Source organism: Phoenix dactylifera, chromosome 11, assembly GCF_051530095.1.
Source record: "Phoenix dactylifera cultivar Ajwa chromosome 11, Ajwa_hap1_PhDact_Kaust_v1.1, whole genome shotgun sequence".
NCBI lineage: Eukaryota > Viridiplantae > Streptophyta > Magnoliopsida > Arecales > Arecaceae > Phoenix > Phoenix dactylifera.
Window position 1 is genome coordinate 20,251,426 of NC_143200.1, and position 71,603 is coordinate 20,323,028.

General features: G+C 41.2%; 3 protein-coding genes across 6 annotated transcripts; 1 reads left to right on the top strand and 2 right to left on the bottom strand.

The window, feature by feature from the left end:
• The first annotated feature begins 242 nt into the window (after positions 1 to 242).
• On the top strand, positions 243 to 39,437 carry LOC103712013 (peroxisome biogenesis protein 5-like). Of its 2 annotated transcripts, none has more exons than XM_039116862.3 (15): positions 243 to 501; positions 2,876 to 3,007; positions 3,082 to 3,262; positions 8,344 to 8,537; positions 8,950 to 9,201; positions 24,419 to 24,541; positions 25,424 to 25,594; positions 26,110 to 26,300; positions 26,617 to 26,866; positions 33,700 to 33,784; positions 34,067 to 34,176; positions 34,528 to 34,752; positions 35,288 to 35,353; positions 38,453 to 38,547; positions 38,688 to 39,437. In XM_039116862.3, the coding sequence occupies exons 1-15, from the start codon at positions 382 to 384 to the stop codon at positions 38,764 to 38,766; spliced, it is 2,274 nt and encodes a 757-aa protein (XP_038972790.3). In that variant the 5' UTR covers positions 243 to 381; the 3' UTR covers positions 38,767 to 39,437. The 2 variants fall into 2 exon arrangements, with proteins under 2 accessions (XP_038972790.3, XP_089782187.1); XM_089926061.1 differs by having other exon boundaries at positions 274 to 501; positions 3,082 to 3,187.
• A 10,778-nt stretch (positions 39,438 to 50,215) lies between these two features.
• LAS (GRAS family transcription factor) lies at positions 50,216 to 55,882 on the bottom strand. Of its 3 annotated transcripts, none has more exons than XM_088707155.2 (3): positions 55,703 to 55,836; positions 52,786 to 55,576; positions 50,216 to 50,532 (listed from the first exon to the last, which is right to left on the bottom strand). In XM_088707155.2, the coding sequence occupies exon 2, from the start codon at positions 54,062 to 54,064 to the stop codon at positions 52,832 to 52,834; it is 1,233 nt and encodes a 410-aa protein (XP_088563281.1). In that variant the 5' UTR covers positions 54,065 to 55,576; positions 55,703 to 55,836; the 3' UTR covers positions 50,216 to 50,532; positions 52,786 to 52,831. The 3 variants fall into 3 exon arrangements, with proteins under 3 accessions (XP_088563281.1, XP_088563282.1, XP_088563280.1); XM_088707156.2 differs by lacking the exon at positions 50,216 to 50,532 and having other exon boundaries at positions 52,351 to 54,234; positions 54,416 to 55,576; positions 55,703 to 55,844; XM_088707154.2 differs by lacking the exon at positions 50,216 to 50,532 and having other exon boundaries at positions 52,351 to 55,576; positions 55,703 to 55,882.
• A 4,115-nt stretch (positions 55,883 to 59,997) lies between these two features.
• On the bottom strand, positions 59,998 to 67,906 carry LOC103722375 (uncharacterized). Its single transcript, XM_089926181.1, has 4 exons — positions 67,581 to 67,906; positions 67,374 to 67,470; positions 63,560 to 63,718; positions 59,998 to 61,632 (listed from the first exon to the last, which is right to left on the bottom strand). The coding sequence occupies exons 1-4, from the start codon at positions 67,766 to 67,768 to the stop codon at positions 60,718 to 60,720; spliced, it is 1,359 nt and encodes a 452-aa protein (XP_089782307.1). The 5' UTR covers positions 67,769 to 67,906; the 3' UTR covers positions 59,998 to 60,717.
• Positions 67,907 to 71,603: the final 3,697 nt, after the last annotated feature.

The following is a 71,603-nucleotide window of genomic DNA, read 5'->3' on the forward strand; positions in this document are numbered from 1 at the left end:
GCATGGCTAGGCAAAACATCTCCTATCCCAACCCAATATGATTTAACTCTGGTACACCATCCTTATCTCAACCAACGAAATCATCAGCCATCTATCTGCTGTCTGTCAATCAATAGCCGTTCCCAGATGATCTCAACCCCACTGACAAGGTGGTCAACTCATGGACGGCGATCGAATCCCGTCCCGCTACGACCGCGGCTGAGAAACGGCTTTAAGCCTATATCGTCCTGCGACCCCGAAACGGCGTTCTCTCGTCCTCCGCGGTGCGACTCTCGTCGTCACTCACCGCGAAAACCATAAATATATTGGAAAGAATTCTAGAGGAGCCATCCGAAGTCGAGCGAGCCCCAGCGTTCGATCGAGTCCACAAGGAGGGCGGCGATGGCGATGAGGGATCTCGTCACTGGCGGGGCGGCCTGCGCCGTCCCCGGCACCTCCTCACCCTCGAATCCCTTCGGCGCCCTTGCAAACGCCATCCTCGGGTCGTCCTCCAAGGCCCAGGTACCTTCTTGTGACTCGAATCTCGAATTCTAGTTCAAAAACTCTTTGGTCGGTTCTTGTTGGTTGAAATCGACGATTCCTACTTGGTACTTGATGTGCAATTTATTTGCAATATTGGATTTCCTGGGAAAATTTTCGGTTCCTGGCTTGTTTACGCCCGACTCAACAAAGTCTAAATATCGAGTTGTTTTGCTGATTTACTAGGTTTTCTTGGACTTTTTCCTGGAAACTAGCTGCCGAACTGCTAAATTATTCATCTTTCATCAATCTCTCTGACAAGCTGGTAGAATTCTACTGAAAATCTCACCATTTTCACTCTATCAGTTGAAACCATGTAGTTATTGGATCACACGAGCCTTTCCTTCCATGCTTCTTTGATTGGCCAGCAGACCAATTTTTATGCATTATTTTAGCGGAAATTGTGTGCACCTTTCCTAGAAATCTATTCGTACCTTTTGTTTTGGGCATCCTGAAAAATTGTCATTACTTGTTTGAGCATTTATATTTTCCCTTTTTTATATGAATTTTGAGTTTCTAAGTTTAGAAAAATGGATCACTGGCGCCATTTGCTATGTAGTACAAGGTACATTTATTTTTGGTTTTATTCAGCTGAATCATGGTGTGCAAAATCTCAATTTTAATTTTTATAGTTTCCCTTACAACTTCTCTGAAGGAGTAATGCCTCATACAAGAAAATCCTTTGGATTTTATTTCTTAGCCTAGGGTTTTGGAATTAATTATCTACTTAAATCCCTGCTGGGATAACACAACCATATAAGAATCCTTAGCTTATTGTGAAATGTGTGCTATTTCATATTGCATAAGTCATGCTTAGAAGGGCAGTTGTCTTTGCCTTTGTCTTAGTAGCAGGAATTTTCTGCTTAGGGTTTTGCATCCACTTTATAATCATATCGGAAACTTGCTCCGACGCCTGCTTTCTAAGTTCTTGCTTATTATATATGCCTTTTTGAGAGAACTGTTTCTTAGGTGTCTAGGATCTTAATAGCCTCTTAGTTAAGGCTTGCACGATGGCTAAATGTGTATCCTTTTATACATACATACAAATATATACATACACACGTGTGTGTATACACATTACAATAGGGAGAATGGTAATGATTATAGGCCATGTGATGAAGCGAAGACACCCATAATTTTCAATTGACACCTTTATGTTGCTTAAAAACATCTTGATAATATTAGATCCATGAGTTTGCTTCAGTATTAATATTGACATCCCCAAGTTTGTTTTCTTTGGGATGGTGTTGGTAGAAAGGGAAGTTTTTTAAATGTCTTTATGGTGTATGATTGTGGTGCTATCAACTCGTCGAGTAATAGCCTGCCTAATGCTTACTTGATTTGCTGTTGGTCATTCAGAAACTTAAAATAACCTATCAATCCGAAGATTGCAAGGCTGATAGGTGTCTCTCTAATTAGGACATACCTTTTCAGCTCTTTTGCAGAACAGTTATATCTTTGGATTATTTAAGGAAGCATATGTTCCTTGAGCTGACTTGCATGCATGAGTTTTTCTTTGTCTACTCATCATATTAAACAAAGAATCACAACAAAAAGCGAGGAAAGAAATGACCATGTTAAAATGTTTTGATATGGTTGACTTGTACCATGTGATGTGTGATTAACACAGGAGAAATTTGATTACTGAATAAGCTAAAAGCTTGCTTAACTGTTTTCTTGGACACGTTTCCAGGTTACTTAATTATTTAAATTTTGGTCAAAGAAAATGCGTTCTTGCCTCCTCGAGAGTAGGGATAAGCAGTTTGAAGATAGATAAAAGAGTTTTAACATAGTAAATGCTCAACCTTCTCAACCTTGGTCTTATTGGACATCTTATATAAATATTTTCCAACTTTAGAATACAGGTACTTGTCAAGTAAACGTAGTTGATAGCAGTTGTTTAAATGTTTTGATATGATTGACTTGTGCCATGTGATGTATGATTAACATTAAGTGATATTTAATTACTGAATGGGGTATAAGCTTGCTTAACTGTTTGCTGGAACATGTTTCCTGGTTTCTTGATTGTTTAAATTTTGGCCAAGAAAAATGTGTTCTTGTCTTCTCAAGAGAAAGGATACGGAGTTTGAAGATAGTTAAAGAATTTGAAAGTTTGTAAATGCTTAACCTTCTCAACCTTCTAAACTTCGGTCTTGTTGCAAAACTTGTATAAATCATTTCCAACTTTAGAATACGGGTGCTGGTCAAGCATAGTTGATAGCAGTTGATGGAGTTATAATTGCTCTTCTCGCACGTCTATGAATACATGAATGCCCCTATATAGTTCTTTAATTTTTCCTCCTTGTTTCTCCTTCCCTGTTCAATCAGTTGATCCATTATCCATTGTTTTTAACAGGAGTTAAAGGGACTTCCTGAAGCCTCAGTTAATGTCCCTGGTTCCTCTCCTGACTTTAGGCCTGAAGCTCCTTTGACAACCTTTCCGGGGTCAGAATATGAGAACCAACAGCATCAGCAACTGGACTCCCGGGTAAAATTTTATCCTTTATAAGAAAAGAAATCTTAATGTGTAGAACTTCTCTAACCGTAACTAACCTTCCACAGAATTCTGAATTCCTATATGGCTTCCGCTCCGCTAATCATGGTCTTGAAGATGCTTGGGATGAAATTCATCGACCTCCAATTCTTCCCCAGGCTCGAGGAAGAGAAGGTGAATCTCACTTTGCTGAGTTCGAGCAAATTTACAACCATAGTGGCAGTTCTGCCATTCAACCCACTTGGGATGGTATGCTTTCAGATCTGTTTTTCCTTTATCACTATTACTGTTATCATTATTCGTGTAATCCATGCCATATGTCAGCAATTTTAGCTGGTTTTATGGAATTTGAAACAAGTTCAGTTGGCTAAGCAGTGCGCGAAATTGCTCCTCAGTACACTTTAAGTTGCATATTTCAGTTTTCTTCCACCTAATGTTTTTGTCTGCCACGTCCTTAAAATACCTGCTCTTTTAGGCAGAAAATTGCCTCTTTAAAGCTTGCTTATTGAAAAAGCTGCTACCTCGTGGTAGTTTTATGTGCACTTTCTCTACTATGTTGCTATATTTGCAATGTACCAACCTTAGGTTCTTGTGAGGACAATTTGATTTTAGCATGATATATATTCTTTTATATTACTTCATGCTTGCCTTCTTGATTTTCAATATGGAATCTACCTACCAGCCTGCTTCTGCTTATAATTTGCCAGGTCTAAATGCTTTAGTTGTTTTAGTATGACATGCTTTAGCAGAGAGGAGGTGTAATATGGTTATTTCTTTCTGCAATGCAAGTATGTAAGACAAAAATGTACTATAAATCTAGAATTATGATGAATTGGTTTAATCATTTTTGATGAAACCATGTAAAATAATTATTAAATGTTTAAAACATAATCCACCATGCTAGCATTCGCTACTGAAGGTAGTATAAAAGTCGTATTCTTATACTTGATTGAGAGATGAAAGCCTTTGCATTTTAATTAGTTTTGGACGAGGTCATGATTGTCATGTTACTTTAAAAAGAAACGGGGAAGCACTTAAATTAGCTGACAAGATTTTGAGAAGCATTTCTGAATCCACATAATGGATTGGATTTTAGCCACTAAAGGACTTGAGTTTCACTCAGATTGTTTCATAGAAAGTATATGAAGTTCATATTACTTCACCAGAATATGTCTTCATTGTTGTTTCCAAGTCATTCATGATTCATCTGCACCTAAACCCATAACATTCATTTGGATGTGTAAGGTTCTTATTTAGGAGTGCAACCAAACTAACAATTCATATATGATACTTTTATTCCTTTATATGATTTTTGTTGATGATGCTAACGAGCCGCATAACCTTTTCTTTTTGAAAAAATGCAAAATGGTTTGATACATACTACATATGGACCTGCTTTCTTGATTTTATGCTACTTGATGTATCTTTTGTCATTATTGGCTGGATTAGTAATCTCAGGCAAAGGAAATTTGGAAGAATATTTTGAGGACAATATGTTGGGATATATGAATAGCCAGGAACAAATTGCCACATCAATGAAGAGCAAAATTGCCAATTGTGAAGCATATGAGGATATTGATAGCATAGTTGCCAGGTTGGGAAACGAGTGCAAGAAACCATACGAGAAACAAGAGCGGGAAATGATTGATAAAAAATTGTATAATTTGGGAAGCAATAAACATTTATGTAAAATTACAAAAATCATTCATATGGTTTGTATAGGAAACAAGAAATATATCTTATGAAGTTCAACAAAAAATTAAAGTCTCTATCCTAGTCAACATTCTCTCCCTCCCATCTCCGTAAAAATGTTCACTAAAAAAACAAAAAAATTAGTTGAGGTGAATGCATAAAAAAATTTGTTGAATCTACAGGAGGGAGGAAAACCCAAAGTCCAGCACTTATGTATCCTTGCTCCAGTTGTTACCTATATATATATATATTATAAACCCAAGTAGAGGAGTTGCATATTTTCTTCTTTCTTTTTCATGAGGTGTAGCACATATTAGTAGATGGTAGATTATTTTTATTAAAAGTAGTTGCAAATTTATAAGACTTTTAATTAAAGAAGGAAACTTATTTAGATTTATAAGACATCTAATTAGAGAAGGAAACTTGAGCAAGTTGATAAAATCTGTGGGTGCTGGGACCATGCATGGGGAGGGGAGAATGAGATCATTTTTTTCTCATCCGAGTGCAATAGGTTATTTTTGAAAATGTGAATTCCATGCTTCTTAAAATGCAATTCACACTTGTTTCTCAATTCAGTTTCCCTGGAAACCCCTCTTAGAGTGGGAAACATGCTTCCCAACATCTATGATTGATGGATATTTTATATTTGTGGTTTCTTCATAGATCAAGGCTAACTTTCTTGGTGTTAACTGGATAGAATTGGAAGTTTATCTCTAAGGCAAGCCACTCCTCCTTGGGATATAACCAAGTTATAATTTCATGGAAGCACATTAGTACCTATGGTGGTTGGGTGGACAAATTGTGACATTAGACACTCATTTCGGTAATCTGGATGGAGTGGTGGAAGATCTCTAACTTAGGGGAAACTTTCATGAAAACTAAAGAATTTAGTGAAGTTTTTAATTAATGAAAGTATTGTGGAGGGTGACTAAAGTTATGATACTGCTTGCTAATAAAGGGAAACATTCTGTAGGATTAAGAATAATAAAGGTGGGGCATCTTCTAGCTGTCAACGAGTTACTGTACTTTCTTGCTAATAAGGGCATTCTAGATCATATAATCCTTCTATTAGTAATATGTTGCCATAAACTTTCTTCTTTGGATTCTTTTAGCTCTCTTTTTTCACTCGCCATTTTTCCTTTAAATAATTTATTGCATTATTAAAAAGGATTATCACTAATCTTTAAAAAGTTTGTTGTACTTAAATTAAGATGGATACAGCAATATCTATATGAGTTCATTTTGATGGAAGATCTCTTCGAAATCTCAGCCCTTTCAATGTCATGGGTGTAACTGAATATCTTTTCCCTTGTTAATTGGTATGTGGTATTCCTATGCTTCTGCAGAATATCTTTCTTAAGGGCATAAGGAGTAGCAATCGAGAAATTACTTATTCGTACATTCATATGATTTGCAGAACATTTTTCTGCATTAAGTGGCCACAAGATTGGATCTTCTCTAAATGATAATCTAGATGAATGGGTGGATCTTTAATGGAATTAGATGTTTTGGGCAAGTTTTCCAATGTTGAAAAGGGTCCTTCGATTCAAGAAAGAGGCAGGTTGTAGTCAAAATCTTGTAGAAACTCAAGGATACCAGATCTTGTTATCAATTTAATCCCTAATTGTAGTAACAACTATGAACTTGAAAGATCTAGCTTTGAAACTTCTAAAGGAGTAAGGCCATGTTACATCTGACAAGAACACACTATTCCTTCTGGCCCACTTTAAAGTAAACTATCACACTAGTAACCTTTAAGCTGTCTGTCAAGGATTAATGTACCCTACCACTATCTATTGCATAATACATATTGTATTGGGTTACTGCATACATGGTGTAGAGGGGTGTATCTTTGCATCCTGAGCACCAATCCCTGCTGGCCTGTAGTCTGTGATGATGCATGCTGGATTGGCACAGATCAGCATCAGCTGATAGAAATCAACACAAGCCCATTTCTTTTTCCATTAGTCATGGTGTGTGGCCACAATTGTGCCAGTTTGTGATTTATGTGGGCTTGGCACCATGGTACTTAATCCTTGCTCTCCAGGAAGCTTTCTATTGGGAGGAATTGTCTGAATGAGATCAATTATTTTCTAAAAATGTCAAAATTTCATCACCTTTCCCAAAAGAAACCTACTTTTCTACTACTACCATGACAATAGAAAAGCCACTTACCTGACAATCCAAGGAATGCTTCCTCTGTCTATCCAAAGGAACATACTACTTGGGTCATGAAAGCACAACCACCTACCTAACAATTCGAAGTAAATGGACCTCCCCTTGAAGATGATTTCTCACAATTGCAATTTGCAATATTAAAAGTTGAAGAAAAAATAGCGAGACTAGTCAAGATTAAATAATATAGTGACATTGGTAATCTTGTTCTGCATCTAAAGAATTGTACTCCTGAACTTTGCTAAATTGTTAACTGAGCACTCCAAAATTGTATCCAAATATTTTTCTCATTAACTCATGATACCCTGTGGAATACCAATGTGCTTTATCAGAAATTTATTTACCTTGTAGCCCAAGAAAATTCTAGTTTAAAGGCATAATAGAATCAATCACCAAATTACTTCAATAAGGTACTTCATTGAAAATTTATTTTCTAGTGAACTAATGGTACTGGTAGGAATACCAATATATATATATATATATGAAAATGAGATTGAAGCCAGAGTCCAATCCCATGTGTTAAGAAACTGAATCAGGAGTACTACACAAGAGCTTGTTGGATATATTATTGTACTTTTTTTCAATGCATATACTTGTCATTGCACATTTTTCTATTGACTAGAGATTTTTTTAATCATTTAAGGATGATGTTGATATATCCATAACCATATCCATTTTTGTTTATGAATATAAACATGCACATCAAGTAGACAGCTAAAGTATATACATTTTTATTCTGCACATATATGGATACAGATCGAAATCAGTAATATCCATATATTCATATTTTATGTACAGGAAAAAATTGAATACAAGTAGTGTCACTGTTTTCTTCAATAACAAATATTGGATAGAGATTGGTTAATTGCTGCACTTGCTGTCCTATATCTGTTTCAGAAAAAATAAATGAGTTAAATATGTCAAATATGATAAAAACAGATCTATTGGGAAGTAATATACATAACTAATCTTCTAACTGGAAATAAATTCTACATATGTCGTCAGTATAAGGAAAAGCTATTTTGTGATATGTTGCATTTTGTATCGTTATATGTGTTCTAGTATCTGGATAATCTGTAATCCTATCTAATATATATATATATATATATATATATATATATATATATATATATATATATATATATATATGTATGTATGTATGTATGTATCTGTATCCAGAATTCCAGATCTTGGGGGAAAAAATCGCTACATATCTATATATGGACTGGATATACAAATACATATCCATATCCTACAATTGCCATATATTGGAGATGGATATTGTCAGATTATATCTGTTCTGTTTCAGCCACAATTTTCATCCTATCATGATGCAGGAAGTCTTGGTGTAAAGCTTCTAGAAGTATGATAAAACCTTATTGATTACATATTGGAAGAGAAGTGCAGAAGCATACTAGTTCTTTAAACATCAACATGATTTATATCACCTTTTCTCTTTGTAGGACCACCACAGAGAGTATTGTCCAGTTTCTTGCATTCCTTTGTGGACAGTGGTCGTGCAGGTATTCCATTCCGTCCAGCAGTGCTGCCAGTTCTTGGGTTGTCTGAAGGTGACAAACAATGCATACGTGATCGTAGCTGCATAATGGCTAGGCATATTTTTGTGGATAAAAGCGAAGAGTACATCAGCGCACAGGTTGGCTCGAGTCTCTTATTTGTTATGCATGATATTTATCAAAGTCATTGCTTTTAGTTTTGTGGGTTGCATTGAAAATTTCCAGGTTGGTTAAGTTGATCAGTCTGAAGTGTGTGCCCATATTTAATGCTCTTCAATATCTACTTCGTTATATGTTCATATTCCTAACTGAACCATGCCTTAGAATGTAATTAGTGGCAACAATAAGAAGTCCTTGTTTTTCTCTTACCAAAAAAAAGGCCACCTTTTTCCTCTTTGTGCTACCTCAAATTGTTTAGATGAAGTCAACTTTTTTATATTCATCTATTTCCTTTTTGCACTTCATTACTATGTTAATTGCTACAGTCCATCAAGTTCTGTGCCTTCTTTTTTTAATTTTTCTGATCTTATATTTAATCAATGCCTGTCTCAGGTAAATGCATTGCTGCACTCTCTGGATATCGATGGTGACCGTCAAATTAGAGGTCCCATGCATGATCCTTTTCCAGAGTTAGAAGAGCATTGGAATAAGTCTCAAAGTGCCTTGAAATCTGGGATGCCTAATTCTGCAGATAGATGGGTTACTGAATTTAATCAACAAAGGGAGCATGGTGACCCTGAGGCTTGGGCTTATTCTTTTGAAGAACTACATGGTGCTGATGGTTGGGCATCTGAATTTGAGAAGGTAGAGTCTTGCAGAGCTTATAATTTGAATCACATAATTGGATTGTTATGTACTGCCAAGGCCCTTAACAGAATGCCTTCTCTGATGTTACTGAAACATTTATGTATTAGTACATCCGGATTATTTATGATTTATGTACTGGTGTCCTGCAGATAATGGCATGGATATAGTTAGTTGGATTATTCCAACCATAAATAGCATGGTTTATGCTCCATCTGTTGGTAGATGCATCTATATAGACTTCTGAATAGTTTTAGGAGTCTTTTCTCTATCTTCTTTAGTTTCAAGATGGTCATATAGAATCAATTTGTAATTTAGTTTTATCTCCTGTTGATACTGGCCACTCGCGAAAAAAGGGAACAAACATATATACGGGTGTTTCTGCTGCTGAAATGAATTGAAATTATTTTCCGTTCTCTTTTGGAAATATTTCTTTTCTCTTAAAGATTGTCAAAAATCTGGCAAGAAGCTATACATACTGTTTGTGGTGATCCTCTGTGTAAATTGTGAGAATAAGAAGATGATACACAAAATGTAATTCGTGGAAAGAGACAATTTGCCTTGCCATACACTTTGATTCAGTAGAAGTTGTTAGACAAGAGAATGTACCTGATTATAGTTCTATAAGTTAGAAAGACAAGTTATCCCACTTGATTTGTTTGTTTACATTCTCCAGTACTCTACAGATCTAGTTGTGCATTTAGTGAGGGTCTGAGGATGGTGTTTCTATGTATATGTTAGGCAACATGGATGCATTTGTTCTGGTATTTATTTGAAATTCTGGTCAAAGATTCAACTCAAAGTTGCCGTGAATCAACTCTACCTGGACTCATCTGAATTATATAGGGTTAGAAATAGTACTCTAACTGGAACTTCACTGCCAAATTTATTGCTGATTATGTTTAAAGATATCTTACTTTTAAGTCACCTAAGTACAGGTGTTTTTTCTTGATATGGAATCTTTAATCTCCTCTTGCTCCCACCTGTCTAACCTCTCATTCTTTCATTTGTTCCTACCTCTGGTTGCTAACATGTCTATTTGGCTCCATAATTTCAGTGTGACTTTACTTCTTATCTAGATACAAGACAAATAAATCCTCCAAATAACAATCTTTTATCAACTTGTGGAGTTTGAGATTGCATTAAGCATAGGTTCTACCTTTTATTTGTTGTTGTCGGCAGCCCTTTCTAAGCTGGATACTAATTCCATCAACTACTTACCCATATAAAATTAGTTTTTTTTTTTTTTAAAGAATCACTAGATACCAGCTAGTTGTCATATAACTTAATCAAATAAATCCTTCTTATGTGAGAGCTACTAAAATTTTTGAGGATTTGTGCTTCTGCCATCTGACGTCCAAAAGTTTTACGAACATAGCTGCTGTCCAATTAGCAGATGCTTGAGATTATAAACTGTTGAGTTGTTGTTTGGATAAGTGTAGGTTCACCAGAGCACACACCGATGCCATGCTGATACAATGTCAGTACACCTAGTTCTGGGATTGGTTCGGCGTACCGAGACTCAATACGCCTCCGGTATCGAGTTTTAGTTCAGTACCGGTATGGTGTGGTATACCTTGTACAGGAGCGGTATGCACCGGTATGGTGAACCTTGGATAAGATATAGTAATTGAAATTCTGTCCTTTAGAGGCATTCCCTGCTTAACAATAAAGGGATTTATGGGCTGTTTGGTTGTCAGGTTTTACTAAAACCAGTTCAAGAATATCCTAAAAAATGAGTTTTGGAACACGCTTGTTTGGTTGCTTGGCATAAAACTTGTTTTAGAAAAAAACTATAGGTCATAAACCTGAAGATTGAGTTTTTTGAGAAACAAATTTCCCTGTCTTTATAAAGACTACTCTACATTAATTCAGGTTCAATAATTATCTGTTTAACACTTGTTGCTGGAAATTGGACCCGGGGGCCGCCGCGAAGCCGGGGAAGGAGGGGCTCCGCCGCAGGGACGGTGGATGACTATGCGCCGGCTACTGGCGTTCTCCTGTAGGGCGGAGCTCCGCCGCAGGAGCGGTGGTCGATGGCGTGCCGGCAGGTGGCGTCCTCCTGGGGGGCGTAAGTCCTGCAAGAAAAACCGGTGGCCGGGCTCCCCGGCGCCGGCCCTCCGATGCTTAAGTCAGAGGGGGCAGATATGTGGAGAGAGCAGGGAAGAGAGTATGTGTAGAAGACAGAGAGAATATTTGGATCAGATCCAGAGGATCAGTTTTCTCAATTGTCTGTGTTGTTCACTTCTTTCCACCCGGTCTGGGAGGGTTCTCTCGGGCTTCGGTTTTTTTTCTCCTCCCCTCCCTTTTCCCCCTAGGTTTCCTTTTATAGGAGGATTTTTGTTACCTGGGAGGTGACAGGAGGTTTGTCCTGTTTTGTAATAATTGGGCACGATTTGGCCCATTAATGGCGTGGTGGAAAATAAGGCCGAATCAGACCGGAACCAGGGAGTTGTCACGGTCGATCGGACCTGTTGGGGTGGTTGAACCGCCGGCCGTGGTAGGCCTGGGGTCCGTGGATGGTAAGTGTATTTATTACCGAGTGAACCGGCGGTCAGGAAAAGCCATACGCTTTGGTGGTTCGGTGATCCGGAGATCGCCTTGAGCCGTGTTCATTAAATGACTGAGTGCATCGGAGACTCGAGGGGGTCTCATGCATTAATGGCAGGTCGTGCCGAATACCTGCGGAGATCTTATGCCTTGATGGCTTGGAGATAGCGGCAGGTTATAGTGGAGTTGTCAGGTCCCTCAGGCTTAGAGGGTTAGACGGAAGTTGAACATTTGGTCCAAGGCAATCGGCTCGGCAGGGGTGCCGAGCCGAGCTGGTCGCCCAATGGGGCGCCCTGTGGCGGGGTTGCTTCATAGTACTTCTGCTCGGCGCCCTTTGGGCGAGCGTCTTGCGCTCTTTGGTTGGTTTCCTGGTCGGCGCTCTTTAGGCAAGCGCTTTCTCTGGTCGGCGTTCTCTAGCCGGGCACCCTGCTGATCGGCACTCTTCGGTCGAGCGCCTTTCTGGCCGAGCATCCCTACTTGGTCATTTTGGTTGGGCGCCTCTTCTTGGCGCTCTCTCTGGTCGGTACTCTCTAGCCGAGCACCCTGCTGGTCGGCACTCTTCGGTCGAGCGCCTTTCCGGTCGGCACTCTTTGGCCGAGCGCCTTTCTGGCCGGCGCCCTTTGGCCGAGCGCCTCCGTGACGGCATGACTTGGGGTTTTTCCCCCAACACTACCCCCGACTTCCGAGTTCCAGTTGGCTACCAGCTGGAGCGTGGGAAGTAGCTTCAGTTGGGTCATTACGGATTCCGAAAATCCTAATTTATTGCACATTTTGAATTATCGAGCGCTTCGAGATGTCTTTAATAGGCGGCGTCTCTTCCTTCCCGAAAAGTCTCATTATTGGGACGCTTTTTGCGAAGCGTCCTCGCGTCGTGGGCTCATGATGGGGCCGCACGATCCGATGGGGCGCTTCGGCGTCCGAAGCGCTAGCCCTAATTAAATGCGTCGTTCTGTCTCTTGGACCGACACGCGTCGTCATCTAAACAGGATACAGCATTTTTTTTCGCTGATCCGGGCCGTTGGGGAGGTCTATTTAAACTCTCCCCTGGCCCTCTGTCCTCTTCCTATTGTTTTCTGCTTCCAGCTTTCTATTCTTCCAGTCTTCCTCAGACCGAAGTCCCTTCTTTCCGGCATCTTTCTCAGGTCCCCCCTCTTTTTTTTTGATTTCTTTTTCTCTTGCAATGGGTTCTCTTCCCAGTGAGGTCGAGTCCACCATGAGCGTCCTGGAGGTCGAAATGGCCGAAGAGTGGTTCTTCCCTCTTCACGAGTTCCGTTTGGAGCCCGCCAGGCGGAGGGACCGGATAACCGATCCTCCGGTAGGCCGGATCGGAGTGCATCTGGAATCGCTCTGGGCCGGCCTCCGATTTCCTCTTCACGGCTTCGTGAATGAGTTGCTAACGGTGTGCCAGTTGGTTCCGGCGCAACTCACTCCGAACGCCTGGAGGACGGTGGTCGGTTTTCTATCCCTGTGTTTACTGCAGGGGATTCCGACTTCTGTCAACGTCTTCCGGCGACTTTTTATTTTTAAGTCGAATCCGGGAGATGGAGAGTGGATGTACATCGCCCTTCGGGTGGGTCGGCCACTCTTTCATGGTGCCCCCTCATCCATTCATGGCTGGAAGGAGAAATTCTTCTTCCTTGGTTCTGCACAGTCCTGGGGGTTTGACCCCCGGTGGGGACCGGCTCAGCTCAAGTCCATCAACAAACCTCCCAGACTTTCTCCGCGTGAGCAGGGGATCTTCGACGCCATCCGCAGCCTCGGGGACGGCATCTTACTGAACGGCCTCATATGTGAGGACGCTTTGGTAAACGTGGGCTTGAGCTCGGCGCGTCCCCATGGTAAGTAATTTCAAGGTGTATTTATTTCCTTACTGTTCTAATGTTCTAATCCTTTTTGCCTCTGCAGATATCGCAAAGATGGTGACGAAAAGCGAAGTCCTCTACGCCCGCTTCCAAAAGAGGGCAGCCGAGCTCTCGGGCGAGCCCACCGAGCCGAGGAAGAAACAGAAGGTCTCGGCGACCTCAGCGCCCCCGGCGCCCCCGGCGGCAGCGGTGGCCGAGGCGGGTTCTTCTCGCCCCGCTCACTCCGAGGCGGGCCCTTCTCAGCCCGCGCGCCCCAAAGCTGGTCGGAGGGAGGGCGCGGATTCCGGGGGCTCGGGCTCCAGAGGAGCCTCGGTGGCGCCCCCATGCCCAGCGCCTTTAGCGCAGATTCCTGGTCGGCAGGACGCTTCAGTTGCCGACCAGGGGAGGAGTTCCGCGGGTCCCGTGCTTGCACGCCCCGCTATAGTTGTGCGGCGGTCAGATCGGCCGCTTGTGCGATCCCAGCCCCCTAGCTCCGAGCCAGAGAGTAGTCAGGGAGCCTCGGGGTCGGTTCCGCCTAGGCCAGCCGATGCTGGCCTTCCGGGCCCATCGGGCTCGGGGGAACGGGTGCCCCTTGCACCCACCTGGTCAGTATTCGAGGGTGATTCGGCCCTCGAAAACCCTCGAGTAGCGCGTGAGATCTTCCGGGTCGCGCTGCTCCCGGCCGACCGGGCCGCGATGCAGTCCATGAGCTACAATGCTTTCATGGACTTTACCCGCTGCAACGCCGTCCGGGTAAGTAAAATTCTCCACCTGTGTAATTTGTATAGATTTTCTACTAGTGGCGCCTTATGTTTTTCTTTTCGTCTCTTTTACAGCATTTGCACGAGACGGAGATGCTGATGCACCTAGTACAAGAGTACCAGGAGAAGGCCCGGAGGTGCCAGTGCGGGTATGACGAGGCCCAGACGAGGTACACGGCCGCCGAGGTGAAGTACCAAGCCTCCGAAGCGAAGTACCAGGCCTCTGAGGCCGAACGACAGGTGCTCCAAGAAAAGGTCGGAGCATCCGAGGGAAGAATTCGAGCTCTTACCACTGAGCTCGATGAGGGAAAGGGCGCGCATGCGTTGGCGAGGTCCGAGCTGCGCGCTGCTGAGGCTCGATTGGCCGAAGTCGAGCAGGCGCTGGCCTCCCGCGAGCAGGAGGTGGGGAATGCCCGCCTCCGACATTCGGAGCTCGAGCGGGAAATAAAAACCCTCGAGAAGAAGGCTACCTACCACGAGGCTCGGGAGCTCGAGGCTCGGGAGCAAGCTCAGAGCGCGGTGGCGCTCTTTCGCGAGTCGGAGGAGTTCCGCGACCTCCTGGAAGAGGAGGGCGTGAATGGGCTGATCCAGGGCTTCCGGGATTTCCGCAATCAATTGCGGCGGCTCCTCCCGGATTTTGACGTGAACTTGCTCCAACCGGGAGCAGGGGTCGAAAGGCCGGATGCGGAGGCGGATGCTCCGGAGGCCGAGGCGACCGAAGCCGCCCCCGAGGCTACTTCCATCGCTGCCGAGGCCGAGGAGGTCCTGACTGCTGAGCCCGTTGCTCCTGACACTGCCGAAGCCGAAGTGGTCGGGCTCGGGCCTTAGAGTGTAATTTTGTTTTGTTTTGTAAATTCGGGATGGCCTCCCGTACTTGTAAGGGCCGAACCCGAATTTTGTATTTAGCCTACGGGCCTTTTTGAAATGAATATACATTTTTTTTTTAGAAACTCGTCTATCGTAGTCCAAGTTTCTCTGCTCGAATCCGTTTTAGGTCCGAGGATATGGGCTCTAGGGCCTGAGCTTTACCTGCCACAGGGTTTGAATTTGAGTTTGGCTTGCCGAGCTCCATTGCTCGGTCCTTCAATCCAGTGGTATAGCAACGCTTGTGCTTATACCAAGGATTTGGGCTCGGAGAGTCTTTCCGAGCTCAGTCCAGAATTCGACCGAGCCCTAAGGCGGTCTCTAGGAAATTAAATTTTTGCGAAGTTAGTGAACTTCGATCCTCGCGTTGCCGGGGCGGACCAGATTCATTTCCAACGAATGGGTCGAATGCTTGTCAGCTCGTGACGGGAATTCACCGGACTTAGTATAATAATGTACTGGTGTCATGAGCATTCCTTCGCCGAGGCGATTGAAGACGCTCCTCTGCTCGGTGTCCGTTCTTTGAGGACATCGGCAAAGAAAAATCCAAGAACAGAATAGATAATGTAGAAACATTAAATAAATGGGTACCTTGTACCGTGTGCGTCCTTGCGCCTAGGCGACTGACGACGCTTCTCTGCTCGGACTCCATTCTTTGGGGACTTCGGCAGAGAAATCCAAAAATAGAATAAATATAGAGACATTAACGTTAAGTAAATGGGTACCTTGTACCGTGTGCGTCCTGGCGCCGAGGCGACTAAAGACGCTTCTCTGCTCGGACTCCATTCTTTGGGGACGTCGGCAGAGAAATCCAAAAATAGAATAGATATAGAGACATTAACGTTAAGTAAATGGGTACCTTGTACCGTGTGCGTCCTGGCGCCGAGGCGACTAAAGACGCTTCTCTGCTCAGACTCCATTCTTTGGGGACGTCGGCAGAGAAATCCAAAAATAGAATAGATATAGAGACATTAACGTTAAGTAAATGGGTACCTTGTACCGTGTGCGTCCTGGCGCCGAGGCGACTAAAGACGCTTCTCTGCTCAGACTCCATTCTTTGGGGACGTCGGCAGAGAAATCCAAAAATAGAATAGATATAGAGACATTAACATTAAGTAAATGGGTACCTTGTACTGTGTGCGTCCTGGCGCCGAGGCGACTAAAGACGCTTCTCTGCTCGGACTCCATTCTTTGGGGACGTCGGCAGAGAAATCCAAAAATAGAATAGATATAGAGACATTAACGTTAAGTAAATGGGTACCTTGTACCGTGTGCGTCCTGGCGCCGAGGCGACTAAAGACGCTTCTCTGCTCGGACTCCATTCTTTGGGGACGTCGGCAGAGAAATCCGGCGATGGAGAACGAGCCGAGCTCGTTGGCTGAAGCTGGTAGAGAACGAGCCGAGCTCGTTTGGCCAATAAAGACCACATCCCAACGTATCGGGGCATCCCGATGAACCGGGGCATCTCGACGTCTCGAGGCATCCCGGCCGAGGTCGGGGTGGGAGCACGAGCCGAGCTCGTCCGGTCAGAGAGGACCGCTACTCAATAGTCGATGGAGCACGAGCCGAGCTCGTCCGGTCAGAGAGGACCGCTACTCAGTAGATGGAGCACGAGCCGAGCTTTCCGGTCAGGGAGGACCGCTACTCAATAATCGATGGAGCACGAGCCGAGCTCGTCCGGTCAGAGAGGACCGCTACTCAATAGTCGATGGAGCACGAGCCGAGCTCGTCCGGTCAGAGAGGACCGCTACTCAATAATCGATGGAGCACGAGCCGAGCTCGTCCGGTCAGAGAGGACCGCTACTTAATAATCGATGGAGCACGAGCCGAGCTCGTCCGGTCAGAGAGGACCGCTACTCATATCTCGACGTCTCGAGCTTCCCGGTAACCGGGGCCTCCCGACGTCTCGGGGCATCCTGACCGTGGCCAGGGTAGAAGAACGAGCCGAGCTCGTTGGTTGATGGAGAGCGCACCACGAATCTCACGGACATCTTCAGGGAGTCCACGCAGGTACTCCATCATCCCGAGGCATCGGGGCATCCCAACCGTGGTCAAGGAAGAAGAATAAACCTGATGCCATGAGATAATCAGGAAAATTGGTGAGCTCGGAATAGGTTCGCAAACCATCAGTTTATTGTGAAATGAAATTCACAAAATGAAATTCAATGGTTGAATAATGGGGAATCCCTTAGGGTTCTACTGGTGGTACACGCGGAGATTTTCAGAACTCCAGCTCCGCGGAATGGGAGTCCCATCTAGAGACTCCAATTGATAAGTTCCGGGTCGGCGAATGCGCGTGACTCGGTATGGTCCTTCCCAATTCGGGGCCAGCTTCCCTTGCTCAGTTGGTCGGGAGGTTTCAGCTATTCTTAGGACAAGGTCCCCTGGTCTGAAAGATTTGACTTTGACCCTGGCGTTGTAGTACTGAGTTGTCTTTTGCTGGTACCTCGCCATACGCACTCGGGCGACCTCCCTTGTTTCCTCGAACAGGTCGAGGTTGCCTCTGAGCTGCGAAGAGTTGGAGCTGGCATCGTGGTGCTCGACTCTTGGAGAGGGGAGCCCAATCTCTAGTGGAATGACGGCCTCCGTCCCGTATGTTAGGTTGAAGGGAGTCTCGCCGGTGGGGACGCGGAACGTAGTCCGGTAAGCCCACAGGACACTGTATAGGTCTTCGACCCATTGTCCTTTGGATTTGTCGAGCCTGGTTTTGAGACCCTGCAAAATAGTACGATTTGTTACCTCGGTTTCTCCGTTTGTTTGAGGGTGCGCGACTGAGGTGAAGCGATGGTCAATGTCAAGCTCGGAGCAGAACTATCTGAAATGGATGTTGTCGAACTGGCGACCGTTGTCAGAGATAAGGATGCGGGGAAGCCCGAATCTGCAAATGATGGACTTCCAGACGAAATTCCGCAGCTTCTGCTCGGTGATCCGGGCGAGGGGCTCGGCTTCTACCCACTTTGTGAAGTAGTCGATGGAGACGACCAGGAACTTCCTTTGCCCGGTGGCCAGTGGAAATGGCCCTAGAATGTCAATTCCCCACTGGGCAAAGGGCCAAGGGGAGCTGATAGAAGTCAAAGGAGCCGAGGGCCGGCGCTGAACATTGGCGTTCCTTTGGCACCGGTCACATCTTTGGACGAAATCCATAGCATCCTTCTGGAGTGTCGGCCAATAATATCCTTGGCGCAGAATTTTATGGGCCAATGCTCGCCCTCCCAGATGGTTTCCACAAATCCCTTCGTGGACTTCGCGCAGGGCATAATTAGCTTCCGTTGGGCGAAGGCATCTGAGGAGGGGAGAGGTGAAGGATCTCCGATAGAGCTTTCCCTCGTATAGTATGTACCGGGTGGCGAGGCGCTTGATTCGGCGAGCCTCTCGTTCATCAGCGGGGAGAGTTTCGTCTTGCAGATAGCTGATGAGTTCATCCATCCAGCTTGGCTCGAGCTCGGTGCAGAGGGTCTGCTCGGGCTCGCCTGTGCTGGGCTTTTGGAGATATTCCAGTACTGCCTCTTTGGAAAGCTCGCTCATGCGAGAGGACGCCAGCTTTGATAGCTGGTCGGCCCTGAGATTCTCCGACCTGGCAATATGTTGAATGTGGAAAGAGTCTAAGGTCGAGGCGAGATCCCGTACCTTCTGGAGATACTTCTGCATGGTCGGGTCTCTGGCTTCAAAGTCGCCCACAATTTGGTTGACGACGAGCTGAGAATCACTGAAGGCCTTCAAGTCCTTCACTCCTAGCTCTTTGGCTAGCTTTAGCCCGGCGACGAGCGCTTCATACTCCGCCATGTTATTGGAAGCAGGAAACTCGAGGCGCAGGGCCTGCTCGGCGACCACCCCCTCCGGGCTGGTGAGAATAAATCCTGCTCCGCTACCCCCCGAGTTTGAAGAGCCATCGACATGTAGAGTCCATGTCAAACTCGGGGTCTGCTCCAGCGGTGGCTCAGGTTCAGGCTCGACCTCATCCGGTATGGTGCACTCGACTATAAAGTCTGCGAGTGCTTGTGCTTTGATCGCCGGTCTGGGCCGGTACTCGATGTCGAATTCCCCGAGCTCAATGGCCCATTTAGTGATCCGACCCGCACGATCTGATCTCTGCAGGATCTGCTTGACCGGCTAGTCAGTCAGCACAGCCACTGTATGAGCTTGGAAGTAGGGTCGGAGCCTCCGAGCCGAGATGACCAAAGCATAGGCGGTCTTCTCAAGCTTGGAGTATCGGGTCTCAGCGTCCCTTAAGACCCGGCTGGTGTAATACACTGGTTTCTGAAGTTTCCCCTCCTCTCGGACCAGGATCGAGCTTACTGCTACAGGGGAGACAGCTAGATACAAGTAGAGGAGCTCACCCTGTTGAGGCTTCGTGAGCAGGGGAGGGGAAGCCAGAAGATGCCTGAGCTCCTCAAAAGATTGCTGGCACCCGTCCGACCATAAAAAGTTCTATGGCTTCTTGAGGGCTGCAAAAAATGGAAGGCAGCGTTCGGCCGAGCGGGAAATAAATCTCCCGAGGGCTGCCACTCGGCCTGTGAGCCGCTGTACCTCCTTGACCGTCCTGGGAGGCGTCATCCCTTGGAGGGCTCGGATCTTCTCTGGATTGGCCTCAATTCCTCGTTGTGTAATGACGAAGCCGAGGAATTTGCCGGAGGTGACCCCGAATGCACATTTAGCTGGGTTGAGCTTCATCTGGTACTTTCGGAGTGTGGAGAATGCTTCATTGAGGTCGGCTATGTGGTCTTGTGCCGCCTTGCTTTTCACCAGCATGTCATCCACGTAGACCTCCATGTTTCGGCCTATTTGGTCTTTGAAGATCCGGCTGACCAGCCTTTGATAAGTTGCCCCGGCATTTTTTAGGCCGAACGGCATCACTTTGTAGCAGTAGGTTCCCCCGTCGGTGATGAAGGCTGTCTTTTCCTCATCTTCTGGCGTCATGCGGATCTGGTTGTATCCGGAAAAGGCGTCCATGAATGCCAACAGCTCGTGACCCGAGGTGGAGTCCACGAGCTGGTCGATGCTGGGAAGTGGAAAGCTGTCCTTCGGGCAGGCTTTATTCAGGTCGGTGTAGTCCACGCACATACGCCACTTCCCGCTAGCTTTCTTGACGAGAACCACATTGGCGAGCCATTCCGGGTAGGATATCTCCCGGATGAAGCCGGCTTCAAGGAGCTTGCCGACCTCCTTGGCTGCTGCTCGTTGTCGTTCAGGGGCGGCGCCTCGCTTCTTTTGTCGCACGGGCTTGTAGGTCGGCTTCACCTGAAGCCGGTGGACCATGACCTCCGGATCTATCCCCAGCATGTCTGCAGGCGACCATGCGAAGACATCCATATTGTCCCGCAGGAAGTTGACGAGGCGACTCCTCTCGTGTTCGTCAAGGCTAGAGCCGACCTGCACGGTTAGCTCGGGAAAGTTCTCTCGTAAGGGAATTTGAATTAACAACTCACCAGGCTCTACCCGCTCTTTCTGGGGGTTGACCCATGCCTTCATAACTTCAGTTGAGGGCTGGTCAGTCGTTGGGGCAGGCACCTCGGCTGGTCGTCTTGCCTCGTGGGTCGCTAGGTAGCATCGCCTTGCCACCATTTGGTCCCCTCGGACTTCACCGACTTCCTGGCTGGCGGGGAATCGCATCAGCAGGTGGTGAGTCGAGACCACTGCTCGGAGGGCGTTGAGTCCTGGCCTTCCGAGGATGGCGTTGTAAACCGAGGGCAGGCGTATTACAAGGAAGCTCATATCCACGGTACTTTCACGTGGGGCGAGCCCGGCTGTGACCAGAAGGTCGATCTCGTCCTCTACTGGAACTGAATCCCCAGTGAATCCAACTAGCGGAGCATTCATCCTCCGTAGCTGTTCTTTTGTCATCCCCATTTTATAATAAGCACCAAAATACAAAACATTCGCCGAGCTTCCATTATCAACCAGGATGCGTTTTACATCAAATTTATTTATGATCATGGAGATGACCATGGCATCATCATGGAGAATTTCGACTCCCTCTAGATCGTCATCTGAGAAGGAGATGGCTTCAGAGGTGCGCGGGCGCTTCGAGGAGGCTTCTTCCCCTGAGGCTTCCCCAGCCGAGGTCCCGCCTCGGATAGTGTTGATGACGCCGGCGATGGGCCTGTTGGCATTTGAACCTTCAGGCTGTGCTGCTCCTTCGGCTGGCTTCTTCCCTTCACGCCGGCCTTGCACAAACCGATCGAGCACCCCTCGGCGAATGAGTGCTTCGATCTCATTTCGGAGCTGATAACAATCTTCGGTATCATGGCCGTGATCCCGGTGGAAACGGCAATACTTCCGGAGATCACGCCAGATTCTGGTGTCTGGCTTCGGAGGTGGGAGCTGGATGCAATCCCGACTCTCAATCTCCATGAGGATTTCAGCCCGAGGAGCATTGAGGGGAGTATACTTTTCATACCTCCCTTCTGGTGCACGGGCCTGCAGTGGGAACCTCGGGCGGGGTGGTGACCTCTGCTGTGGCGGTCCTCTCAACCGGGGTAGACTCTTCGGGCGGGGCGGATTCTTAGCTCGTCGCGGAGACGGGCTTCTGGGCTGGCCGCGCTCCTCGCGACGTCTCTTCTTGGGGTTTTGCTTGGTCCCGCCCCGCCTAACCGCCACGGCTTCTTCTGCCTTGGCATACTTCCGCGCCCGAGCGAACATCTCAGTGAGGTCCGCAGGGAAATTCTTCTCGATTGAGAAGAGGAATCTGTAGGACCGGGCTCCAGTCTTTAGTGCTGACATTGCGATGGACTGGTCAAGCTCCCGGACCTCCCATGTTGCGGCGGTGAATCGGTCCAAGTACTCTTTGAAGGATTCTCCTTCCTTTTGTTTAATGTCTAGGAGGGAGTCGGATGTCCGCCGCTGGGGTTGGCTGGCAGCAAAGTTGCCAGCAAATTGTCTGCCGAGCTGCTCAAAGGAAGAGACAGTACTCGGCTTCAGCCCGGTAAACCAAAGCCGGGCTGGTCCTCGGAGTGTCGCCGGGAAAGCTTTGCACATCATGGCCTCCGAGGCTCCTTGTAGGGCCATTAAGACCCGGTAACTCTCCAGGTGGTCAAGGGGATCAGCCTTGCCGTTGTAGGGCTCCACCTGGGGCATCTTGAACCGTAGCGGAACCGGTTCATCTTCAATCTCCGGGGAGAAGGGCGACTTCATAGTAAACTCAAAGTCGTCATCACGCCCCGATTTCCTGCCATGGAGTGCCTGGATTTGGCGCTCCAGCTTCTCGACCTTCTTGTCGAGTTCATCATTCTGGAGGATCGCTGCAGCGGTTCGTTCGAGCGCAGGTTGCCCTGGAACCGACTTAGCTTCTGAAGGCTGTGGCCAGCCTCCGTAGCCTCTGGCTGGGTGCTCTCTCCAGAGGGAGGCCTGGACTTGGGAGTCCTGACCTCGAAGGGGAAGTCCGCTTGTAGGAGGCTCCGGTTGAGCTGGAGCCGGAGGAGGCGGTGCCGTTGGGATGCCCCTGGGTTGCAAGTTTTGGACAGCGGTAGCCAAGGCTTGCACTTGTTGCACCAGGGCATCAAACTGCTCCGGCCGAACCTGAGGGGTTGACTCGGCCGGAGGTGGTGAGTTCCGGACGGAATGCTCAGGACTGGGTGGAAGACGTCGAGAGGCGTTGGAAGCCCCTTTGCTTCTTAGCTTCATGGCAGCGAACTCGGTCCCTTCCTCTAGCGCCAACTGTTGCTGGAAATTGGACTCGGGGGCCGCCGCGAAGCCGGGGAAGGAGGGGCTCCGCCGCAGGGACGGTGGATGACTATGCGCCGGCTACTGGCGTTCTCCTGTAGGGCGGAGCTCCGCCGCAGGAGCAGTGGTCGATGGCGTGCCGGCAGGTGGCGTCCTCCTGGGGGGCGTAAGTCCTGCAAGAAAAACCGGTGGCCGGGCTCCCCGGCGCCGGCCCTCCGATGCTTAAGTCAGAGGGGGCAGATATGTGGAGAGAGCAGGGAAGAGAGTATGTGTAGAAGACAGAGAGAATATTTGGATCAGATCCAGAGGATCAGTTTTCTCAATTGTCTGTGTTGTTCACTTCTTTCCACCCGGTCTGGGAGGGTTCTCTCGGGCTTCGATTTTTTTTCTCCCCCCCTCCCTTTTTCCCCTAGGTTTTCTTTTATAGGAGGATTTTTGTTACCTGGGAGGTGACAGGAGGTTTGTCCTGTTTTGTAATAATTGGGCACGATTTGGCCCATTGATGGCGTGGTGGAAAATAAGGCCGAATCAGACCGGAACCAGGGAGTTGTCACGGTCGATCGGACCTGTTGGGGTGGTTGAACCGCCGGCCGTGGTAGGCCTGGGGTCCGTGGATGGTAAGTGCATTTATTACCGAGTGAACCGGCGGTCAGGGAAAGCCATACGCTTTGATGGTTCGGTGATCCGGAGATCGCGTTGAGCCGTGTTCATTAAATGACTGAGTGCATCGGAGACTCGAGGGGGTCTCATGCATTAATGGCAGGTCGTGCCGAATATCTGCGGAGATCTTATGCCTTGATGGCTTGGAGATAGCGGCAGGTTGTAGTGGAGTTGTCAGGTCCCTCAGGCTTAGAGGGTTAGACGGAAGTTGAACATTTGGTCCAAGGCAATCGGCTCGGCAGGGGTGCCGAGCCGAGCTGGTCGCCCAATGGGGCGCCCTGTGGCGGGGTTGCTTCATAGTACTTCTGCTCGGCGCCCTTTGGGCGAGCGTCTTGCGCTCTTTGGTTGGTTTCCTGGTCGGCGCTCTTTAGGCAAGCGCTTTCTCTGGTCGGCGTTCTCTAGCCGGGCACCCTGCTGATCGGCACTCTTCGGTCGAGCGCCTTTCTGGCCGAGCATCCCTACTTGGTCATTTTGGTTGGGCGCCTCTTCTTGGCGCTCTCTCTGGTCGGTACTCTCTAGCCGAGCACCCTGCTGGTCGGCACTCTTCGGTCGAGCGCCTTTCCGGTCGGCACTCTTTGGCCGAGCGCCTTTCTGGCCGGCGCCCTTTGGCCGAGCGCCTCCGTGACGGCATGACTTGGGGTTTTTCCCCCAACAACACTCATTGGCAACCAACAAGCCCTGAGTTCATATTACTCTGCACTGTTATGTGACATATATTATAGTTAGTTGCAAACTGGTATCTTTGATTGTCAGGAAAAAGCTTTTCACATAAAAAATTCAGAAAAGTTGAGATCTTCTATTTTTATTATGAGACAGTATTGAATAATTCACAGTTCAGTTTTAAAGTGTTGTGCTCTGCCTTGGCATTGTCTTCGCTTACAGGAACAATCACAAATGGCATCAGTTGGTCAGATAAGGGGTGGAAACATGTCTAATACTGCAGCTATGGAGCAGAGCCGTATGCTTGCACATACTTTAGCACAAAATACTGACCCAAAATTTCAGGTATAGAAATGTCAGTCGTGATGTCTTTATAGAAAAATATTGCAGTTATCATCCTTTATTTCAAGTCTTCAATCTCAATAAATACCGAGATCACTGGTCTATTTGACGCATTGTGTCATTTAGCATGGTATAACTTGGCCATGTTGTACAAGATTGAAATTTCAATATATTTAGTAGAAATTTGTTTGAAGAAGGTTAGGCTGTAATATTCAAATGTTGATTTGCTATTGCTTTGTGCATATTGTTGTTTGTGCTTTGCATCCTCTTGATTTCAAACAGTTCAACAATATGGTCATTGGGGTCTGTCTTCAGCATTAAATGGAGACCAAGGCCTTCATCTCTATCTAAATTATAAACATCTTGAAATGTGACTAATATCATGTTCAGGTTTAGTGCTGCTTTACAATAACTAATTACTTAGTTTCTTAAAACTGTATGTGTCAGTGTGGGTGGAAGGTGCTTGTGTGTGCTTGTGTTTTGTGTAGCATGTTGCATGTTTGCATTTACACATATTTCATACATACATATGGACACATATAGACGTACATACATGCAGAAACAATATAATGTTGAATGCCATAGTGAATCATCAGTATGATATTATATAAGATTATTGACCAAGACTAGGGTTGCTTGTACCACCAAATATACAGTGGGGAAATGAAGCCTCAGCATGGAATGTGTCATATAATGCTGGTAATCTATCCATTTTGACTTTTGCGCTTAATAACCTTATAGCATTTCCAAGAGAAGAAATTACAAACTTAAATGATATTAGCTAGCCTTAATGGGCCACACCGTCCTTTAATCCCATTAATTGTTTTTCTTCAATTCTCTTGTATGATAAACACCTGACATTATTTTTGCTTCATGATCCACAAGAATTCAAAGTTTCTCCAGTTTGTTTCAAAGATGGGCCGAGGGGAGCTTATAGTTGATGAGAATCAAATCAAGCCAGCTACTGGATCTATTTCTGCTGATTGGGCTGACGAATATCAAACACAGTATAATTTTCGTCCAAACTCTTGGGCTGATCAGTTTGTACATGAACAAGTAAGTTATATGCTGTATTCATCATGAAGTATACTGTTATATTCTGAATTTGTTATGAACAATACTATTGTATGCTCTATTCATCATGAAGCACACTAAAATATCAAATTTCCTTTTCTGAATTGTTCATAGGAGTATGACTGTATACTTTGTTGGTTTTTCATGTGCCCTGCTAGTGATGTTATCATATTTAAAACTATTTTTTTTCATTTACACCATTTTCCTTTTTTTTGTCCTATACTTTGTTCAGTCGAAGGGGCCAGGCCTTGGTGTAATAGTAAGGTTGCTCCATTCACTTGGGTATCACGGGTTTGAAATATGGAATCAGCCTCTCCTTGCGGGGGTAAGGCTGCATACGCCAGATCCACCCCAGACCTCGCAATGGGGGAGCCTTGTGGATGGCCTTGTTTACTTTGTTAAGTTGAAGTTGGAAAAATTATGTAGGACCTCATGGTTTGAAATCACCAACCTCTGCTTGTTAGCTGATTACTTTTGTGCTACCAATTCTGGTGTAGCTTTCACAAGGAATGGATAAGTGGGTGGATGAGTTTGCTAAGGAACATCAACAGCAGGGAGTTGATGATCAATGGGTAGATGAGTTCTCCAAATTGCATGTCCAAGACTGGGCAGAGGAGTTTGGACAGCAGGTCAGTGAAGGTGCTTTTGGGGACAGTTCTGCAGATAATTGGGCAGATGCATATGATAAGTAAGTATAATCGCATCAATTTCTTTTATAATGTTCTGTGATCATGCTTTAAATAAATCATTGTGCATATGCTATGCTTACAAGCTTATTTTTGAAAATTCAGTTTTTGTATTTGGCTATATAAGCCTTTCAATCTGAATATCTTCTGTGAAGTGCTATGCTTCTCTTTCTATGAAAGCCCATTTATCTAGAGATCTCTTGAACAGTTAGGACCATGCTTTGTTAATCATCTGTTATAGCATACTTTCCCTATTGTCTTGGATAAATTTCTAATTTTTCTTTTCATTATATTAATTTTTTAATCTACTACTAATAGGTATCTTGATGAACAAGTACTGGCATCCAAGCAACGGTCCAATACTTCAAGCCAGGTTTATGTCTTTTCTGATATGAATCCTTATGTTGGTCATCCCAATCCTTTGAAGGAAGGGCAGGAGCTCTTTCGCCAGGGGCTTCTAAGTGAAGCAGTTCTCGCTTTAGAGGCTGAAGTTTTAAAGAATCCTGACAATGCTGAAGGGTGGAGGTTGCTGGGAATAACACATGCAGAAAATGATGATGATCAACAGGTGAGACAATCTCCAACCTTTGAAAAGTTTTCATTCTCCTCACTGTCCATTTATGATTGCTTCAGCCCAAAATCCTTTTTTTTGTTTTAAAATAAAGAGTAACACTGGTGTTATGAGATCCTAGAAACATCCTGAAATCCCCAAATGTGCACTTCGGCATTGGTGATGATAGCAGGTGGATCTCCTTGTTGGTGACAATGTTTCATGAAATGAAGCATGATTGTTTATCACTGGGCTTTCCTAAACTAGTGAAGCATTTCTTATTTTTGTGCGGCTTGTGCATGCATGCCAATGATCACTATTCAAATGCAGCAGGGAATCCACATTAGTTGAGATGTCTTCCCACCATAGGTTGTCCTTTTTTTCGGTGGATGAATTCTTTAGTTGGGCTACTTAGTTTGTTTTGATATCACTTTTTGGATTTCGTTCTATTTTCCCATTAGACATGCGATCCTTTTACATGGTTTTGGGTCTCGGCCTGTCCTAGTCTGTTCCAACTAGCACATATGCTGGGGAAGTACGCACCCATGCATTATGTTGGTTACTGGTATATGATGAACCACTTAATATCCAGTGATGTCTTCGTAAATAGAGTAAAAAGCAACCTGAAATAGTTTGATTCTTGAAAAGTCTCGGTGCCCAGCCAAAAGAACTTTTAAGTCTATTATTTGTTTGTTTGCTTGATTTTTGTTTGTTTGTTTCGGCAGGACATGGCTCATATCAATATGGCATGGCAAGGCATGTGCCATGCTGGCCATTGTTGTGCCAACGGCATTCGTTCCTTTATTTGAGCTCCCATCTACATTCTACATTCTAATTTATGCTTGTCCTAAAAATCTCTCTTGTAATCTGATTTGCAAAATCTTTTTTATGATGGTATTTGATAGGGTTTGTTATCCTTCAAAAGGGGTCATGTTGTAACTCAGGGAGAGATGATGGATTCCAAAAAGGGAACTTTACTTGCAAGTAGATTTGATAATGGTTGAAGAAAAAGATAGAACTTATTAAGTGAATTGGGGTAAAAATGATAGTGCAGAAGGGAGCTTATGCGATATTATTCAGCCTTAACTCCTGTATTCTCATAACATATTTTTGTAGAATGAAGTTATCAAGGATGTACAAAATTTTTAACAAGAATTAAAACTCTAATTAATAGGACTGGCATTTGATTACTTATAAGTTAACATATAAAGAGTGCAATAGAAATATTTGTAGGATATGAATAATATATGGAGGAAAAAGTTGAGATGGATTACATTATATGCACATAGATGTAGAATGTTTATGAAAGGCACAGTTCGTGAAGGACAAGATAGTTGGGAGTTGGAACTGCTGATGAATGATGATAATGCTTGGAGCATGAAGGTAGACCAAGATCAACACATAGGGTTGACTAGTGGAGATTTTACCGGATAGGTTAATAGAAGTGATGGTGACTTAAGCAACAATATGTAGAGTGAAGCCTTACAGGCTAGATATAATACCAATTTAAGTTTGAAAATTTTTGGAGCTACCTAGAGGGATTTGTTGAATAATATCTTTAAATCATTTTTTTAAGCTAGAGGAAAACCATATTGGTTTATGTGTATAGGAACATAGGATATGCAGAGTTACACAAATTACCATGGTGTCAAACTTGTGAGACATCATGGGAGACAACTTGTGTCCCGTAAGTATAGCCATTACATTGGGTGTTGTTTGACATATATGGGTTTGCTTCATGAATCTTTATTTAAAACCTTTCTTGTTGAGCATTTGGTGTTATTGCAAACTTGTCCAAATTCTTTTTACAGCTTTCATCCATGCTATCTTAAGTCTTTCCATTTTGCTATCTTAAGTCTTTCCATTTTTCAAGTATTAGACTCATACCCGAAACCCTAAACCCTGATTCCCTAAATCCTAAACACCTTAAACCCTAAATTCTAAACACCCTAAACCCTAAACCCTAAACTTATTAGAGGCTCTTTTGGACTGGCTTATACCATCTCGACTGGTTCTTTATTACTTTGTCCTCCATAAACCTCTTTCTATGTACTCATTACTCACTCTATCTTCTCTAGTTTTACAAAGGGACCAGTGATGGTCCCAACATCAAATGGTATAGGTGGATGGTTGATGTTGGATTGATAAATAGTAAAAAAAAGTTTGAACTATGAAACAAATCTTATTCATTATGAGAGCAAAGGCTATTTAAAATAAGATGAATCTTAGAGAGTCGTTATATCTTTGATCTAGGAAGGTTAGATTTTTGTAACAACTATTGAGTTGTCCATATTTGACTTGTATGGAGGTTGGTTACTTGGGAACGAAAGAAGACTGTAACAAGGTCATGGATTGGAGAACTTGCACTGGTTAATACAATGCCACTTGCTTTTACATGAAGACTAAGCTAGAGATGGTGTCAGATATGTCATAAGTAACTTAAGAGTTAACATGTCATGTAGGCTTGGTTCAAGTGCCTTTAGAATAGCTCATGTGCTAAATGTGCCAAGATTGGTACCGATAATGATCCTCCACCCAATAGCTTGCATTGGATATCTATGGCTCGAAGGTAGTTTCGAGGAAGCATTATTTTGGATGTGTGCAGCCACATGGTCAAGAATGGACTATGAAGAGCTATCAAAGCAATGGTAGTGTAAATCAGATGGGGATAAGCAAAAGAGAAGCCACTAAGTGCAAAGGAGATGCAATATTGTGAAAGTTTATAGAAGCATGGAAAAACCCACTTATCATAATAAAATAATTCTCTTAGAGGCTAGAAAGAGATGAACATAGAAGCAAGAAGCTAGAGAAAAGAAGGGAAATCGCCAAGTGACATTTAGTCTAGAAAGTATATCAGTTAAATAGCAGAAGAAGAGGTTATGAAATCTAGTTGAAACTAGAAAAATGTATTGAAGGTTTGGAAGGGTGGAACTAGGTGTAGGATGGGGAATGAAAAGAGAGAGAGCCTTAAAATGGTTATGATGCAGGAATTCTTCTCCATCAGACATTTAACTACTAAATTGGTTAGAATGGACAATGTGAACCCTATGTTACCAAGTCTTCAGGATTTATTTATTGACCGAACTAGTCAACCAACCACCAAAGTATGTCCAACATGATGTTATGGCACTCTATGTCAGCCATCACCCTTTGTTTCTTTAGTCAGCTTTTAATATGCTCCAGTTTAAGCGCACATCAACTTGGTATCACGGTACAAGTAGGATAATTAAACTTTATGACCACAGAATCAAAAATATTACTAAGTGGATAGTAAATTAAGTTAATAACATGTTAGTGTGGTTATATATATTTTTTAAAAGTTTATGAGTGCTATATAAAATTAAATAGGGTTACAAATAAAATCGGATATTCAGATATGGATCGGGTAGTTGTTGTTTATCTATATCCATATCCATTTTTTCTTGACGGATATGGATATGGTTATAGATATTAGTCGGATGCTTAAATTTCTATCCATATCCGGATAGATTCAAATATGAAAATGGATCCGAACGGATATTATCCAGTTCACTTTCACCCCTAGTACGGTATGGTACGGGTCCGTACTGTATTGTGTTGAAGTGTACCAAAATAGGGAGAGGGAGGGGGAGAGGCAAGAGGAGGAGGAAGAGAGAGGGAAGGAGAGGGAGAGGGGGGAGAGGAAGAAGGAGAGGGAGGGAGAGAGACAGAGTTACCTTTGCAGATCTCTTGGGATCCCCTTTCTTGCCCTAGGAGCGGAGAGAGAACCCTAGGTGGAGAGCAAGGCGAGGAGGGATGGGAAAGTCATTGGTGAACCGGTCGGGTCGAGCTTGGGTTTGAACAATTTGCCCTAGGGACACCAACGGAGAGGCGGAGAGAGCGGGTGAAGCTTTGAGAGGGCTTTGTTCAAATTGGGGAGACGGTGAATCGATTTTATAGCTCACCCGCACTTCCAAATCATCTCGGGTTGGCATCGGTTCAATTTGTTACAAGCCGAACTACACAGTTCGGGTTGGCTCAGCGTTCCTTGGTCCGAAGGTTATGAATTCATGAAAAGTCATAATGAGAAAGTAGTAGAGAAGGATTTAGTCTTATGAATGATTCTACTCTATCACTTGTCTAGTTGTCCCTCTCTCATTGTGTGTGTATGTGTGCATGCAAGTGTGTGTATGTGCCATCTCCCTTTTCTTCTTGTCCCCATATCTTTCTTTACTTTCTCAGTTGTCATCTTAGTTCTGTTGCTTATCTTACCTTCTCTTTCCAACTTTCTCTCATCTTTCTCTCTCTTTTATCTCTCTTCGTAGAAGGAACGGTCAATCTCTCTCCTATTATTGAATTGAAATATCTTATTTTCATCTTCTTTCTCATTTTATCATGTTAATATGAACATGGAGTTATTCAAAGGCTTGTAATAGGTTCGTTGGATGTGCATTTCAATGCCTTATTGCCTCTACCATTATCAGAGTTCTCTCTCTCTCTCTCTTTGATTTTCTGTTCTACATCCTCTGCACCTCTAGAAGAGTTGGCATGGGGACATGCCCAGTAAAGAAGAATAAGTTGGGATTATGCTTGCATGCATTATTCATTAGGTGGAATTTACCAAATTCAAAATGTTGGCACTTATGGGAAATGAAAAAAAAAATTCTCACACCTAGGATCCTGAGGCAACTCTAAGGCTTAGTAATGAATTTGGCAAGTTTTAAAGTGGCCAACCAACTTTGTAGTAAAAAGCCCTCGTGGCAATAATAGTGAGCAAAACTATTGACTGATCATGTACAATTGATGTTAGTGTCTAAACTCTAAATGTATAATTGGCCCATGGAAGAACCAAAATTCAATTTCAATCAATCTTAATTAATCCCTCTTTACTGCCCATTGGAGAAGTAAAGGTAGGGATGACAACGCTTGGACTTGTGGCATTTTGTACGCAAAACAAACGTGTTTCCAAAGCTCTGCTACATCTCTTTTTAAAGTTTTTGTAGAGTGTTACTGTACAAGATCCTTATCTTGTTTTGATATTGTTATTGGTCCTTTTCAACATCTCTGTAGAGTGGAAAGGTATTCATATTACAAATCTCACCAGAACTGCTATTTTTTTTTATCAAAAGCTTGTGATTTATTGTCTGATGCAGCAAGTAGGTGAAAAGTAGTGGTGGCAATTAGTCGGGATGAGTCAGATATGGGTCGGATCAATTGTGGGTTGGGTCAAAAATTTATCAATCCGAACCCGACCTATTTATTAAGCAGGTCAAAAATTCAGATTGGAATTCGATCGTTTATTAAATAGGTAACCCAAGACCCGCATAACCTGTTTACTAAACAGGTTGAATTAGATTAAACAAGTTAAACGGATTATGCGGGTTTTTGATGGATTAAATGGATTTGAATGGTTAAATAGGTTAAGCGGATTGGGTTAAACAAGACAAAAATAGGTTAAGCAGGTTTTGAGTGGGTTAAACAGATCTTATACGGTTTAAATGAGTTAGGTCATGAACCAGCCCAATTATTAAACAGGTCAAAATGGGTCAAAGATCTAAGCCCAGTTTGTTTAATAAATGGGTCTAGGTGGGTTGACCCGTTTATGACTCAAGCCCATTTTTGTCAAACCTGGACCTACTTAAAGTGGGTCATTTCGTGTCGGGTTGACAGGTTGGATCATAAATTGCCACCCCTAGTGAAAAGACCTCTTAATCGCTGGTACCAGAAATAAGGCAGTGGATTAAGTAGCATCAAAAGCAATAAGGGCATTGTGTCATTTGGTTCATAAAAAATGGCTTGGTGGTATGTTAACAAATTGATTCTCTATGGAAACAAGACTTCATTAGTTCAGGGATTTAAGGGCAGAACAAAAGATTGGGAAACCCAACTGTTCTCCCCAAGAGAGATGCAGCAATGTTGCAGAGAACCTTGCAAACATAAGAGGCTGGATAGTTTGCAAAATTGCACCATGCAACTAAAGACCACTAGTTTGGATGAACAATGTGCAGTCACAAGAAGTAAGTTGATATGTCACAAATTGCCTTTGGAGGTCACACAAAGGACTCAGTTACATATCAGACTTTGATCCATGAAACATGAGGAGAGAGGTTGGTTAGGTTGCAAATTTGCAACCATACAACTCAAATCCAGTGAATGGGCAAATATCCTTATATGTACAATTGCAATGGCTCATGTCCTTCGCATATGTATATGTGACTCATGTACATATAAAGGAATGTTTGAACATCTTAGCATATGAGACACGTACCTCTATCAAATTTTGTGCTTCATGTCCTAAAATAATCATCAGTACGTTTCAAGTGGTTCTGCTTTTGCAAATTACATAGTCTCACTCCAGTAGCAAAATGTTATTACTAGGTTGGATGACGCTGGCCCTAGATAGATGAATAATATGGGCTTGTTAATATGGGCTATCTTTTATATGATGTGAAATAGAAGCACTTGTGAGCATGGAATACCAATCTGTACTAATTCCAAGCAGACATCATTTCTAATTGATGAAATTTTAATATTGTTTATGCCATAATACTCTTGAATTTGGTGGGTATTTGTGTGTACTAGACATGTCAATAGATCTTTGAATAATTAAATAGGTCACTAAATGTTTGCTTGTGTCAGAAAATTCTGAGGTAGGAATCTTATTGGACAATATGGTTATTTTATAGATTCTTTCAATGCCCAACAGCTTAACCAATGAAATTTGTGCCTTCGTTGACAGAATTAGAGATTGATAGGGATGAAAAGATGAAAACAAATGTTGAGATTTATGGATATGAAAAGATGAAAAACCTAATGTAATTTGCTTCATTCTAGATATTGCATTTTGGGTTCTGATTATATCAGTTGTGGTAAATTGACTGTTTACATTTCAGGCTATTGCATCCATGATGCGTGCCCAGCAAGTAGATCCAACAAACCTTGAAGTGCTTCTTGCTCTTGGTGTGAGTCATACCAATGGTAAGTGTGACACTTCATGAAATTGCTATATGCCACGATCTTTGACTACTTGCTTATAAAACTTTTAAGAAATTTCATTTACCAATTCTTCTTCCCATCACTGATGATTATCTTTTTCTTGAATCGACACTTTTCATTTTTAACACTTATGCTTGATTTTTCTCTTTTCTTTTGTCTGGACTCTGCTTAATTATATTACCAATGATGTCGTATAGAGACTTAAGATAATACCGTTTTCTGGTCTAAGATTCTTTATGATTCCTTTTCCCATGACATTTACAGAATTAGAGCAAGCAGAGGCATTGAAGTTTCTTTATAAATGGCTTCAAAATCACCCAAAGTATGGGGTTCTTACCCCCCCAGAGCAAGTTGATTCTCTGCATTATGCCAGTGTAAGTACTCCAGACAATCACCTATAAGTTCTTGTTGCCATTCTTAGCAAATTGACACCAGAGATGAGAGAAACTCTTCAGTTTTTGTCTGTTACAACCATTATGCGCAATAGTTTGGATTGGAGCAGTAATGATGTAAATAACCATCCCTTGATTTCCTTCAATTTCTTGATTTGGGTGGCTTCTGAAAAATAAAAGTTGACATTGGTTTCTCATTACTACAAGACAGGAAGCAAGTTGTTTGGGTAATCAACTTGCTCTATCAACACAGTTTTAAAAAACTTTACTGATATAACAAATATTGCATCTAATGTTGTTGATAAAAAAGACTTACTATATTATTGATATCAGGTAGCAAGGTTGTTCAATGAAGCTTCTCAAATGTCACCTGAGGATGCTGACGTCCATATTGTACTTGGTGTGTTATACAACCTGTCAAGGGAATATGACAAAGCTATAGAATCCTTTCAGGCAGCATTAAAACTCAAACCACATGATTACTCTCTCTGGAACAAACTTGGTGCAACCCAAGCGAACAATATTCAAAGTGCAGATGCAATATTGGCGTACCAACAGGTAGATTAATTATCTTTTAAAATGTAACTTTACAGACTGTATCTGCTCAACAGATCTTTACAGAGTCTTTAAGTGAAAAAAGAAGACCATGATATGTTCATTGATTTGATTTCTTGTGCTAATTAGTTGACACATTGCATATTGGTGTGCCTTATGTGCTATCAGGCAGACTATCTTACTTGTTCAGCTACTGACATTGTAAAATCTGCATCAGGCATGCATCCTCGCAAGTTTCATGTCTCCTTCACAGAGTTGTATCCATCCATCTTCTTTGGTTACAGCTCTGTTACAAGAGTTGTAGCTGCATAGTTATTTACTTCTAGATAGTAGAATAGCACATCATTGTTTTTGGGAAATGCATTTTTCACACTCAAGTAAATGGGCCTGCATGTTGCATTCATTCAAATGAATAGTGATTTTTTTTAATTGATAACAGGGAGCATTAGGTTGTTTCCTTCTGCTTAATCTAGTGTGTTGCCTTTTGGCTTCTGTAGTGTTCTTACTTGTTTTCCTTGTTTTACCTTTCTCTTCCCAGGCACTAGACTTGAAACCCAATTATGTTCGAGCATGGGCAAATATGGGTATCAGCTACGCCAATCAGGTTTTTTTCCCTTTCAAAGTCAAACAACCTTTGCCATATGGAAATTAATTTTAATTGTTTATTTCCACTGTTCGCTTGTGAAAAGTCATGGTTTTTTCATTCATTGCTAGACATTGTTCAGTAAATCTTAAGATGGTTAAAAAAAATGTCTTTTTTGTTTGTACCTCTTCTTTTGGGTTTACTCAAGCAGTTATTAGGCATTGCTTCTTGCCTTTTCCTTTTCTCATTGGAGGTTGCTCTTTGATTCTTGAGCAAGATAAGCTGCCTTTTGCCAAACTGTGATCTCCAAACTAGTTATGTTGTTATAGGCTTTCTTATCTATGTCCCTGAAATTAAGAATTACAAACTAGATTAGGAGTTGATACTTCCTTTCCTAAGATAAGTGGGAAGACTTGAGGTAAATGTATAAGACATAAGTATGAGAAAGACAAATTTGTCAAATTTAGTTTTCCTATGTGCTGTTTCATGGTTAGAGGAACCTGTAAGGCGCAATTGGGAGGACGTCACATTCTTTAGTAAGCTAATGATCCATGCCTGCACCCATCTTGATCCCAGTGCTTGTATCAGTTTAAGGCCGAGTCAGGATGTTACCGGAACTCCTGTCTTGACACTTGGGTTGGCATCCCAGTGATTTACTAGGTTGCCCTTTTTTTATATTATTTATAGGTTTTTAGGGGTTGTTTGTCAAAATTTAAGGTTTAAGGTAGGGTTTTTGAGCCAATGATTGGGTTTAAGCTAGGGCTGTTAACGAGCCGAGCCGAGCCCGAGCCTTCGCAGGCTCGGCTCGGCTCGGCTCGTTTCCCAAATTTTTCGGCTCGAGCTCGGGCGGCACAGCCCGGCTCCGGCGGCACAGCCCGGCTCGGGCTCGGGCTCGGGCTCGTAAAGCTCGTTTGCCCGAGCCCGAGCTCGAGCCCGAGCCTGCCCCATCCCCATCCCCATCCCCATCTCCGTCGCTGTCTCCGTCTCCGTCGGAGAGATCTCGGTTCCGACGGTTCGTCGTCGGAGACGACGGAGAGAAGAATGAAGGAAAGAAAGAAAGAAAAGAAGAAGAGAAGAAAGAAGGAAAGAAAGAAAGAAAGAAACAAGAGAGAAGAATGGACTCACCTCGTCGCGTGCGGCGGCCGCCGGCTTCGGCCGCGAGCACCGCCGGCACGGGCATCGGCCGCAGGAAGAGTCGGCAAAGAGAGGAAAGAGTCGGCCGCAGGAAGAGTCGGCTGCAGGAAGAGTCGGCCGCAGGGGTGTCCCCTCCGCTCCTCTGTCGCAGTCTCGCCGGTGGAGCCGTGGAAGAGTCGGCAAAGAGAGGAAAAGGGAGGGGGAGAAATGGAGAAGAAAGAGGGGGAGGGCCTCGGGTGTGATTTCTTGCCTAGTAGCGGAAGGAGGCGGCAAGGCATCGGTGGCGGAGGAGGAAGGCGAGAGGGGAGGGGAGGGACACCCAGCGCCGGTGCGGGAAGCTTCTGGAGAAAACGAGAAGAAAGGGAAGAAAGAAAAAAAAAGAGGAGGTGGAAGTGGAACCGTGGAGGGAAGGGTTAAGTGGTTAACGGATTGGGTTTGGGTTAACGGGCTGAGTCCGAACCCGAACCCTCCTCTTTTGGGCTCGTTTGGGCTCGCGAGCTGCTCGGGCTCGGATCTAAACGGGCCTCATTTTGGGCTCGGGTTCGGGCTCGTTTGACTAACGAGCCGAGCTCGAGCCGGGCTTTTACCGAGCCGGGCCCGAGCCGAGCCCGAGCAACTCGGCCCGTTGACAGCCCTAGTTTAAGCTGTTAGTGATAGATTGAAACTAATGAAAAAATAATAATAAATTTAAATGAAATGCTGCTTATCTATCATATCATGAACAAAAAGTCATGGATTTAAATAAAATAACAAGAAAGCCCCTAAAAAACAACCATTGAAAACAGGAAGGAAAAAAAGACATGAAAAAATTGGCATCCTAGTTAATTATCTGGATTGCTAGGCTGTCCCAAGTGTCAGGATGCATCAATCTCAGTCTGTCTCGGCTAGGACACGTTAGGATAGATCAGAACAACCTGATCTAGAGAGACTTGGGGTCCTGCCCTTTAATTTCTGGTCCAGTCGGACTAATCAAGCTAGATTGGGGTCTGTGTGACGTCTAATGCCTAATACTTTCTCATTTGCCTTGATGTCTCCTTTTCTATGTGCCTTCTCGTGTTTATCCCTTTTGCAAAAGAGGTAATTATGGAGGCAAGCCAGATTATTCTAATTATCCTCTTCTTCTTTTCCTTTTAAGGGCTTTTTGGATCCTGGATTTCTTATCCATGAATAACTTATGATCGGCATTTTTCAAGATAAAAGAACTGTCTAACAGATTTGAGGAATGTATCACTCACAATCCCTCAGTCTTTGATATTACAAATTCCACTTCAAGGGTGGTTTTAGTTATCCCTAAAAATATAGGGATTTGGAAGCTTCTAGTTTCCCCAATCGAGAGAAAAATATCCCTTCACCTTGTTAAGTTGATATGTCCTTTCACTCCCAATGAGCCACAGCCAATCTCCCTTCACCCCTTCTTAATACATGGTTATTTGTCAACCTCTATAATTTGCAGTTTTTTAAAATAAATTTTTGAGAATTGGCATGGCAAATAATATTCATTAGAATGATGATTGTAAATGAAACAATTATATACATGTACGTATGATTCCTTTTCTATATAGTTCCATATAATTTGTCCCAGGCTTGCATAAAATAATCGTACTCTTCATCTACTTTCAAATAAGATCCTTGCAACATTTTTTTTAGTAATTATAAACTCTATTCTTATGTAGTCCCAGAAAAAGGAAAACAACCAAAATGATTTTGTAGGTTATCACAATCAAATCCTATTTTTTATCAAAACAACCTCTACAAAAACTTGCAATGCAACAGCCCCTATAAATAATTCAATAAAACCCTAACATCAAAGCAAAACTGAAAATTGAAGGAATTATAGTGTTTTAATTGGTAGAAGTCCGGAGGTGAACAATAAATATTATGATAGATGATATCATATTTGCTTGTGTGCGCCAATTGTTTCTGTTTATAACTTGGCTTACCTAACATTTTTTCACCCTTGCATGCTTTCTTTATTTCTTTGTTCAGGGTCTGCATGAAGAGTCTATACGATACTATGTGAGAGCACTTTCCATGAATCCTAAAGCGGACAATGCCTGGCAATACCTGAGGATTTCTCTCAGGTATGCTGCTGATAAGTTTCTTGGCCATATGCATTCAAAACTGGAAACTGAACCAATTTATTGAAATAAACAAAAAAATTTCTTTAGAGAGTAGACATACAGGAAAATTTTGTGACGATATGCTTTTTCCATTTGTACAGCTGTGCATCTCGGAATGACATGTTTGAAGCTTGTGATTCACGAAACCTTGATGTTCTTCAGAAAGAATTTCCACTGTGATATTTAATGTACCATAGACCAGAAGTCTTCAATATTTACACATGGAAGGGAAGTCCTACATAATAAAGAGAGTAAATGCAACCAAGAGTGTGCTGATTTACACTCAGATTTTTGTCTTGAATGTTGATTCTGATAAAATTTGCATCATCCGGTGAAACAAAAAAACAATGTACAATGAGATTTGAGGTGGACTGCCAGTTCGGGTTCAGAATTTTGGAGGCTAAGCTTCGAAGTGAAGACCTGGAGGACAGCAATCAACCAGAAGAGTCAAAATGGGACCTAGGCATACAGAGAATAACTTAGAGAACCGGACAACAACATATAGTGAGGCAGTGTATAAATCAGAATACTAAATATTATCAGATCACAAACTCACATTATCATCGTATGAAGTTGGAGGGGCAAGAAATGTCTTACAAATGATTATGCAAATCTATGTTGCTGTTCATAATTATTATTTTGTTGAACAATTCTTTTTTTAGTGCTGGTCCAGCCTCTTAGGTGGATAACGGTTCAAAAAACTTTATGTTACTATGTGCTGAGCATTTTCATCAAAAGAAAGAGAGAGAGAATGTGATGAGCTTCCCTGATGAGCTTCAGGGATTTCTCCATTATATCGCACAAGAATTTTCTTCTACGTTTGCAATCAATTTCATATTAACAGCTCTGCATCTTGGAGTGACATGTTTGAAGATTGCTCTATGTGGGACCTTCATGTTCTCAAGAAAGTTTCGACTATGAAATTGCTTGTACTAACACCAGAATTTTTCAATTTTCCCACATTGCAAAGGTTATTTAATGAAAAGGTCGTTCGAGGATGTAGAACCAGCCATCTGAGCATGTTAATATAGTGCATATAGAAGAAAGTGGAGTTTGGTGGAACCTTCCCCCTCATTTAACTCTTGGATGCATATACATATATATAACTTAACCACAATTCCCCATCAACTTTATTTATGGGTTTTTCCCCCTCTCATCTTCCTACTTTTTTTTTTCCTCCTCTAAATTAATCGATTAATTTAGCCAGTAATGACGGTACGATATGGGAGAATGGCTGCTTGGATCTGGGGACTTGGTATGCATTTGATTGTCCAAAGAAATAAGCATGGATACATAAGATCATATTGCCTGAAGCACATATCCATAAAAATTGATATACAATGAGTAGGAGACGTTGTTTTAATTTTCTTGAGGACAATGTAATCGAAGAAGGAAGCTGTCCCCACGTAAATTATCGAGATGATAAATTTTAAAATAATGTTGACAGTCTTGAATCCAAGTCAGCGATTGCAACTCTCACCACCTTGAAAGAAGAGGAAGTGCACAGGTTCACATATACACAAGAAAAGAACCAGTAAAGATGCAAAGAGAGAGATTGTGAGATTTCAATGTATACCCTTCAATCTGGGAAAAAATGGGTCTAAATATAAGAAAAATTCAGGTATATCTAGGAAACAGAAGTTAAGCCATGGAAAATTTTTCCATCTAAATACCAGATGACACACTCATACAAAACTTACTCTTTTTTTTTATCTAAAGAAAACATAAGACTTATTAGTTTGTGCTTTTATTTATTGGGATCTAATAATCTCATGTGAAAGATTGAGAGTTGGATAATTCTGCCATTGGAAATTGAACAATGATAATTATGATAGAGTTGCAAGTGGGCAATGTCCATTCTTCCTTCAGTTTGAGTCTTGATCAGATCTAAGCTCGTATAGCTGGATCTAGATGTTTAAACTAATTTTTGCAATTCACGTTTCCTTTGTAGGCCAATTAGACCAATTTTTTGTGAGAGGTCAAATCCTGATTTGGAGCCCATCCCAGCTCCTGGACACAACTTCAATTAAACTCAAGTTTATACAGAATTTAAATCTACGCAATCTGGACATGCCCTATTATTTTTTGAGGGCTTGAACATAAAATGCTACATAAGCTAAATTCTTTGTCAATTTAGATCCCCAGGCTTGACCTGTATGTATGATATCTTATCAATACTACATTGAAAAAACTCATAGAAATGCTTGGATTAACATATAAGAGTTTGCTCAATTACAACCCTCTAAATTTTTAATTTAGTGATCACGAGAGAAGATGATTTAGGCAAATAGATTATATTAAGTATCTTACTAAGAAAAATAATTATAATCTGCATCACAATCTAAAATTTGATCTAAAAAATGCTAGCTGGAATGTATTATTTGAATTTCTTAGTGTTGTATAAGTATCCAAAATCTCATCAATCTATCACCGATGCGCGACTAAACATACATCTGCATGAATCCTCGCGGTTAAGATATTTGTGGTGTCAGTGTGATGATCTAATTCGAGTTGTTTTTTTTTTTTTGGTAAAAAACGGCTACTCAATCATATAGATCTAACATAAGTACAGCCTGCCATGTCCGTAGAAATAAAAGACAACAGAGAAGAAGGAGCGTCTACAGTAGACGTCCACAAAACATCCCCGGAATGCCGGGCCACAAAAGAGGCGACCCAATATGCGGCCCTGTTCGCCTCTCTAAACACATGACCAATCTGGAAACCGACCATCGTCTGAGCCATCCTCCGAGTCTCCCAAATGAGGGGGTGACCGTCGCCGTACCTGTCCGCCCCCCGGATCCAATCGATCACCACCGCAGAGTCTCCCTCGAGGAACACCCTCTCGACGCCAAGAACCTGCCTGGCATAGGATAACCCCTCCCAAGCAGCCCGTAGCTCTGCACCAACAACTGTAATCCCAGGTGTCCGACGCCCACCTGCAGCCACCAATCTACCAACTGTAATTCGAGTTGTTCACTGTGATTTTTGGAGAGCAGCCATCTTTTCAGCAATCCAAGTACCATGTTGTCTTTGTCGATGAATGCACTGGTTACAGAATATTTGATGAGTAGATTACAGGTCTGCAGGGGGACAGCTTGATGCTGAGCCAATCGTTGATTCTTCCCCACCAATTCCCTTTATGTCCGCAAGCCATTAGTGGAGCAGAATATTCATGTGCTGCACCCACAGAAAGTTTGGCCCGTGACTGCACCAACTTTATCCTTCTACTGTCTCTAGTTCTCTGCAGCAACGAGAACACTCTCAGGTGCAGCAACGAGAACACTCTCAGGTCCCATCAACTTTATCACCCCATCACCCTCGAGCCCAATACGGCATCCATTATGAGCAAATGATCATTCCCTCCAAGTTAGCCATCTATGCTTGTGATAGAATATGAAAATGGGGCCAACCCCATGTCCGAGCCTAGCTACCACCATTTTTAATATTCCAAGCCATTCCATGACTGATAAGCAAATGGGTTTACAAGCTCCGATAGATCTCTAAAGGTATATTCTAATGGCACGATTAGTATCCAAGGGGGTTTGTTTGATTCAAATTCCAGAAATTGATTTTATTTACACCTTTTAGGCCAGTGATCAGGACCGCAACCATTTGGCTTTTGCTCGTGCTTACAGTTCGGACATACGGCCATTAGATTTTTTTTTTTTTAATATGGCTAGCTCAATTAGCTTGTTTATATGTCCATAAATCTGCAAGCATGGTTTGATCGTTTTAGCTCTTTGCTTGTCGCAAATGGTTTTTCTACAGCCTATTCGAATCACCGATGTGCATTTGTCCAAGTGCTCATTGTAGTAGTCCATTACTACTTATTTATATTAATGATATAATTCTCGCTGTCGACAACTAATCCTTTGTATAGTCACTTCATTGCACAGCTGAAATATGAATTTGCAATGAAAGATGTTGGCTTCTTGCACTACATTTTAGGAGTTGAAATCCAACTGCTTTGATTGTGGGTCATGTCTAAGTCAAAGAAAAGTGTATGCCGCTGATGAATTCTTGCACCGAGCTCAAATGCAAAATTGCAAGCCATTGTCAACTCCTATGGTGGCAAAGCTACGTCCGTCTGATGTTGGAGACTCTCCTTTACGTGATCCGCATTTCTTTTGGAGTTTTGTCGGTGGATTATAATACTTTGGCTGGATCTCTCTTTTAGCGTTATTATATGTGCCAACATTCACGTCTATAAATATTTGCACAACCCCACCATCACTTTTTTTTTTTTTTTTTGATATAGTGGCAACTCTCTTGTGTGAGTGTACCCAATAAAGCACTACAAAAAAAATATATTTTCTGGCGTTTTTTTAGTGGCGCCGATAAGTTTGGTGCCGATACTTTTAAAAGCATCGGACAGGTGAGAATGGTTTTTTTTTTTTTTTTGCCAATGCTTTTTTTTTTTTGTTGCCGATGCTTTCAAAAAGCATCGGCTAAATATGGAATCTATACTACGCTTTTAAGTGTCGTTTTTTTTGGAGTTAACCGACGCTTGAAAGCGTCGGCCAATATGGACCGACGCTTAAAAGCGTGAGTTTGTTTTGGACTAGGCCGACGCTAATTAGTTGCGTCGGCCCAAGTGGGTTCTTGGCCGATGCTTTAAAGCATCGGTAAAGGCATGCCAGTTTTCTACTACCGTGCCATTTTGCTATTGCCAACGCTTTAAACGTATCCCAGTTTTTTATGTGCCGACGCTTAGTGATTTTTTTTAAATTTTTTTATAAAAGCAATTTTTAAACCTGTATACATTAGTTTCCAACACAACAAATACACAACCTAAATCATATAGATAACAAAAAGCACATCACAAACAAGAACTGTGAGGATCCGTGCAGGCGTGTGTTTAGTCCCACATCGGTTATTCGCTGGGTAGATCTTGGGTACTTATACAGGATCAAGGAACCCAAATAATACCTTGCGGCTAGCCATTTTGGGTGAGGTCCTGAGTTGTTACAAATGGTATCAGAGCGGACCCGGCCCATAACCTATGTGGACTAGGGGACACTGCAGTACGGATCCATTAGGGCTGACCATGGGCCAATCGTGGTGTTTGTGATTTGCTTTGAATAGATATGAATCCTTAGCTCGACGAGGATGTCAGGGCTTGAACAGAGGGAGTATGTGAGGATCCGTACGGGCATGTGTTTAGTCCCACATCGGTTATTCGCTAGGTAGATCTTGGGTACTTATACAGGATCAAGGAATCCAAATAATATCTTCCGACTAGCCATTTTGGGTGAGGTCCTGGGTTGTTACAAGAACTATTCATTCAAAATATTCATATTATCATATTTAATTACATCGTACTTTGAAAATATTAAAAACATACATATCAAATTTCTAAATAAACAGTCTATAATGTATCAGGGTCAATGGCATCATCTCTATGAGTAGATGAAGTATCACCAACCTACAAGAAAAAAATACATTTTAGAAAGTAAGAATACGAAAATCATTATGCTCGTACAAAAATACATTATAATTACATAAAATATTCAAATAGATTTAGTTATTTGCCGGAGGGGTAAATCGCTGCAATAAAGATGAAATATGGTCAAACTAATCCTGCAAAGATTGCATCTTTAACTCCTGGGTCTACTTCAACTCCGCAATATCGGTCATATAACTTCGTCTTATCTCCTCTATCTTTGTCTTATATGTCTATTTTATTTATGCTATCTCTATCTTCAGACTACAAACATCTGCAGTGCTACTATCTTGTCTGGCATCTTGGATATATCGGCTCACTAGAGACAACTGAGTGGGGGTAACTCCAACACCATAACCTCTCACTCGACCATAACGCTTTGGGCCCTTCAATTCGGCAAAGACCTGAGTTTCAACGCGACTGGCCGCGCTGGATGATGATGATTCCCCAACGCGCTCTGAAATAAGAGATGTAGCTCTATCATATATCTCTCTAAAAAAAACAGTGACCTTAATATTTTTAAAAAAGTAAAACTAATAAAAAAAATTTCTTCTTTTAAGTCAGAGAAAAATATACGACAGAGTAAGGAAGGAACAAACTCCTGATCCTCTTTTAAAATTTTTTCCGAATGGTATGCGACATAGGAGGCAACCTAGTTCACCGTACTATTCACCTTCCGATAGACGTGAAAGGCTTGGAAGGAACCAATCTCTCTTGCGAGCTCGTGTATGTCCTGAAGAAGTGAGTGTCAATCAACACATATATACTGTCCTCGAATCCATTCGATTACCGTAGCCGAATCCCCTTCCAAGCAAATGCTATCCACTTCGAAAACCCGCCTCGCGTAGATTGATCCCCACCATCACTTTCAGTTGGTTAAAATAATACATCATGGGATCTGTCTTCCTTATCCGTGTTCTCATGACATGCAATGGAGATTTGAGGAGGATGCAATATCACTAATCTCCATGTTATATGGCGTGGGACTTCTTTAATCTTGGCCACTTATTTTGTTTTGTGATCATATCTCAGCTCTTCATCTTACCATTAACCCAGTGTTCCATGCTCGTACTAAGCACATCGAGATAGACTACCATTTCATCCGAGAGAAGCACATCGTTTCTTCGAGTTTGTTTCATCTGTTAATGAAGTGGCACATAGCCTCTTTCCCGAGCATCATGGCTTCCCTTAGGAGTCAACTGCGACTTTGGTCATCCATTCCAGTTGATCCAAGGAGAGCATTCACAGACATTAAATCTGCATCTCATGCACAGAAATTCACATATTATATATACCCCCCATTGTTTTTTCGAAGATTTGAAAGGGCCGTATAGAAGTTTTTTTTTTTTTTTTTGTTGTTCATTCATACAAGAAAACATACTTCTCAATTTTATTAGAGTTCATTTAGTTTGGGTACAATTCTTGAAAATTATTTATCTGAAAATATAATTGTGGAGAAATATAATTTTTTACTATATTTAATTGGTGAAAAAATTATTGTAAAAAATAGCATCAGAAAAAGATTATTGTGTTTGGTTGAAAGTAATCTTATATGGGCATATTACAAAATTTTCAACGAAATCCTTGAATGAATAATTCAAATTATAATATTTTTTTGTCTTAAGTCCATTTGCTGGCCATTTATGGTCCACTTATATGAAAACTGTCAATATGAGCCATTTCGAATGTTGAAATATATTTACATTAGTTAATAAATATTAAATTAGGGGGATTTACGTCAATATAAAAAGAAATATTTGTGGGCTTCAATGGAAAAAAGTGGGGCCATTACCGAGCATGATAATTTCAGATTTTCTCCACTCGGTAATCTAACATTGAAAAAATACAGCTCTCTCTAGTGGTATTTATTTTACCTTCTTTCTCAATAAAATAAACTTGAAACCCATCATTTATATTATCATCTCTCTTACCTTTTTTTTTCTTTCTAACCAAACATGATAATCTGATATAGAATTTATTTTTGTACGCTAAAGTAACCTCCAAACAAACGTACCCTAACAGTTTGTATACCATTTGGTGTACCAAAAAGAGTGTACGTATAAAGGAAAGGCAAGAGCAACTGGACGTCGCTCGGTGCACTTTCCTTGAAAACCATTGTTTTAAAACTTCTCTCTTGGAGCACGACCCGGAGACCGGAGTGTATAGATTGGCAGTAGTCCAGATGGGTAGACCAACTTGTTACTGAGACAAATTAAGTTTATGGCTACAAATGGCTACAAAAAATGAGCCTGGTTGCAAAAGCCTTTTCTGTTGAATGGAGAAGAGATATATATAATGGCAGGCCCTCCTGCACATTTGTCAAAGTGTGCCATTTTGAGAAAAATAAATTGATCCAGTTTGGTAGATATAAAATGAGTGTTTTCCTGCAAAACCTTCCAATAAAAGGGAAAAAAAAGGAGAAAATCTTACAATGGTGGTCTCGCCTCTCATTTTAGTCACCATGAGTGGGCATAACACTATGCAGTCAATATTGTTGTATCATCTCTTATGTAGAAGAAGAAAAGCAGCAAGCAGTCAAGTAATTGAGGTCTCTTAGGAATGTTTTGTAAACGCCGCATTGCTTTCAGACTTAAGAAAAAGTTTAGAGTTCGTATCCTCCGCAGTCACAGGATTAAGATAAATATAGGTGTTAACCAGCATAGTAAGCAGTCCAGCTTTGTCTTGACCAGAAAATAGGAGAAAATAAAAGGTCAAAGTTTTTGTTGTACCCCTTTTTCCTAGGAGCAAAATGGATAATTGGTAAAGAGAAGATAACATGGATGATGGAGATTGTGAGAAAGAATTTGGGAAAAATTAAAAATATTGAAGGATCCAACTGTTAATAGGAATTAATTCAAAAAATAATTTAGAAATCTTGTTCTTGAATTTAAGGCTTGCTAGCGGGGGTGAAAGTGGATCGGATAATATTTGTTGAGATCATTTTTCGTATCCGGATAAGCAAGATGGAAATATATCTGGATATGGATAGAAATTTGATCAACATCTGACGAGTATCCGTATTCATATCTATATCTATAAAAAAATGGATATGGATATGAATAGACAACTATTTGATCTGAATCTGAATATTCAATTTTATTATAACCCCCTTTTTTAATATAGCACTCATGATTTTTTATTTTATTTTTTTTTTTAGGGAAGGAGAGGCCGAGCCACCCAATTTATTGAATATATGAGAGAAGTATGCATATGACAGTCAAAAGAAACAGGGATGGAATGCACAATGCGAAGGTAGGAGGGGAATAAGTAACAGCAAGTGAGAAAATTAGATGAAATAGCAAGCACTATGATGAGGAGAAGATTGCACCCAGCTGATGGTTTGGAGTTAAGTTCAGCTTTCTATCAGACTGGTCTCTGATTCAATTTAGCTTCCTATCAGAATGCTTCCTTCCTTTGTTATGAGGCTCCACCAAATGAAAAAACAAGAACAACCCTTCAAAGGCAGTGCGACACCCTATTTTTGGCGTGGGCTAGCTGGGCATGGGATCAAGTATATGATTGTTTTATGATCCATGTTTTTATAACATTGTCTTATGGATACTTATATATGAATGATTTCTAAAATTATGAAAAAGTGTATTTTTCTATGAAAGTGATACATATAGGGTCTAATTATGAATTATGAACTTTTATGAAAATAGTTGATTTATCGAAAATAATTTTATGATAGTTTTATTGTTAAAGATTATTTATGGATCATAAATTCTGTAAAGCTATTTAGCATCTTATTCATGCAAGATTTGAGAAAATGTATTTTAAGAAAATATAAGATGTTTTATGAGCTCTTAGATTGCTATGACAACGCCTAGAAATGGGGGCCAATCGAAACTCTGGAGCTAGTATCCAACAAAAACGGCCCTCTACCACCAGGTTAAAGTTGGCAACGAATACGAATTATGATATTTTGTCAATTATGTAGATAACTCTATCACGGGTTATAGTGACAGTAGCGCAAAAAATCTATGAGCATTGCTTTAATCGAAGATAAATGACAAATATTTAATAATTATGAATATTTTAAATTGCACTTGTAGCTTTACGAACTTGCATAATTTGTGCATGCATAATTGGTTTGCTATGACATAGTTTATTATTATGTTTATGAAATATTTTATTCTATAGTATAAATTTACTTTCTAAATGATGCATTGAATCATATAAAAATTTATACTTTATCCGGTAAGGTAGTACATGGTTACTTGCTAAGCCGCAAAGCTCATTTGTCTCCTTATATTTTTTTTTCAGATAATTAAGGTTGCTAGAAGAGGAAAAGAATAAATGAATGAAGAATCGAAAGATAAAGCTTAAAGCATAGTTTCAAGCTATCAATAAATATAGTTATGACTATAAAATTTGGATTATGTGGTCTTGAATATTCAAATGTTGGATTTAGATGCTCTGTACCCGCTTTTTTTTAATTAGCAGATGAAATTAGACTAATTTTATTATTCAATAATTTTTTAGGTGGGCTTCATTTTATTGTGGGCAATAACCTACGGTAGAATGACCATGTCATGCTCCAGATCTTGGGTGTGACAGGCAGCATACTATGCCATTGGAAATTTAGTAAAATTTGATGAAAGTACTTCAGTTGAACCACCACCTTGATAATGGTTGAAGCTCGAGACTTGGCAAATGACAGTAAATAGTGGTTGGACAGGAGCTGTAACTAAAGAAAACAAAGCTGCAATCCCTCAGTTATTGAAGAGGCTGATTGCAGTTGAAGCATAGGTCGAAGGCAGGGCTGATATGTCCTAAAGTTCTTTCCTTCCAAGGACTGCATAACAGATGAATAGTAGCTAGAACATAATATGCTCCAATCATATTTGACTTCCATGAGGATGTCTTATAGAAGATGCAGCTGGCTGGAACTTCATCATATGCAATCAAGGCAGAACTATGTTGACAAGAAAAAATAGGATCCTCTATTTAAATAATATGAAATGAGAGCATTCCATGAAAAAAATTAGCATAGATATCCCACTGATCTGAAATTCGTCCACTACTCTGTTCAACGTTATTAGTCATCCACAAGCTTAAAGACAACATTCTTTACTTTAGACCAGATTCTTTCCACCTCCATTTGCATATTAGGATTGCATAGTCCTGACTGGTCATTGAAACATCTATGTCCCTCCGTAGTAATTGAGCCAATTGAAGATTTTTTATTTAAAAAAATTTTGGAGTTCCGCTCCTTCCAACAGGTCCAACATATAGCAGCAATCGGCATGATAATGACGGACTGAGAACATTTTGTAAAATGATTCAACATCTAATCAACGCATAGATTTTCAAAACTTAGTTGAGGATGAAGCACCCCAAGACAAGAACAAATGGTCTTTCATATAGTGGAAAAGAACTTACAGGTGCAGAAGAGATGATCAATAGTCTTATTTGTATCATGGCATAGAACATAACCATCAAGATGCTTACCCAATTTTTCTCAAGGTTGTCTCTAGTATTAAGCTTTTTTTTCCAACACAACTAAAGAAAGCATTTGATTTTAAGTAGTATTGAAAGCTTCCACAATGAGTGAGAAAATCTACATTTGATACTCCTAGTATTCAAGAAATGGTAAAGTGATTTTGTGGAGAAAGACCCATTGCTAATCAATTTCTAACATATTTGGTCTTCTACTTGATTAAGAGTGACCGAAACCAAAAGAGACAAAAGATTAATGAACTAGATTCGAGCTTTCAAGGAGGTAGAGGATGGTCTTCTAAGCTTCCAAGACATAGAATATGGGTTATAATGATCAACAGCAGTGCCATTTTTTCTCCTGCTAAGATTGTATAAAGCTGGGAATAGAAATTGGAGGGGTGCATCATAGATCCAAGGATTTTTCCAAAATAGTATATTCTGTTCATTGCCAAGTATAGGAGAGCATGGAGTTGATTAATGTTAACTTCCCCCCAAAAGACAAAAATTTGCTTTTTCATGTTGCAAATCTAGCTTCAACTCTTTGAATCATGACCATCCAGTTAGCTTTAGTAGGTTTACCTCCACATAGAGAAAGCCCAAGGTATTTGATTGGAAGAGATGAGTAACTACAATTTAGCCAACCTGCGCATCTTATTGTAACCATATTGTCCTGTCCAATAGCTAAGATGGAGCTTTTATGATAGTTATTAGCAAACTCAGCTATCATTTCAAAACAATAGAGAATGATCTTCAACACAACAATATACTCCTTTCTAGCTCGAGTGAACACTAGAGTGTTGTCTGCATATTGTAAAATCTTCGTCCCTCCACAGATCCAATGATTACCAAGCCTTTCAAAAATCTTAACCGCTATGGCACAATTGTGCATTCTATATAGGGAGTCGGTAGCAAGAATAAAAAGGTACAGAAAAAGTGGATCTCCTTGCCTTAGCCATCTCCTGCAAAAGATCTAGTCTTCAATCTCGCCATTCACATTCGCCGCAATTTTGCAAGATGCTAGGATGTTTTCCAACCAGCCTATCTACCTTTAAGAAAATTTTCTGACCAGAAGCAGATTGAGCAAGAATTTAGGATCAGTTCTATCAAAAGCTTTGGAGAAATCTAACTTGTAAATGATTCCATCCATATTTGCCTTTATTGATTGAAATACTCATAAACTTTTTTAAAAAATAGATGACTATATTAGCATACTATTAACTTGATTTATCATCCACTTAGTAATATCTTTGATTCTATTATCATAAAGTTTAATTATCTGATTTATATCTATATTTATATCTATACTTTCGGTATTCGATGTGTATCTGTATTCATCTAAAATAAATAAGAACATGAATATTTGTATTTGATTAACATCCGTACCATATCTATATTTGTCAAATAAAATAAATATGAATATGGATACGCTAGTATCCGACCTATGTCTGATCTGAATCCGATTCGATTTCAACCCTTATCTTGGGGCCTCAAATACCCTTGATTTATGCCCTTTTCCCAGTATCTGAATCAACTAATCAGATAAATAGTTGGGGTTACCATTCCAGCCACTGTCCCTGTTCGAATTGTTAACATACAAGTAAAAAGCAGATGGAAAGATAACTGCAAAAGGGAAGCCAAGAACTGAAAACATATGGTACTCCTCATAAAGAATGGAATATTGAATTCAAGTCAGTAGATGCTCTCCCCAGAATCCTTTCTTCAGCTTTCAAACATTCTAAGCAAAATTATGTAAGATCTATTTAGATATCCTGATCTATTGTAGCTACAATTAATTCCTACTTATAAACACAATATATTAATGTGGCTAACCTTTGAAGCTAGTAAGCTGCATCATTTCTTTATGCATACATGCATGCACATACATAAAAATAATACACCTTTTATATATAGTCAGTAGATTACCAATGTATGCAATAGTGAATTCTATACTAATAAATGCTTAACATAGATTTGTAAGTATGTAGTATAAACGCTTATTCCCCATAGCAAAATCTTCAATACAAACTTCTCTTTGAGGTGAAGCAAGAGCAGATCAGATAACCCAAACTTAAAAATCACAACTGCCATTTAAATACTAGAGTGGATTTGTGGTATGTTTAACAACAAAACTAAGAGCAGCTTGTAACATGCAGAACTCAGCTTGTTTAGACATGCTACAAGAAGCACTAAAATGCTTCATTCAATCACATCTTTGCAAAGGCATGTCAGAAGCTTATGGGAGACAATCGATGTTTGTGTGCGTTGAGTGCGTGCATGTGTGAGTGTGCTTAAGTGAGAGAGAGATCAGCAAGACCAAGGCAAAAAGGGCAGGAGCCAAGCAAAACATGCAAGATCCCAAGAAGTGAGGCTTCCTAGAGGGAATGATTTCTTGAGAGAGGGGGGGGGGGGGGGGGGGGGGGCAAGGTGACCACCAAAAATTTAAGTTTAGAAGTCCAATAGTTTTGTTTGAGGGGACAAGAGGCAGAATTTAAGGTGGTGGGAATGGAATGATGCTGTACCATAGACTATACACAGGGAATGGGTGCAGAAATCAAGATAGCTTCCATCATGGAAGCACAAGACAAAAGAATATATTGGAAACACAGGTTAGCCATTTGCGGAGAAGAAAGGCATACCTGTTGATTGATCTCCTCAAACCCATTTGCATTATTATTTTATCATAGGACTTTTCAGTAGTGGGTAGAGATCAAGCATAATTAATAAAACATAAAAAATGGCACAAGTCACCAACGAGGAGGACAAAGATATAGCGAAAAACCATGCGAACATGAGGACCTATAAAGAAAAATAATGCAGCTCAGGCAACGCACTAGCACAAGCAACATCATAGAGCAAAAGCCAAAGCAAAGACCATCAACAAAACAACCATAATACTATGATTTCATCAATGGCATGTAACAATTTGAAATCTCAAATACTGCAATATATTTGCAGGATTACAAGGAAAATTATGTATATGAAAGAAGACAAAATTGTGGGAAGCAATAAAGAAAACTAGAAGACTGGCGAGACCTCATGAGTTTCTTCTGTCTTCACTGCTTCCAAAATTTTGCCATGCAATGTGCACCATCATGCTCATAAAGCATCAAGTAGAGTTGAAGACTCATGTTTAGGTTTGGAGTAAAGACATCCCATATATACTATATCAACCCATCTATGTATCTATACTTCGGGCCTTCATTTCCAGCTGGGGTTTTGTTTTCCATGTGGAAATCCCACTTGATTGAAAGAAGAAAAACGCACGCCAAAAATAAAAAGAGAATGAAAAACAGATAAGAGAGAAGTAAAGCTACCAAATGAAGCAGATCGGCTGGGTTTCTTCCTGGAATTGCTGCATGATCAGTGCCAAGAAGAGACTGAGAAGAGGGGCTTATGCTGCCAACCCAGGAACAAGGAGTTCTTCGACATCGGAAGCTGGTAACCTTCCGAAGGGTAGTGCAGCCTGAGCAGCAGTTTTGCCTGCGACAGTGCAAATGGGCTCAGCGGGAGGCTCGAAAACCCCCTACCCCTCATCAGACCCTCCCACCATTCAAACCGCTCGTGCCGCTCCTTCCTCCCTTCCCCCTCCCTGCCAACTATGTCTTCGATCTCCCTCCCGAGCCACACTTGCTCCACCTCGAGGCGCTCCGGGCTCTTGGGTGGCAGCGTAGCCTCCAAGGACTCGAAAACCGCTGTGTAGTGATCCAAAGCCTCCATGAATCTTCGCAAGAATATTGGCGAGTTGTGGTTGGCCTCCCTCTCAGCAACTGTCACCACCACTGGGTTCATCGCCTTGACCGCATGGAGGAAAGCCACGAGCTTGCATGCAGGATCGTCACTGCTTCCGTCCTTCAGAAGCTTATGCAAGAACAGCATGCAATTCACGGCCAGGGTCTCGCCCGGGTGCAGTTGGAAAGAAGAATTCAGACTAGCACTAGCATCAGGATCGGCGGTAGGGAGGTAAAGGGGGTGGAATTGGAATCTGAGGCCTAAAGAGTTGGCGAAGGCTTGGAGGCGTTCACCAGTTCGGCGGAGGACGTCAAGGCCGGTACCGGTACCGGTGATGCGGATGGAGGGTAGACTGGAGGGGTCGGAACGCTCAGCAATGGCTTGCAAGAAAGGAGGCCATTGCACACCGTGCGAGGTATCGAAGTCCAGGATGTGGATGGATCGGTGGCCATCGATGGCCTCGAGAATGGCCTGGTTGGCAGTCAGGTGAGCAAAGCGGAGGAAGGGGGTGACCTTGTTGAGGGAGAGGTAGGAGGACTGGAGGGTGTCCTCATTGTCTGAGAACAATGAGGGGGAGATGAGATGGGTGAGGCGATCGATGCGGAGCGAGAGGGAGCGAGCGAATTGGTGGACAAGGCGGTCGGTGGAGTCGCCATGGGGAGAGGAGATGTTGGAGAGCAGGGAGAGAATGCGGCGGGCGGCGGAGTAGTCGGCACGGTGGATGAGCTCGGCGCAGCTGATAAGCAATCGGCAGGAATGGGTTGAAGGGGCGGTCAGTCCATGTGGTAAGATCTGAAGGTTGGGGTGGCGGTGGTGTGCGCCTTCTTCTTCTTCATCCGTATGCGAATGCAAGGAGGTGAGCATTTCAAGCAGCAGGGAAAGGTTGTGAAGCTGAGGAGTGGAGTGGAGTTACGAGCCCAGTGAGAAGGCAAATATAACATGGGAAGGAGATGGAAGCGAGATTGGGGTGTTTGCAGTCCCTTGCATTAATCGAACATCTAAGAATGCAGCTGCTTTGACAGGGCATGATCTGCCTGAGGCAGAGAGATTAAATGTATATAGTATTGTTAGTATGGGAGTGGCAACTTGACTATGTAGGGACATTATTCACAAAGCTCCCTTTCTCTGTGCCCCATCCCTCAATAGTATCTTAGGGAGGGAGGGAGGGAGAGAGAGAGAGAGAGAGAGAGAGAGAGAGAGAAGAGGGCTTTATACCTTCTTTTGTCCTTTTGTAGATGTTTTGCTTTTGGATTTTGGTGCCTGATATGCAAACTGATTTGATATCAGCTTAGGAGCAGGTACGTAAATGAAAGGAAGGAATCTAAAATATCCTATAAAATCGAGTGGTGATATGGGAGAAGCAGTAAAGGCTAGAATGCCAGGTTAGCAGAAGAGAGAAACAGGACAAGGGAGCGATGGGATGGTGAGCAGGGGTCCATGTGCATGTGTGAAAAATAGATCGCCATGCAAGGCAGAGAGAAATGAAGAGATAAGTGCAAGAATAGTGATGACAGTGACTCTAGGAGAAGACACAGAAGCAAAAGATGCTCCTAATCTACTGCTAGAAGGAGGACATCAGGAGATACAGATCTACTGCAGCGGTCTGGGGAATTTCTTTTCCAGCTCCTCCTTTTCTTCCACTTTTCATATTCCAACCCTTTTCATGCATCCAGCATCCAACTATCCAAGCCTTTTAGTAGGTCAAGAGAGGAGGGTATCCTGTATATCACCAAACAAGAGAGAGGGTTCATACCTCTCAAATCCAACCATCTTTTGTTTTGTCACAATGTAGGAACCTGACTGATGGATTCCAGATGACATCCTTCCAGCCTCTTCTCTTGTCATCGGTACAAGATAAACTGTTACAGCAGGCAAGCCATCCTCCTCTCCTCCCTCTGTAAAAAAGCCTAAAAGTCCAAAGGAACGGGAACAGTAACCGGTCAAGTCTTGTTCGCTGCTCGCTCCATTGTTCACTCACATCAATGTGAAATCAAGGCATATTTTGTACATCCTATTAGCCAGCAGATGGAATATTGCAGGCCGAAGAGGGATCTCTTTCACCAAAGAGATGGTTTTTTCTCAGACCCACCTCCCCCGTGAGAAGAAATATCATCAACAGGAACAGATCACCAACACCACCACCTCAGATCCCCCTGCTAACATTCATTAAGATCCCTTGCTTGCTGTTCTGAATTATCTTTGTCCTCTCCAGTGAACAGATGAAGGAACAGAAGCGATCGAGATGCAACTGTGCTGCCTCTAGGAGGGGAAGGCACTCCCAATTAGCTTAAAGAAGTGGAAAAAGATCTTACTCTCACTTGAGGAGATAAAGAAAACTTCGGAATCCCAAAACAGAGAATCTCCCCTTCTTTCCGTCTGCACAGCATCATTGAAGGAAGAAATGGGTACAAACGTGGATAAGAACATGCTGAGAGAAAATAACTAATAAAGAGTTGGCATAAGAAAAAGAGATGATATTTTTTTCTTTTTTGGTTAGTTTACCTCTGCCAAACTGGATTTACTAACTTGACATGCCCATAACTCCAACTTATAGAGAATCTTCTGCCATTTTACTGTGTCACCCAGTACCTCTTTCTACTCTTGCATCACCAATACATATTTTTCCCACCTTACTTCTCCCACCAACCAATCTCTTTCTCTGCCTCTCTCTTCATCTCCTGCCTAAGGAAAATCTTATATCAGAAAGTATTCTAAAAAGAATAACCGCATGGGGGAGAGTTTTTGAGGAAAGAGTATTGAGTGGAGTTGAAGGCAGGAAAAGGGAAAAGTCATGAACATGGTGGGGTCAAGAAGTTATATTATTATTCGAAGCAGAGGGAATTTAGCCATAGAGGAAGACATAGAGACATGTACACTAAGAGAGCCCACTCATTGTTGTCCTTTTTTCTCACCTTTATTTGTAGCACTCCAAGGAATGAACCTCTTCCTGGTTCCAAACCACTCATGTGAAGAACAAGGCTGTTTAGCATGCTAGACCAGTACTTCATGTCAGGCTGGATATTTCAAAAAGCAATTACGAAAAATTTAACAAAAAAAATATTACAAGAGAAGAAGCCCAGATGGATCTCCTGAAGGATTTGGAAAGAAGCTTTTCAGAACTTTAAAACCTTCTTGTAGCCTTCTAATGTTTCTTTCCATGAAAGGTCTCCATTGGAACTTTTCCTCCCCATTGCTATCATTCTTAGTTTTTCCTCTCATCATTACACACAACCACCCAACACCTACCACTCAATAGAAAAAGAGAGAGATTTTGTTTTATTCGAATTTCCAGCAGTTTCCTAAGAAAACTTAGTACCAAGATCCAACAGTGATAAATGAGAAAACTAAAGTAAATACGTATCTCATAGAAGGGGTGAAATATCTTTGGTAATGATTTCTTTATTAAACGACTTTTTTTTACTTTTAAACGTTAGGTGGGTATATACCATTCAAGCTAACAGAGGTATACCAAGCGAATGCATGGTCATGAATCATGTACAAATATTCAGCATATAAAATTGGTTGTCAAGATATGCCATCTGATAATATAAAAAGATGTCCTCGATGCTCTGAAGATATGAAAAGAAAAATGTGGATCGCAATCTTCTCAGATTCAATATGCTTTAGGAATTTCACTTCAATATAAATCGTGGAATCTTAACTAGATAATATGTTTGCTTTTTTATAAAAAAATGCATATATAATATGATCATATTCCCTAGAGAGAGCTTGTTGCTTTCACTTCTAGTGGGGGGAAAATCTTATGAAGTTCAGTAACTTCAAACTCATGTGCTATTTTGACAGAGATGCTCCCTTAGGTCTTAGAAGGAATTACTGGGTACAAACTTGTCAAGTTGATAAAGTCATTGCAAGGTGTTAATGGCCAGGGTTTGAATTCCACTTGCACCAGAGGTGGCTAGGTAGGGGGTAACTACCTCCCTTCCTCTTCTTCTTCAAAAAAAAGAGGAAACAAAAAGAAAAACAAAGGTGATTTAAGAAATTAACAACATCTCTATTTTCATTTTTGAGCTAATTGAGATCTAACAATTTTGAATGTTCTTGAACAACATTACCAATTAGTCATTAACAAAATGCATGATATGATCCACCAAAGAAAATGCATGTTTGTTTAATTTACTAGGGAGAGGTTGGAGGGGGTTGGTAAAAAATGCAACGAAAATATGATCAATAAGACTGTACTTTTATTATTTATTCTTTCAGGACAAGCCCTTGAGAGAGAGGTGCCACCCAACTGAGCTAGAAGTTTTTGACTTTCTCGTATCTTTAATTGTTCCCTGCAGCTCCACACGTCCTCTGTCTTACAATTTTGTCGGACATACTCTGCATAATAAATTTATTGGTCACCACGTAGATAAGAATATACCGGCTAAAAGGTGCACCAATGTTTTTATTGGCTGCGTTAGATTAATTAGAACATACTCCATGAATAAATTTATTGCTCATAGTTCTTCTAATTTTTCATAAACACATCGTATGTCTAATCTGCCAAGGTGGTCCGGATGGCAGTATTTTGGTTTAACATTATGCTGCACAAGGACAACAAGCCAGGGGCAAAAGATTCTAAGAGAAACTGAAGCTATGTGAAAAGGTGGGGAAAGATGGAATACCATGAAGGCTTTTTAAAACTGGTCTCAGAATTCTATTTATGAACAATGTTTGAGAGTTCACACCAACTAAACTAGTACATTATGATGTATGGCTGAATATATATTATGATATGTTTTTGTCATCTCTTTTCATTGTTAACTTTGTCTGGTTATTCTTGTAGGCAGTTGATTTATGCTGTGGGGGCTGTTCTGATTTCACTACCATTCAAACTTTTTTTGAGTGAAGAACTACCATTCATTCAAACTTGGTGCTTCGACTTTATTCCCTTTGAATATGGGCATAGGGAGGAAATGGAGGATATAGGTCAAACATATAGTGCAATCATGGATGATTCCCACAAAAATCAGAACTGACTGAGAAGGGGAAGGGGAAGTGGAAGAGGAAGAATTAGGATCACACTTTCAAAAGCAAAAGATTTGAAGTACCAGAAAGATGGTTTAGTTTAAGCTATGACAGAATTTTCTTTTTCTTATGAATCAGAAGATGGAGCTATGCGAACGGAAAATTCCTTCCAAAAAGCCTAGAGTGATGCCCACATAGGATCCTAACTAAATGATAAGATTGTATCGCTTTTTGATGAGATGAGGATACCAAGCTGTTTCTTCAGCAGGATTTTTCTTTTGCATGTTGCTTAATTTTGTTCCTTTCCCACTGCTGCATTACTTTAATCACCGCGTATCCCACTTATCAGAAAAAGTGGGCCTCGATCGTGATTCGGCGCAATTTTTTTTTTTTTAATAATGAACTTAATAAGTGTGAGATGTGCGGTGCGGGCGTGTATTTAGTCCTATATCGATTATTCGTCGCGTAAATTTTAGGTACTTATACAGGATTAAGCAACCTAAATAATATCATCCGGCTAGCTTTTATGGATAGGATACTAAGTTGTTACAAATAATATCAGAACAGACCAGCCCATAATTTATGTGGACTAGAAGACACTGCAGCACATATCTATTGAAGCTGACCACGGGCCGATTGTGGTACCTGTGATTAGATTTGAATAAATTTGAACCTTTAGCTTAATGAGGATGCCAGGATTCGTGCGGGCGTGGGTTTAGTACTACATCAGTTATTTACTGGATAGATTTTGAATACTTATATAAGATTAAGAAACCTAAATAATTTTTTCAGCTAGCCATTTTAGATGAGAACATGAATTGTTATAATAAGTTTCTCATAATTATAAAATAAAAAAAATAATTAAAAAAAAAAAGCTTTCTCCGGCCTAATCGCAGCCTATTGGGCATGCACACAGCTGCCACATTTGCATTTGTCGCCCGCCACCTCGCAGTCCGTAATTTTAAATTAAAGGTAGCTGGTGTTTGACCGATATTTTTGGTAGCAACAAGCATAGATCAAGGATGAAAGACTAAGGCTGAAGGTGCTTTAGTTCGAGTTGACTGGGACACCAGCATTGTGGATTTAATGGGGAGAGAGAGAGAGAGAGGAGGAAACAGCAGCATTACAGCACCGATGCGGCAGGAATGATCAATTTCTTTGGATTACATTACTAAGCACCGTCCTGGTCTCACCAATTTCCATCCTTCCGATGATGAGGCATATGAGGAATAAATTTTTACGTCAACAAACATACCTTTTATTTATTATTATTTTTGGATAAAACTCTTAATACTTTTTCATTCTTTTGTATCAAAGAATAGTTTTTTATAAAAATGTCATACAAATACTTCTTTTTATTCCTCTTATACTAAACAGAGAAGAAAACCATTTTCATCCACCCTTTCACATTTCACCAAACAGAGGATGGATGGGTCAAAACTCTATCCATCTTTCCTCCAATCCATCCTTCATACCAAACATAGGGTTAGTCTTCTATTCTTCCTTTCTTTCTTATCCATCTTTCCCCAATCTGTCCTTCATACCAGAGGGTTAGTGATAAAAAAAGATATCACAAAGAATGCAAATCGCAGAATTCCTGTCAAAGAGAGAACAAGGAATGATGGGGAATTACCTTACAATCCTCCTAAGCAAATATATTAGTGGACTCCAATTGGTTAGGATTCCTCGTTCCGCATATGCGAGCGCCAGGATATATTGCAACTATGGAGAATATTTATCTTATCACTAGATCTGAGAATCTAAACTATTGAAATGCTCAGAGCTAGATTAATCAAAAGAGGAAGTCATGAACAAGATCAATCCAACGGATAAGTTAGGTTTCTAAAGCATTTGCATGTAAAGTATAAACCAAGTACAGAATTCTGATCAAGTACAGGGGCAAGGTTGAGCATGCAGTACGAGAGCAGCCAGCTGACTGTTCTCGAACCATTCAACACCTTGTGCTCTTCAGCTATATAAATTCGTGAGTTTTTTGGGAAGTACCAATAAAAGCATAACATGAAGGATAATGAACAGGGTTGATAATGGTAGGAAACTTTAAACTGGTAAAGCTTCTCTTTTGATGAAAGAAATCCCAAGTATCAGGTTGGAGCTTCTCAGCGACACCGGATACCCACACCTACAGAATTGTTGAACTCTGCACCTTTTACTTTGTCCACTGAGCTGTTTTTCAAACCAAAAGTACTCCAAATATATTAAATGGTATGAAGAGGCAGTTCCCTGAGATACGTCACGCTTCTAGATTCTGAATACCTGATAATCTTCCAACTTCCAGGGAATTCTAATGCTATATTTTAACTTGTACAAAACTTGGTATATTTCACTAGGAGGCTCGAGTATCAGATGAATTAATTTGTATTATTGCTCGAGGTAAAGAGAACACCTGACTGACGGTTTGGTTCCATGCTGAGATGCTCTTAAGGCGTTGCCAGAATAAAACAATACTCGTAAGGAAATTTTTTAAAGGCAGTAAATATATTATACAGTTACCAGATTTATCCAATGAAATACAACATGCAACGCACTCACCGCCGGAAAGCATTGCTTTCATGGACTGCAGAACCCCCTTGTGAATAATAAGCACGGCGACGGACACTCTCTTCAATTGTAGAGCTTCCCCCTTTTTCGGTTCCATAAATGCTCTTTTGGGCAGCATCTAAGAAATTCTTGCCTCGGGAAGTACTTGCCCGCAATGCCTCCTGGGCATCAGCCTCAGCTGCTCTCTTCAATCGTTTTCCCCTTTGCTCCTCATGAAGCTCTGCATTGAGTTGCATTTCTCGCAGCCGAGCTGCTCTCTCTTCCTCGGACATCATTAGGACACCCTGATGTCGCTTATAACCGGGCTCCTGTTGCAGATTCTGGGTATTGATTTCCTTCTGCTTGCTTCCTATTCCAAGGTCCAAACTATGATGAAGATCCTCAGATTTCGAGACATTGCTCTTTTTGCTCTCTTTCTCACTTTGGTATTTTGAATCTGAACGACCTCTGGATGAATGCTTCTCATGCTTCGAGTAACTGTGCTGATGATGCTCTGACGTTGAACGATGTCTATTTCTTTTCTCTACACCATCACTCGTGTTCTTTAAATCTGAATGAACTTTTTCCGTATGCTTATCATGCTTTGAGTTGCCATGTCCGTGATCCTCAGAAGTTGATTGGTCCCTCTTACTTCTTCTCTCTACCTCACCCTTGCTACTGTCTACAGAATCTGAACAAATTCTAGATGAATGCATTTCATGGTTTGACTTGCTGTGCTCTTGCCTCCCAGATGTTGCACGATCCCTCTTTCTTCTCTCTTCCTCTACTTCACTTGTGTCTTCTGAATCTGAATGAACTTTGGACGAATGCTTCTCATTCTTTGACTTGCTATAGTGGTGCCTGTGTTTTTCATTTTCTTGTTTCTCCTCCTTTTCGTGCTTCTGCTTTTTCTCAGCTTCTACCTGCATAACCATAGGTCTGTTTCAGATAGTGAATTTAGCGGCGTACATGGCACATCTTTGCCAAAACATCAGGTTATTGGCCTATAAGGTAATCAGTTTTAGAACCAATAAGGGTAACATACAATTCATACAGCCACTCCTAATTCAGAGGTTGAGAGTGTTTGTTGTGCTCAGTGGATTCGCTACCTCATGAAACATGCAATAATATATTCCAATTGGCAGTTGAATATAAAAGTTTAAATGCAACAAAAGAATAATAAATCATGAAAGTATAGAGGAAGAATGATAGATCTTTATCTTCAACATCTCATTTTGCAAGTCTGCCAAAAGAAATATCAGCAGAACAATGGAGAGGGGCAAATCAGGGAAGATGCAATGTCTCACAAAAAGAGTGGCACAAGCATTGGAGTAACATTTGTGCACGAGTTATCTAGACCAGATTGCTGACACTAAAGATACAGCGACCATTTAATACTTTGAAAGAAACAGTCCTGCTCTGTACAAAAATCCTAGGGTTGATTCATTGCTGAGAAAGATGGTTTTTGTACAGAGATTTGTCAACTTGCAGGGGCAAGGTGGGGTTATTAGGAAAGCTACAGACAAAGCCTGCACATCACATGCAGAGCACTGCAGACACAGCTCATGGACATGACAGTGGATTTACATGATGCCTTAGCTCTCCACATCACATCAGCAATTGTACAGATGGGCTGTTTGGATTTGGTCAGAATCCTTGAGTGCTTCAGTGAGGCACATATGGAAGTGAGAGTCCAAACACAAACAATTTCCTGATTCCAGGACTTGAGTACTGAAACAAGTGTTTAAGGCAGAAAACTGATAGTCTAGCCAAATCAGCAAGGCAGAAAGGCAATGTAGCATACCAGTATACACCTGATGGTAGAAGAATAAATGAACTAGCTGGGTATTCTAAAATACCATATAGTTGAACAAACTGGGGTAGAGCCCCTTTACCACGAAAAAGACACAGGGCTGCATGAATGCTACTTAGAGAAACAATTACTCAAAAAGGACAAGTGTTTGGAAAATTATATTTGGCTGTTGTTTTTATTCTTTTTGAATATATAATCTAATTTTGTTAGCATATACAGGTTTTAATGTCTATCAAGGTCCATGTTGTATTTGTTTACCAGGATGCCTGCGTCTATCTAGAACAATTCATGGTGGTAAGTATTCATCGATTTGGATAGGTATCAGCTTGTCAGATACATCTGATTCTTCAATCCTCATCAAATTCTTTGACTGCACTTTGAATAAATCAAGGGGGAACTGGCTTTTCCAACAATCAGTCGGACCTGCCACAAAGACTTTTGCAGTAGGCATTTATAGCTTTTAGAGCTTGATTGAGGAAGTAACTATTAAAATAACTTTGTGAAATTGTCATGTTCCTTGCATCCTTGAGCTAATTTTAAGTTCGGATGAGAAACATGTACACTGAAATTCCTTAATAAGTAATATGTTTAAATATTTTCTATAAAAAAAATTTGTTGGAGATAAATTTTTATATTTTTGATATTCTAAAAAATAAACATACATGTATTCACGCATAATGCATACATATATTAGTTAAACTAATTTTCACAATGTATCCCCATATCTCTTACTTTTGCCTATTACCACAGCAGACATTAGATATGTGCCTGTGTAAATGCAAGTATGCAACATTGAATTGGATGAATGAAGAAGGGGGTAGGCAGATATGATGGCCACACACACCTCTTTTTAGCCGAATAAAGATGGATCTACTACATGGCTAGGATCAGAAAAAGATTGAGAAAGCAACATCAAACCTACTCTACCGTCGATTCAAAAGGCATTGTATATGTAATGGTAGTAAAGTAATGATTTAAGAGTTATTGAAAATGGTTGTTGAAAGTCCCACACTATATTTCATAGACGCATGACTTACAGATTTCTTGATCATGGCCATCTTGATAGGATTATTCTTTATCCTGGCAAGTGCCTGCTCACGTTGTCGGATAAGAAGCAAGGGATCAGAGTGGAGTTTTCTCCAAGCATCATTTGCAGACTGAGGCTTATCCTCAAATAAAGCACCAGGAACAGCTGCCTGAGATATCAGGAATAAAACAATTAGCATAGTTCATATGAACAATAAAGGAACACACCTCTACTTTTTTTTATTAGAAAAATTCAAAAAAAATCCCAAAAAAGGGAAAAATGCATAAGCTCTTGATAATATTAAAATATCAAGCAGTTCAAACTACATATGGTAAGCTGCAAAATCCGTAAATCAAGGAGTACCAAAATATAAACAGAATAAAAAGAATAGTGCATACAAAATAAACGAACAAAACACCAATAAATTAATAATCTGGTGTGCAACTCCTGATATTCTAACCTGTATTTCTTAGACTCTTGAGCCCAGCTCAAGAAATCCATGTCAAACAGATATGTTAAATGCAGCCACTTATAATACTGTTTGGATGCAGCTTTTGCAGATTGGAGGAAAGTTGAAGTCTAAATGTGTTTGACCTACCATAATGATGCTAGAAGTGTGCTTCTGTCATGTTTATTTGTTAAAGCTTACTAAAGGCAGTAGGCATCAAAATAATTTTGCAAAGCATCATCTTTCTCATAATGCAGAGCTAATTTTGTAGTTTGGAAGAGGAACATGTATTTAGAAACACCTTTGTAAACATATTTAGTGCCTTTATATACAAAATAAAAATTTAGTTTATATAATGTAGCTAAAATTATTTTTTCCTACTTGTCGCCCTATATTTGTTTTCCTCATGCTGAGCGAGATAGTAGGATGTGCATCTGTATCTCATTCTTGCTTGAGTCCATGCAACACCGACCTTAACAGGAAAATGATAAAGTACTCAGGTACAAAGAATAAAATCTTAAGTGAATGTAGTTAATTAGTTGTTTAATCATTAATGGAGCTTCTCTTATTCCTTCTAGTTACTAATAAAACATGCAACAAGACTTTATCTAATTAAACAGTCACCCTAAGTGGCGAAAGAGTTCAATGACAAATGTTACCTAGTAAATCCTCCTGATACTTAGGACCTAGAAAGGTTGAACTTAAATTATTCAAAGAATGTACCTTTTAATTTCCTGAAACAATCAATAAGAGTTCTGACTTGTATCCCTAGGTTAAGAGCATAAGCCTAAGAATACCATATTTTTTTATGATTTGGAAGTGGCAAAACTTCAACAAATAATTCAGCCATCATTTTGGATATCTTTTTGAGAAAATTATTCCTTCCCAAGTTTTACTTATATACTGATATTCAGAAACATGCATTTTGCAGGAGAGTAATAATGAATTCAATTTAAATTTTTTGTTTTCTTAATAGGGAAGGAATAGTGGGATCATACTAGATCTGATAGAAGTAAAAAAAATAAAAAATAAAAAACTCAGATAAGCAAAAAGCAGGGGAAAGGACCAGGTAGGATTTTGTCAAGAGAGAGAATAGGGATTGAATTAGAAATCTGAATCTTACTGATAAAAATGCATTAGGGAGCTTGTTATTCCAAATTCAATTGTGAAAAAAATTCAAAAAATAATGAAGGTTTGGCAAGCTATCTAATCAATATCCTGTCATGGCAAAAGACAAACCCAATAGATCAAGCTCTTAAAATGCTATAGATATAAACCTAATTATTAACCCCATGAAATGATTACTTTATTAAGCTAAAAATGGTTAGTTAAAGTTAAAAGACAAGGCAGCAACTAGCAAGGGGTTCAAAAGAAGAGAACAAAGTAAACAACAAGCAATTCAAAGGGAAACATCTCCATAGTGCTAGAAAGCCAAACCCAAAGAAGAATGCCACAATATTGGGGTTTCAAATTTTAGAAGCATGTCCAACTGGTGTTACAATCTTAGTCATAGTGTATCACACCCATTCTAGGATCTTATCCAACTTGCTTCTAGATGTCTCACCTCCTTTAATCAAGCATCTTTTGTTATTACTACTTGTTAAAGTCAACCTTAGTCATGCCATTAATTAGTTAGTGCAATACCAAATTTGTCATTCTTGTATCATATATTATGGGAAATGTGACCATGAAATGACTAGAATTATACAGATTTTTCAAAAAAGCTACTTCCCTGCTCCCTCTCTACAATACACTTCTACAACCATTCTCAAGTATGAGCTTAAGTAGCAACACGCATGTCAATTTTCATATCGAAACAGAGTCATGTAAAAATTTTGATACTACAAAATGGTTTGAAATCCTATAGTAGTAGAATTCTCCTCTGAACTATGCATTTGCTGCACACAGTATAATTAGAAATAAATGGATGTCTGATAGGTTTTTAGTGTTTTCTTACATATTTTCAAGATATTACTGACAGCATTTTGTACTATTTCTTGGCATGGATGCCAAGTGTCTAAGTATCCTCAAGTGTCGGACACTGCAACTTCTACAAAATCTAGATACGAGGACATAGCATACATATGTGCATATACATATATGCATATACATCCATCCATACATATATATATATATATTAGTGTGTGTGTGTGTGTATATATATTAGTATGTGTATGTTTGTGTGTGTATGGATATATGTATTTATGTATGTAATGGTATGTGCCTTCTGATGTCTATTCAGCAAAGAGAGATTATAGATGCCCTTTAACAAATAAATTAATGGAAGAGATACGAGTTTGCAAGTTGTTTAATTTATTTTCTAGATTTATTTAAGATGTGTCAACATACTTAAAATGATACCTAAGTGTGATATATTTATATCTAAAATATAATAATATTTTGCTTAAAGTGTTTTGATAATTATGCTAACTTTGTGCTAAAGTGTTAGACAATTCACAGAATACCTGAAAACTTGGAACCTGTCTCAATTATCCAAGAAACATTGAACATCGCTCATATTTTCAAAGTATAAATATATATAATACCAAAACATAGTCACCATAAAAGCAACAGGCTTGATTAGCAAGCAAGCCTAACATGTAGCTTGCCAACTTGAAAAGCATGATCAAAGTCTTCAAAGACGTGCTACAGCATACAGTCCATTATTGTCAGATCAGGCAGGCAACACACATCATATCCAAAAGGCTTGTAGGTCTTGCCACTAAGATACTAGCCGTACAAAGGATGGAAAGGGAACCAAAAGCAAATATCAGAAAAGTCCATCTTGCTTGCACAATATTATTAATGATGCTACCCGCAAGAGAAGAATATTTGTTGGTATGGAAGCCTCTTTCAAGCTTTTGACATATGCAGTGGATATTCTGACATTGTTAATGATGGTAAGAGCGTGTTAAACATTGGCTTGTAAAAAAGCATGACTCAGTAATAGTGCACAGAAAGAAGCCGTAGTGGTTGAATTACCGAACAGATTAGCCAGCTTCACAAGCTGTTCAGAAACCTCTTAGCATCACTAGTACAATACGAATCACCCCCTAATCCTTAACAGAAGTTTTTCAAGAAATCAAGATACACATCTCACAAATCTCACCTCAGTTATAAAGTAAAATTCCCTGACCTTTCAAGTGATCCAATCTAAAACGTTTCCATATGCTGACACCCAGCAAAGAATTTCACTAAAGGCAGCACCTTTAGGTTTCATTTTTTAATTAAAAGATAATAATGGAACGAGAATCCGACTAGAACTCTTTAAACTAGAAGTAATTGAGGGTGCTGTAGACTTCCGAACCTAAATCAAATACTTGTGCAAGGGCAATAAAAAAAACAAACTCTGCTCTTAGGGGCATAAAATTCATACCTTGGAGGTACTAGCCTCTGCTGCTGGGGCGGCGGGCGGGGGCTGGGGCTGGGGCTGGAGCGCCTTGAACCCCTCGGAGCTCCCCTTCCAACCGCTCCTGCCTCCCGAACAGATTAAAAAAAAAGCAAATAAAATCCACGAAATGTCCGAAGATCAAAAACCCCAAAAACCTAACCCTAAATCTAGTCCAGAGAGATAATTTCATACGGGACGAGGCCGGCTTGTTCTTGGAGTTGGCGGAACTCGGAGCGTTCGCGCTCCTCCTGGATCTGCTTGCGGAGCTCCTCGAGCTTGCGCTGCTCGGCCTCGTGCTTCTGCTCAGCTTTCCACACGTTCTCGACGTTGCGGAGGCTCCCCGTATGCCATCCTTTCTTGTTCAAAAACTTCAACGCCATCACCGACGACCTCTAATTCCACTCCGATTCCCCGTTCCCTGATTGATGACCTCTCTCTCTCTCTGCTATTCTCTTTAGCTTCTTCTGTTTTCTTTATCTTAGGGGTTGGAGAAGAAATGGGGAACGGGAGAGGGGGGAGGGGGAGGGGGGTCCAATGTAAAATTAAGTTACCGCCAAGGCCACATGTTTACAATTTACCCCCATCAAATTATTATATTGACAATTATTGACAATTATCATGTTTCATTGGTCTACACTTCACAGGCACCCGAACCGAGATCTACTGAGATATGGAAGGAAGCGAAACCTGGCTCGACCGACTGAAAAAGACTTAAGTTAGACATCATATTAGCCAAACCTGATCAAAACATATAGCGGGACTTATGAGTAAATTGTTATTTCCTGAAGGTCTCTTGTACGGATCCCAAAATTGTTTTCTGAGTATGAAATTAGAATCTCTGTGAACTATTTAAAATATATGGGATCTTGAGTTGTGACTTTGGGATGGTTCCTAGGTAACTATATATATATATATATATATATATATATATATATATATATATATATATATATATATATATATATATATATATATGATATTTGAGCCTTGCTGTAATTTTTTTATATATTACATATAATGATCCTGGCATGGTTCTTGAGTTATTATATTGAAATACTAAATTTGAGAATTTGTATGATATTCAAAATATAGTGGGACCATGAGTAAATTTGTTTTTCCTAGGTCTCATGTAGTGATCCTACAATGTTTTTCCAAGATCTTCACCTCTCACGACTTTCTCCGCCACCAAGGCCCCTCCAACGATGAGATCTTCTCTCTCCCTCTCATCCCCATCAACACGGATGGAAAGAAAACAATTATCTCTTCCTCGTTTTTCTCCCTCTCACCATCAGCACTCATCGTCGGAAGTCGCCGTCCTCCCTCTTCCCCTAATTGCAGCCGGCGTGCGATAGACCCTTGCCCTAAAATAGGTCGAGCTGACTCAAGCACAAGTTGGTTGGTTTTATGAGATCGCTATTGCAAGGTCTTCGATTGGGACATGGTATATACCTTGCTTGCTAATGTAAGCATGTTTGCCATATTGGGTTTTTTAGATTAATATTGGCTATGTTGTTGATGCACACCATGTGTTGGGGAGTTGATCCTATGGCTCCATGGCGTCTCAAAACCCTAGATGGATAGTCCTGCACACTATGCATGGGTTCATGACATACTTGTCTTGAATTTTGTGTAACATTTCATTCATCTTGTAATCATAGTAAGCTAGTAATGTACATATACAACGCTTTCAAGAGTCCAAAATATCCAAGTCAAAATGGGAGAGTTCCTGTTATAATAGCGAGATGAGCATTAGTAATACAGCATGATTAATGCATTGGTGTCAATTTATTCGTCGTCGGCATCAATAACAACAACAATAATGGCAACGACAGCAACAATAGTAAAATCTCAGTTATGAACTTACTAAAGAGCGGTGCATTATCGAATATCTAACTTGAAAGGATCCCACAACATTTCCATCCACTAAAAACCAATCACATTCTGATGAAAAAGTAGGTATGATTTTAGTAGAGTCGATCATAGTCTGACGTCTAACTTGAAAGTGAACCATAACATTTCCTTCCACTAAAAACCAGTCATTCAAATGAATAAGCAAATAAGCCATTCGATCTGAAGGTGGAGGAAGTCGCACACACATCACATTCTTCATCTATATTTGTCCTCATAAAATTTTTTATTGATGCTGTATATATGAATAGTTGCACCATACCATCAATTCTGAGGACCATTTGTAGCTAATATAGTTTCTTTCATAGCTTGGAAGTGATAGACTAGTTCGATCTTGGAGGGTAAGCATCAGAGCTCATGAACTCTTAGGCCCATTTGAACAGGATGGGAAGCTTTTTATTTCATTGATTAAGCTCATTCCTGCAACTTCCTGAAGTACTTCAGTAAGATAAAAGGTTGGCTGCCATGTCCACCAGCCCTATGGAATTACCACCATTGAACTTCTTGCCGATGAAACCCAGTACAATTAATAATAAATCACAACTGTCAAGCCTAAATCAGTGACTTCTAGATGGCAAACATGCACTGCTAAGACTTCTGAACATGCTTCCAGTAGCAGGACATTCATAACCAATAACCGATGTATTGTAACAAATCACAGACCCCGGTAGACCCAAAAGAGATGAAATCCAAAGGTCATTTAGCAATTTTCAAGCATCAAAGGATAATTGTAAACAAATAGGGAATCATCAAAACAAAACCTACAGGCACGACGAACTTCTTATTGCATGTAATTAGATTTCACCGGATCATCCATGGCATCATCAGTGGATGTCTTCAACACTGCTATCATCCTTGGAGCTGCAAATGAACTAGATATAGCCTCAAGATGAACGAAATTCGAAATATAATATATGATAAATGAAAAAAAAAATCTAAAATAAACAAATACTTTTAAGTATGCAAAGTTACGTGGATAAACAGAATATATGAAAGAATGGAATGAGGATTGCCTTGCCGAAATTTCTAAATATCAGAGTTTCATTCACTACTTCTCACAAGAATATTGGGAGTAGCGTACTATTGCATAGTTCCATTGATGACAAGCCCCTGATATGCTCGAAAATAGATATGCAAAAGCACGCAGCCACAAACCAAGCCCCCGATAACACAATTCTTCTAATTCTTATAAATAACAAGTGAGCACCAGTAACCAGAATAAGCTTGTAGTGGCCAAAGATAGTCATGAATAGAGCAAGAAGATTCTATGCGAGACAGGTGCTGGATGCGGATCACGTCATTCTAAAGGGGATGTTGCCATGAGGATTGAGGAGATCCTGAGCTCTGGGCGGTCTGATGGGAGCATGCGGTTGATTCAGGATACTCGCTGCCTTCTAGACGATTGTATTGTATTTCGGGCTACTCATGTGTATGCAAAAAAAAAAAAAAAAAACAAAACTAGAGCAAGAAGATGGAAATGACGAAATCTTACATGGAATAAATTATAAACAACGCAAACATGATCCCTCCAGTCATGACATGCATTAGCACATAAAAAAGTGACGATATCTTCGCCGAATCAGCAATTACAGAGAAATAGTCTCCTATAATCTTGTAATGGTCAATCTGGTAATTGGATATATAGAGAACTTGTTATGAAAAATAAATTGATTCATCATTCAGATGGTGTGCCAGATTATATATAGTAGTTTGAATGGTCCAAATAGGAAGAATAAAGGCTAAAAAGCATTAGTATTCGGATATAAAGCAAATGAGTGGACGTCCTCAATCACATCACAGAGGCAATTTAGTGACAAAACATCTTTTCTGAAACACTTGCTCTTCAATGTGCTCAACTCTAGGCCCAGCATTTCAACAGCAGGCCGCCGGTCAAACACCCCTCCGCCAACAACACCACCTGCGCCCTTCTTCTCCTTCTCCTTTCTCTGCCTCTTCCTCTCCTTCCAGCTCTTGGAGTTGAACTGCGACCGGAACAAAGATATGGGGGCGGTGCGGTCAGTGGTCAGGATTCCGTCCGCCGGCGGCGACCTCGCCAGTGACCGCGACGAAAGGCACGAGCCCATTGAGAGGAATGCACGCGTCGGCCGGCAGTGGAGTTAGGGCTGCCTCATAAGGTTTATGAGTTGGAAAATGGTGGATTATATTAGTGTTCATCACCGCAATAATCTGGTTAGGGCGGTGCGGTTTATCGTTTTAAGCTCCTTCTTCGCCAACTTTTTGCTGAGATTTGTGAGAGTGATAAAAGTAGGTTTGTTGTTTCCTTTTCCGTTAGCATGAGTTTTTCCG

Excerpts from the sequence above, each read along its gene's own strand:
- LOC103712013 (XM_039116862.3), top strand. The coding sequence starts at position 382 with ATGGCGATGAGGGATCTCGTCACTGGCGGGGCGGCCTGCGCCGTCCCC. Across the intron at positions 33,785-34,066 it reads TGGTGTGAGTCATACCAATG|AATTAGAGCAAGCAGAGGCA; the intron begins GTAAGTGTGACA and ends TGACATTTACAG. Across the intron at positions 34,753-35,287 it reads CAATATTGGCGTACCAACAG|GCACTAGACTTGAAACCCAA; the intron begins GTAGATTAATTA and ends TTCTCTTCCCAG.
- LAS (XM_088707155.2), bottom strand. The coding sequence starts at position 54,064 with ATGCTCACCTCCTTGCATTCGCATACGGATGAAGAAGAAGAAGGCGCA.
- LOC103722375 (XM_089926181.1), bottom strand. The coding sequence starts at position 67,768 with ATGGCGTTGAAGTTTTTGAACAAGAAAGGATGGCATACGGGGAGCCTC. Across the intron at positions 67,471-67,580 it reads GAACAAGCCGGCCTCGTCCC|GAGCGGTTGGAAGGGGAGCT; the intron begins GTATGAAATTAT and ends TTCGGGAGGCAG. Across the intron at positions 61,633-63,559 it reads TGGCCATGATCAAGAAATCT|GTAGAAGCTGAGAAAAAGCA; the intron begins GTAAGTCATGCG and ends ATGGTTATGCAG.